Below are 72,089 nucleotides of genomic sequence, written 5' to 3'. Positions count from 1 at the left end.
AGCAAAGTTCATACAGCTAGTAAATAGGAGAACCCAGAAATTCATCCGGTTCTGGGACTCAAAAACCTATAGCTGTAAACAATGACTATACAAACTAGGTGAGCATGTATTATAAACTATAAGGTTTTTTATACTATAGATGGTAATATCAAGAATTTAAAATAAAATTCAGGAATCCAAGAACAACAAGCAAAAAGGAGATAGACAGTAGCAGGAGAGTGTCTGGGAGCCTTCTGTATATACCTTGTAAATCTGCCCTTGCACAGACATCCTAGTTACACACTCTGGGTATGTTTCAGCTTCTCTGGCATTTGGGGGTAGATGAATGGCTACTATAACCTGTACAATGATAAAGCTAGAGAAAGAGAAAAAGTCACATATATTGTAAAGTGCAGAAAGATAAGACAATGGAAAAGAAAATAAAGAGGGGGAAGAAGGAAGGATAGCTGAGGAATAAGGAAGAAAAGAGAGAAACAAATAGAATGCTCTTCTTGGCTCTGCAAATTATACACAATTTTGATCTTTGTATAACTGGGTAGTGATTTGGGAACAGATTGGGGTGACCATTGTGGATGGATTCCCAAGGGAGTCAATATTGTTAAACATAACTATTAAGACTCTATTTATGTCTTTCCACATATGGGACAAATTTAATGGAATGCTTCATGAAATTTTGCTTTTGGTCTTAAAAATCTATATATCCCTGAGTAGTTACAATAATAACCTAAGGTGTTCTAAAACTACATTGACTAAATGTTTTCTCTCATCAAGGACATACAAATACACAAAAGAGATACATGTAAAATTAAACCAAAATATAGCTGGAAACTAAAGGTCAGTTTGAGTCTCCTTACCCTTTTATTACCCTGACATCTGATTTTCTGGGAGAGGACAAAACATACTCTCCTACAAATAGAAGCTTAATTAAAACCATACCCATTACGATCATTACCATCATCACTACCAACTCTCGAGCTCTAAGTCTCATGTATTCAATCCCCACCATGCTAAAGTTAATGCATATTTTCTTCAAATAAATGCTGTAAGTTCTTTGGTGATTTCAACATTATAAAACATCATGCTATCATTTGTTCATATGATTTTTCTATGACCTCAACTAGATATCGTCTGAGAAAAATAGCTACTTATGCAAATACAAAATGACTGGAAAACTAATGTTACCCAAGGCTTTAGCAAACATGTGTGCTATTCTCAGACTTCAACTCGTAAGTTTTAGGTCATGTACGATAATGTAAAGAAATGTAAGCATTAGTTTCTCTTGGCTTTAGACTATTCATAACACTGATTCAATGACAATGTTAGGTAAATTGTATAAAAATACTTTTGTTCATTCTCAGTTCTCCTGTATTAAAAAGCTATGTACAAACACTTTTGTGAGGAACTGTTTGGAAAAGCATAGCATATTTGAGTCTACCGCCATTTCTCTCCACTACCTGGCTGGGTCATTTGACCTCTTTTAGTGCTATTTCATTGCATGTGTGTATGTGGATGCATGCATTCATGTATGTGTAAAAGAGATACGCTTTATACGTAATATTTTATACACAAATTTTATGGTGATTTAAAGCTATAGGGAAATCATAGCTGCTCAATAGATTAGTTCCCTTTTATCTTCTTTCCATTTGGTCTCCCTGAAGGAGAGAAGAATTTTGTTGAAGAAGAAGTAAGTAAAACGTTTACTTCATTTGCAATATGGCGGACTTTTGTCATGGTGGGAATATGGCGATAGATGTAGGGCTGAAGGCATGTAGTCTGAATTTCTCCACCACACAGACACATGAGGAAGGAAATAAGCTAGCAGTTAGCAACTTTCTCTGGAATGAAGTAGACAAGATCTTTATTTTTCTGAGCCTAAATTTTACAACCTGTAAAAAAATACGCAATGCTTGCTTCCTGTACTGCAGAGTGCTGCTGATTGCATCAAATGCAGAAATATAAAAGAAACGTCTTGAAAACCCTAAACCTTACAGAAAGTTCAGAACCTATTATCAATGTATATTTAGCAACTATTGCATTGTTCTGAATTCATGACGATCATTAAATAATTTGAAAATATAACTTCAATATGCATATTCATTTTTGCTGACACATTTTGAATCATTTTACAGTGTTTTATAATCTTATATTCTTTTCCATCTCACAGCCTCTGCTGTGACTGAAGCCATTTTCTCCTTACACCCAATATAGGTAGGAATGATGGCTTGAATTTGACCCAGTCACTCTCCTGCCATGAGTGGTCTCCTCCTTCCCTGATCAGTAGACACGCTTAGTCTAGTCTTTTCTGACTACACAAGATCTAGTTGAACTTTGTTTTCACCTGGATTGCTTCAGTACTTTTAGTTAACATCAGTAATTTAACACCTAATTATATTTTAAAAGTGAGTGAGGAAAGGCATCCAGACAAAAATTCCATTTATTTTAGTGATAGATAAAGCTAGAAAAAGAGAGAAAAAAAGTGATTTCTTCTAAGTGTGGCCCACCTCACCAGAAACAGGCCAATCAACCGTGCGATTTTTTATTTATGTTTCCTTTTTATTTCCTGAGGGCAAATATATATTCTACCACCTTGATGAAGCCAAGTAGCGAGTAGCCATAAATCACTAGTGACATGCTGGAACCAAGCATTTTCGGGGGTCAGAAGAATGACTGGAGGATTATTTCCAGCAATATCCACAAAATAAGGTCACTATTGAGAAAAATCTAGAAAAAAAGAGAGACATCTATGTCAGATAATATTCCAAGGGATGTTGCTCATGAATGAATAGGGAAAGCACCAATACGTTTTTAGTAGATGAGATCATTAGATTGGATTAAATGACACCGGACACAGTTTTAGTTTTCTAAATATTTCTTCTGTGTGTATACTCAAGGCAAAAAAAATTATATCCATTTTTAAAAGTAAACATACTATAATTTAAACATCCTGGTGATTTTTTTCCCCCACCATTTGAGAGGCAGTTTAATATACTGAAAGAGTGTGGATTTTGGAATACTAGCTTTTGCATTTTAGCACTTTCCCTAAAATAAAAATTCAGTTTCACTGAAACTCAATTTCCTACTGTGAAATGGGAATAGTAATGTCCACCTCATTATTACCGAGGACTGGTGTGGAGTATACCGAAGACAGGTGTGTTGAGCCTATACCCCTTTTTGTTTCAGTACATATCAAATGCCTGTTAGTTACATCTTCTTTTTCTTTGTTGAGATTCTTCATAGTTATTTTGATATAGCTCTCATACAGAAATAAAAACAAATCTTAAATATAAAAAGAATAAGTATTGGAATTCATTATTTGGGATTGCCTTTAAAGTCTGAAACACATTATTATCCACCACTGATGTGGCTTTTTTAAGAAAATGATTTCAATAATTTAAATCTGGCCCACAAAGGAACAGACATCAAATAATAACAACAATAATAATAATGATAGTAATACTAATAAAGATACTCTACAAAGGAACATAGACTCAAAAATGCCAAGACATTTTAAGTCCTTTGTGAAAGTATGTGATAAATGGCCACATAGCATTCTGACATTTACCAGATTTAAAATTATACAGACACACACACACAGACACACACACACACATGCACACATATACATACACACACACACTTGCATCTCTCCTAGCTATGATATATATGCAGGCACAAAGTGGATTACGAAGTAAATTTAAGGACATTTGAAAAATGATTATCAGTGGACAGTTATTAGTGATCCCAGGAGAAATTTTAACTGACTGGCATGTAAACAACTATTGAACTGCAAGTCATTGTGCACATGTATATTACTAAACACTAAAACATATTTTCTAATTAACCTTTTTATTGAGAAAATTATAGATTCACATACATATATAAGAAACTATTTTCCAGAGTGATTGTATCATTTTACATTACCACTAGCAATGTATGAATAATCATTCATAACATTCTGACATCCATCACATTTAAAATTATACACACACACACACATCTGTCCTGGCTATGAGATTCTTAATATTTATGCAACATTAGTAGCTATGTTAGTTGTTAATATTTCAGAGTTTGTGAGTTGCATTTCAACAGTAACTCAACAGCAGTTTCTACACATATTTGCCAGCATTAGATGTCGTCAGAATACTTCAGTTGTTCTGATAAGTGTATTGTAATATCTCATTGTGAATTTAATTTGCATTTCCTGATTACTAATGATGGTAAATATCTTTTTGTGTACTTAACTGTCTTCTACCTTTTTGTGTGAATTCTGTGTTTGTGCCTTTGTCCTTTTTGTGATTGTTTTTTTACTCTAGATTAAGTTTTTAGAGTTCTTAATATAGTGTAGATATGGGTCCTTAGTTAGATACATGGCTCACAAATATGTTGTTTCAATCTATAGCTTTTCTTTTATTTCTTTTAACAAAGTTTTTTTTTCTCTTTCTTTTTTTTTTGCAGAGAAAATGGTTTTGTTGAGGTCTAGTTTATCAATTTTTCATTTTGTAGATTGTGCTTTTGGTGTCAAATATAAGAATATTTTTTTCCAATGCTATGCCAAACATTTTCTCAGGTTTTTTACATTTAAGCCTTTAAAATATCCTGAATTAATTTTTTATAAAGTGTGAGACTAAAATATGAGTTCATTTTATTTTTTTTACCCTTGTGGATATTCAATTATTCCAGGACCATTTTGTTAAAAAATGCTATCATTTCCTCATTGAATTATTTGGGAATCTCTATCGTAGTTGTCAAAAGTATGATGGTGTGAGCATATTTGTATGAGCCAATTTCTGGATTCTCTGTTCCTTTCATTTTATCTTTCTGTCACTCTGCTAATACCACATAGTTCCAATAATTGTAGCTACATAATACATCCTGAAGTCAAGTAGGATAATTACCTCCACTTTGATCTTCTGTTTTGAAATTGCATTGACTTTTCCAGTTTCTCTGCTTTTCCATAATAAATTTTATAATCTGCTTGGCTTGAAGGAATTGTATTAAAATTATGTATCATTTTGGGAACAACTGATATCTTTACTATGTTCAGTCTTCAAATCCATGAATATAGTATGCCTCTCCCTTTATTTAGATCTTTGATTTCTTTCATTAATATTGTATTGTTTTCAGGATTGTAAGAGCTGTGCATATTTTGTTAAATTTACACAAAATATTCAACATTTCACCAATAAGTTTTATGTTAGCTGTAGGTTTTTTCTAAGTGTTCTTTATCAAGTTGCTGATAAAGTTCTCTCTCTTCCTATATTTCTGAGAGTATTTATTATGCACGAGTGTTTTTTTACAAATTCTTTTTCCGTATTGATTGATACGATATGATACATTTTTCTTTTTTAGCCTGTTAATGAGTGGCTTATAATTATTGATTTTAGAATATTAAAATCAGACTTGCTATCCTGAAATAAATCCCACATGATCATGGTATATAATTATTTCTCTATACTGCTGCAATAGTTTATTAAGTATTTTTGTGTTAATATTCATGTGGATATTGACCTATAGTTTTCTTTTTATTATTGAAGATCTGTAGTAATATTTTATTTCATTCTGATATTGGTAATTTATATATTTTCTCTTATTTTCTTTGAGGAAATATAGATTAATGAGTTAAAGGTATTCCTCTTTCCTAAGGTATATATTTCATGTTATATGTCTTCTTCTCATCAATGTTTTAGTTGTGTACAACAAATTTTAATATTTATTTTAATATAAATTTTAACATTTATACTAAATTAAGATATAATAAAATTAAATATAAATTTTAACCTTTATGTATTTTTAGTTATGTTTTTATATTCTTTCTTTTTAATTTAAAACATTTTTAATTGAGACTCTTTTTTTAAATTATACTTTAGGTTCTGGGGTACATGTGAAGATCATGCAGGATTGTTGCATAGGTACACACATGGCAATGTGGTTTGCTGCCTCTATCCCCCATCACCTATATCTGGCATTTCTCCCCATGTTATCCCTCCCTGACCACCGCACCACCCCCACTGTCCCTCCCTTGGCCCCCCCATTCAGACCCCAGTGTGTGATGTTCCCCTCCCTGTGTCCATGTGTTCTCATTGTTCAACACCCACCTATGAGTGAAAACATGCAGTGTTTGATTTTCTGTTCTTGTGTCAGTTTGCTGAGAATGATGGTTTCCAGGTTCATCCATGTCCCTACAAAGAACATGAACTCATCGTTTTTTATGACTGCATAGTATTCCATGGTGTATATGTGCCACATTTTCCTTGTCCAGTCTATCATTGATGGGCATTTGGGTTGGTTCCAGGTCTTTGCTATTGTAAGCAGTGCTGCTATGAACATACATGTGCATGTGTCTTTATAATAGACTGATTATAATCCTTTGGGTGTATACCCAGTAATGAGATTGCTGGGTCAAATGGAATTTCTATTTCTAGGTCCTTGAGGAAGCATCACACTGTCTTCCACAATGGTTGAACTAGTTTACACTCTCACCAACAGTGTAAAAGTGTTCCTATTTCTCCACATCCTCTCCAGCATCTGTTGTCTCCAAATTTTTTAATGATTGCCATTCTAACTGGCATGAAGTTGTATCTAATTGAGACTCCTTATTGGCCAATCAAAATTTAGAAATATGGTATTCAGTTTCCAAGTATTTGGAAATATCCTTTATTTTACTGATTTCTAGTTTGATTCCATTGTAATCAGAGAAAACACTCTGTCTGGTTTCATTTTTAAAAAATATTTTTCAGATTTTCGGTTCTGGTCCAGCTTATGGTCTGTATTTCTATGTGTTGTTGAGTACTTGTAAAGAATGCATGTGTTTCTATTGTTAAGTGGAATGTTCTACAAATTTCTATGAGATCACATTGGTTGGTGATGTTGGAGAGTTCTTATATATTCTTGCTTATTTCTCTCTAGTTGTTCTATAAATTGATAAAAGAACATATTGAATTCTATAAATTTAATTTCATATCTTTTTTTTTAATTTGAATTCTATCAGTTGTGTTGTGAATATTTTGCATTTTGTTGTTTGATGCATACCCATCTAGAATTGTTATGTGGATTGCCTCTGTTATTATTATATATCTATCTCCTCTTCCCTTCAATTTTCTTTGTTCTAAAATCTTATCTGATGTTACTAAACTAGTGTTGATTTCCTTTCATTAATATTTAAGTAAATTTCTTAGAGACAGCAGATCATTGGATCATATTTTTAAATATACTCTTCTAATCTCTGTATTTTAGTTGGTATATGTAGACCATTTATATTTAATGAAGTTACTGATATTTTAAAGCTTATGTTGCCATTTTAAAAGTCTTTATTTTCTGTTTATTCTTACTGGTATATGTTTCACTATTTTCTTTTTCTTAATTCTGGGCAGGTTACTCAAACAATATTGAGAATTTCATTTTGATTTACCTATTATGTTTTTGAATGTATCTTTTTGGAGAGCTTTTAAAACTTATTTCTGTTATTACATTATTTATATATATGTCATAATCATCACAGTCTACTAACATTCTTATTTTATCAGTTCATATAATGCCTAAAAACATTATTTAAGATAATTATGTCATAAACATCAGAGATGCACATCAATTAACATGATATATCACATTAACAATGATGTGAAATGAAGGAAAAATCTATATAATGATATCAATAGATGCCAAAAAATGATTCAATAGAATTTAACATCTCTCCATGATTAAAAACCCTCAACAGACTGAGCATAGAAGGAACATACCTAAACATGACTAAGGTTATATATAAAAATCTCATAGCTAGTATATTACTGAATGGGGAAAAACTAAGAGCCTTTCCTTTAAGACCTGAAACATGGCAATAATGTTCACTTTCACCACTTTAAATTTACAAAATACTGGACGTCCTAGCCAGAGCAATAATTAGACAAGAGAAAGAAAGAAAGGACATTTGGCCTGGTGTGGTGGCTTACATCTGTAATCCCAGCACTTTGAGAGGCCAAGGTGGGCTGATCACAAGGTCAGGAGCTCGAGACCAGCTTGGCCAACATGGTGAAACCCCATCTCTACTAAAAATATAAAAATTATCTGCGGGTGGTGGCACATGCCTGTAATCCCAGCTACTCAGGAAGCTGAGGCCAAAAAAAAAAAAAAAAAATCACTTGAAACTGGGAGGCAGAGGTTGCAGTGAGCTAAGATTGCACCACTGCACTCTAACCCGGGTGACAGAGAGACTGTCTCAAAAATCAAAAAAAGGGGACATTCATAGTGAAAGAAGGAGTTATTATCCTTCTATACAGATGATATAATCTTATATTTAGAACTCTCTAAATATTCCACAAAATAACTAATAGAACTAATAAATTCAGTAAGTTTGTAGGATAAAAAATCAACATGTAAAAATCAGTAGTATTTCCATATGCCATTTGTGAATAATCTGAAAAAGAAACCAAGAAAGCAATCTAATTTACAAAAGCTACAGAAAAAAAAGTACCTAGGAATACACGAAGAAGTGAAAGATTGCTACAGTGAAAACTAAAAAACACTGATGAAAGAAATTGAGGAGGGCATGAACAAAATTAATGAAAATATATCCCATGCTTATGAATTAGAAGAATCAATATTGTTTAAAAGCCCATACCACTCAAAGTGATCTACAGATTCAATGCAATTCTTCCCAAAGTACTAATGACACTTCTTCACAGAAAAAAAAAGACTCCTAAAATTTATGTGGAACCACCAAAGACCCAGAATACCCAAAGCAATCATAAGCAAAGAGAACAAAGCTGAAAGAATCCCATTTCCCAACTTCAAAACACATTGCAAGGCTACAGTAGCCAAAACAGTATGGTAGTAGCATAAAAAACAGACACATATTCCAATAGAATAGAGTACCCAGAAATAAATCCACACATTTATAGTCAACTGATTTTTGATAAAGTTGCAAGAAACATATATTAAGAACAGTCTCGTAAAAAAAATGGTGCTAGAAAACTGGATATACATATGCAAAAGAATGAAGCTAGACTCCTCTCAGCATATCAAAAATCAAATAAAAATGTATTAAAGACTTGACTTAAAGGTAAGACCTGATACTCTGAAAGTACTAGAAGAAAACATTGGGGAAATGCTTGAGGACATTGGTCTGGGTAAATATTTCTTGAGTAAGACTTCAAAAGCATAGGCAATCCAAATAAAAATGGCCAAATGGGATGACATTAACCTTCTTGGCTTCCTTCTAAGAGGTTCTCCTTTTTCTTTGCATTTGGTTGTTAGAAAAGAAAAGAAAAGAAAAGAAAGGAAAAGAAAGGAGAAGAAAAGAAAAGAAAAGAATTGCTCTTTCACTCAGCATTCACTAAGGCCAGCCAATGAAGGAACTCTATTCCAAGAAATATCATTAAAAGTACTTAATAACCATTGTAGTACCTGTAATGACCTTTCTGAATAGGCTGCCAATCACTGAGAACAGATGCCAGCCATAAAGAACTATAGGGTCTGACTCATGTAGATTTGCTAAGTATCAATCTTACTCTCCCATAGTCCTTGGGGGGTTTTGCCCAACCTTTATCCAATGTCAGACCACTCAGGGCCATTTTGGGTGACTGGTCATGCTTTATCTCTTTTAAATGAGATGTGAGGATATATAAAGGAAAGGTACTCCAGACTACCTTTCTCATCATGTAGAGAGGGCCGGCCAGAATAAAATAATGAAGAAATTGAGCTAAAAGAGGAAGAAAGAAAGGACATGGGGGTAAAGATCAATGGAGAGAATGAGCATAAGAGAAAGAGAATCACTACTGATGATACTGTTTGAAAACCTGGATCTATCTGTGCCTTCTGTCTATATATTTTAAAACCATGAGTCAGTAAATTTTCTATTAGCTTTAGCTGATTTGAGTTCTGTTTGTATCAGTTGAAACTCAAGTCTTGCCTAATTTAACTTAACTTCATCAAATATTTCAAATACACAGGATTACAGAAAAATAATTAAGTGCACATACACTCATCATCCACATGATACAAATGCACATATTTTGCCATATTTGATGCATTGTTGTGGACACAGTTTTCTTTAAGTGTCTTCTATTTATTCCCCTCCTTTCTTGGAGATGCTTGTTCTAAAGATGGCATGCATCAATCCAACCATGTTTTATACTTTGTTTATTTACCCATATAATATAAATAACATGTTATTTACTTTTAAAGTTTACACAATTAGTATCATAAAGAACTCTCACCCTGCAACTTTTCCTGTCAATATTATGCCTCCCAGATCTAACACGCTATTACATTTAGACATAGTCTATTCTAATCTTGAGTGCTTTGAACTATTTCTTTTTTCTTTTCCTTTGTTTTGTTTTTTCTTTTTCTTTCTTTCTCTCTCTTTCTTTCTTTTTCTTTCTTTCTCTCTCTTTCTTTCTTTTTCTTTCTTTCTTTTCTTTCTTTTTTTTCCTTTCTTTCTTTCTAAGAGATGGGGTCTCACTCTATCACCCAGGCTGGAGTGCAGTGGTGCAGTACAGTCTCAAACTCTTGGGCTCAAAAGATCCTTCCACCTCAGCCTCCCAAGAAGCTGGGACCACAGACATTTGCCACCACAGCCCCTAATTATTATTTTGCATTTTTTTGTAGAGATTCCATCTTGCTTTATTGCGCAGGTGAGTCTTAAACTCCTGACTTCAAGCAATCCTACTGCCTCAGCTTCCCAAAATGTTGCAATTGCAAGCATGAGCCAACGTGCCCGACAGCATTTTTTCTTAAGAATAAATCGTAATACATCATCTTTCTATATTTTGGATGTTTTTTCTCTTTTTTTATTATATGCAATGTTGCAATAGCAATTCCTGTACATTTTTGACAGTTTAGTTACGGGAGGATTGAAAGGGAATTGTTGAGTTGTAGGTTATCTTCATTTTCAATTTAATCATGTTGCCAGTAGTTTTTATTCCTACCAACAGTATATGAAAGTTCCATTTTTTCATATTTTTCTCAAAAAGTTTTATTGCCAGATTTTATGCTTTTTGCCAATGTGATGATTATGAAGTGGAAACTCTTGGTTGCTCTAATTTGCATTGTTTGATTTTTGCTTACTAAAGAAGTTGTGCTTTTAGGTATGTGTTTAGTAACCATTCAGATGACACTTAATATTGTTTGTTCATTTCTATTCCCTTTTTTATATTTAGGGTGATGAACATTTTTATTCCTATGAAATGTAAAAGGTATTCAAATAGTGAGTTGGTTTGAGAGTTGTGTTATCAATATCTTTTCTAAGTCTATGGGATTTTTTCCAAAATCTGATTTATGTTGTTTTACATACTAAATGATTTTATTCACTATTATTATTGCTGTTAAGAGTTGTGCTTTTTATGACTTATTGAATTACTTTTGTTCCAGAGTCAAAGAAAATTTTCTGAAATATTCTTAGAAGTATTGAACTTACCTTTATTCATCTAGCTCTTTAAACAATTTGAAATCAATTTTGCTGATAGTATGAAGGATCTAATAGACTTATTAAACAAGGTACATAATTGCGGGACTAGAAATAGTGCAGGAACAGTTGAACCTGGACAGTTTTTAGCTTCATCAATAAATAACAAGAATGGCCATCTCAAATCAAACTAGTACAGAGTTTACTCTTAAATTTTTTTTAAAATATCTATATTAGTTTTGTCTTCTTTATAATTCATAAGCTGGAAGTTTGGCCATTTTCTTCCCTTTTTAAAATCAATATTGTGACATATTATTATATGAGTATATTTAAAGAACCCATTTCACCTTTATAAATCTTGTTTTTTTATTTTCTCCCTTTTATAATATTTTTTTAAATTTTACTTTCATGTCCTCATCTCCATTTCATTATATTTCCCTTATATTTTGTCAATATTATTTCTTTCCTCTTATATTTAGATTTATTTTATTTTCTAACTAGCTTTCTAATTTGAATGCTGAGCTACTTCATTTTGGCCTTTTTTTTTTGGATATATGTATTCAATACTGAATTTTGCCTATAATTAAAAATTTATTTGCGTGGTACATATTTTAATAGACAATACTCTCCTTGTTATTTAGTTTTAAATAGAACATAGTTTACATTAAAATTTTTATTTTATTAATGTGTTTTTCACATTTCCAAACATATATTTTTTCCTTTCTTTTTTTCTCCCCTTCCTTGTATCTTTTTTCTTTCTTTCTTTCTTTTTTTTTAAGAAGATGGTTTTATGATGACAGTTTTTAATTTTATTGCTGTGCAATCAGAGAATCTGACATAATCTCTATAATACATAGATTCTCATTGTTCCACATAAAGATTTTTTGGTAAATATTTCACGTACTTGAAGGGAATATATATTATTGTCTAATTGTTGGTTGCAAGAATCTATGAATATTAAGTAGCACAATCTTCTTAACGTTTAAGTTTAAATACTTAAATCAGTGTCTTTATTATCATTTGTTCTATGTATTTTATCACTCTCTTATAGGTGTTTAAAAATTTGCATTAGGTTTTGTTTATTTAAAGTACTACAGTGTAATTTCTTCAATTAAACCTTTATATACTTAGAAGCTATTTTATCAGATATTCTTGGATTTGTTATTGTAGTATTTTCCTGAAAAAAGTTTCTGAACAATTATGCAATATCCCTCAATAATTTTAAAAGTTATTTTCTCTTAATATGTATTCGATCTGATATTAGTAATTCTTTGCTGTCTAGCATTTGTTATTTTTTATTAAGTATAGCATTTTACCATTTGTTTTAAAACTTTTTGTGCTGTTATATTTTATGTTGAAAATTTTATATGAATATTTGAACATTTATGAATGGCAAATTAAATGCATTTTACATGTATTATAATTTTACAGATATATCTGGGATTACATTTTTAGTCACTTCTGTTAATTCCTTATTATGGTATGTATTTCTTCATGTGATTTCTGGGTTTTAAAAAATGTTAAGCTTTTCTGTCCCCTTCCTCTCCCTCCCTCCACAATTGGAATCTGGTGCATTTGGTCACTATGAAGAAAGTTTTGTTTTACTTTTTACTGTGTTCTTCTACTATATAGGTATAACACTTTCAGAGCCTACACTAATATGGTGCCTTTGATTTTATAGTTTTGATGCTGTATTATATAGTACATACAGATTCATGATTATATTTTTATAATAGTTATATCTTTGTCAGTATAAAATGACCATCTGTCCATGTGGAAAATACTAGTGGTATTGAAAATTATGAGTTTTTTTCTCTTTTTCTTGTTTGATGGTTCTTGTTGCTTTTTCCAAACTTGTGAGCCAATTTTTATTTCTGTTTTTCATATACTGTGTCTGCATTTTGGTAGATTTGCCAATCTTATTTACTTTATTAAGTGTATAGGTTTTGCTGTCTTTATTTTGACTCATACACTTATCTATGTTTTCAATTCACCCCAAACTGTATTTTAAATGCCTTATCTGGAAGAAATAATTCTCTTTCTTAAATATTCCAAAGTCATTCATCACTTCCTTACATTTCAGGCACTTTCTAAATTATTAGCTAGTCTTCTAGATGTTAAACTTTGAGAGAGTAATAACTGTGCATGTCTTAAATAGTTTTTATTCTAATAAATACCTAATGAAAATAATGCTTAACACTTCACAACATATGTGTTGGATAAAATAATATTATAAGATCTTTAAACAAAATGAATGGTAGGTTTAGAAACCATCTCTTTAAAAAGAGCAAAAATATTTTAAATATTAAAATTCATGGCTGGAATAGTAAGACTATTGTATTTTAACAAATTTTTCCACAGCTGCATATACATGCTCAATAGTTTGTAAATGAGTGTAATTTTGTTCTGTAAAACACACATTGTTAAGTTCATTTCTCCCTTATAAAATTCTATTTTGAGAATGATTCTTCTCTATGTTTCACCTTTGTTTGGTATCCCCACAAAAGTGATTCATGAAATAAATAAAACAAAATATTTGTTATCCTATTGAAACGATACATGTTATATCCAAACAATCCTTACCTTCACATTATTTAATGTAATAACCATGGAAATAATTTTTCTTGGGAATTTACCATTGTCATTCAAATTCCTTCTAAGGCTGGCAACTTTTCTCACTAAGCCAATAGTCGCAGCAGGAGGAGATACAAACCAAATGCTGATGTTGGTCAAAGCCGAGCACCATTAAACTTCCACTCTCAGTTTTGACCAGAGTGGAGAGCATTCTACTCAGTTGCCCATTTCTCTTTAAAAAGAACATCCAATTCTTCACTTGACAAAAACTATACTTCTTCTATGGAGCTAACGTACTAAGAGTAAATTTTCAGTTTCAAGAAAGGATTTTGTAGAAAAAATGTTAACATGTATCAGAAGTCAGGATATCTAGATTTCTAACTTAGACATTTTATTTTTCCAGTGGATAATTGCACTGTGTTTGAATTACATCAGGTTTTGTAGACAAATATTAATATATACAATATCATTTTGGTAACATGGTATCAGGTATTTTATTTTTTAGATGTTTCATACCTTACAGAAAACTGAGAATTATATAACTTAATAGGAAATAATAAAATAAGTTTGTTCCACATATAAGATTCATTAATCCTTCTTCTTCTTCTTCTTTTTTTTTTTTTAGATGGAGTTTTGCTCTGTCACCCAGGCTGGAGTGCAGTGGCACAATCTTGGCTCACTGCAACCTCTGCCTCTTGGGTTCCAGCGATTCTCCTGCCTCGGTTTCTCAGCTAGCTGGGATTACAGGCACCTGCCACACCCTTCCTCCCCTCTGCAGGCTAACTTCTGTATATTTAGTAGAGAAGGTGTTTCACCATATTGGCCATGCTGGTCTCAAACTTCTAACCTCAGGTGATCTGCTCCCTGGGCCTCCCAAAGTGCTAGGATTACAGTACTGGACCTATTTAACCCTCTTAGTCATTCAAACTTTATACTCATACCACCTGCTTAAAAACTACATGTATTTATTATCTTGGGTTTGTTTTATCTTCATTAACTCCCTTTTCCTGCCTTCCCTCAAGTGAAAGTGGCGATGAATTGGAATGTTAACAGAAATGTCAGTAATAGACAGTGCAAAAGTCAGTAATGCTTTGATTAAGGTAAAAGGGTATTTTTCACTTTGGTCATGTCTTTTGGGAAGCAACACAATATTCTAGCACTTTTCCTGTCATAGTACACGTTGAGCATTTTGAAGGGGACAACAAAAATTGGATAGAGTTTGCTTGTGTCTAACTCAGTGTAGAACAATGGAGGAGGCAAATCTCCAGAATTTCCTCTTGTACTTTCTCCGTACCAGCAAAAGCCTCATGATTGATTATTTTTAATGTGGCAAAAAAACTATAATAGTAAACTCATGAGAGTTTATTGCAGGTAGGTGCTATTGTGTTCACAGAGTTAAAACTTTATGCAGTAACTATGGTGTTGAGCCCCTGAAGATCTTTTGAGATAAAGAAGTGCCTCTGATTCCTCAGTCAGCCTCCTAAGCCTCCTTCTGCATCCAGGGAAATGTTTTCCAATCTGCTGCTCATGAGAGTGGACATTTCAAATACAGACACTTGGGCCCCACCTTAAGAGTTTCTTATCTAGTGGGTATGAGATGATGCTTCCCATTCACCTTTTTGTTATAATCGGACATCCACAAACTTAAATTTCCAAACTTAAATGCATCTTTCTAGGGCATTTGACCCTTGCAATTATATGAACATTAAATTCTTATCATGTCTTCTAAACCTATTCCTCAGAGGGTTTCCCTCTATGCTTTTCTTATTGTGGTTCTGTTCTTCTTTATTTCAGGATGCTTCGTGGTGCCCAGTCCTCTTTGTGGATCTCACAGATGGTTGTTTGCCCAAATAATATAGTGATCAGGAAGGTCAGTGACCCTGGGAAGCCCAGTCAGGGTGCCTCCATACTGTCCATGAATCCCCCAGTTCAAAAACCTCTACAGAATATAACTTCATAGTTATGAAATGTTTGACATTCATGTATTCCCAAGAGATAAATAACAGAGTTTAGATATTTGTCCCTACCCAAATCTCACGTGGAATTGTAATGCCAAAGGTGGCGCCAGGTGAGAAGTGTTTGGATCATGAGAGAGGATCCCTCATGGCGTGGTGCTGTCTTCACGATAATGAGTTTTTATAAGAGCTGCTTGTTTAAAAGTGTGTGACATCTCCCTTCCTAGCCCACTCTCTATTTCTTGTTTTTGTCTTGTGATGTATCTATTTCTACTTTACCTTCTGCTGTGATTATAAGTCTCCTGAGGCCACCCCAGCAGCAGATGCCACTATGCTTATTGTACAGCCTGCAGAATCATGAGCCAATTATCTCTTTTCTTATAAATTATCCAGCCTCAGGAATTTATTTATTGCAATGCAAGAGCAGCCTAACACAATAACCATAAATACCCAGTGTGAAAGCTTTTGTAAGAAGCAACTCAAACTAAAAACCTGTCATAGCATTAATGTTAATTATTTATAATAGTGAGGGAATTATTATATTATAAATAAATGTGCTATTATCCAGTTTTGTCTTTTGGTCATTTTGTATTAGTTCAGTAATATCTATTGTAAACACAATTTAGAGTTTGTAGATTTTTAAAAGCATAAATTCAGGGCCAGGCACAGTAGCTCACACCTGTATCCCCAGCACTTTGGGAGGCAGAGGTGGGCGGATCTTCAGAGGTTAGGAGTTTGAGACCAGCCTGGCTAACATAGCCCAAAACCCTGTCTCTACTAAAAATACAAAAATTAGCTGGGTGCGGTGGCGTGTGCCTGAACCCAGGAGGCAGAGGTTGCAGTAAGTTTTGATCTCGCCATTGCACTCCAGCCTGGGCAACAGAGGGAAACCCCCACTTTGAAGATAAAAAAAAAAGAGCATAAATTTAGGTATAAAGATTAACAGATGAAAATAGAAATTAAAATCACAAGTTGTTAACAAAATGATAGCCTCAAAAGCATATTATTTTAGTTTTGAGCTTTTCAGAAGAAAAACAACATTCATCAGTCAGATTAAAATTCATTTCATTTTTATAACTATGTCTAATACTAATACTGTACAACCTGCAATTATACCAAACTATCCAAACATTAGTTAATCCACATATTTTGGTTGGCTAAGAAAGGCATATTTATACTATTATTTGAATGAGAGATTTCTAATTTGAGGGAATTTTAAAGATGGCAAACAATACACCAGAACTATGTTGTGAACATTCACATTAACAGAATGTGGGAATTTTGAGGTTCTGTGAGAGGAACAAGATGCGATAACTACTAAGATGGATACAAAGTCCAGGTGACCTCTTTTAACGTTTGCTGGGCTCTCTCCTCTGTATGAAAAATATTTAACTTGTTTGCTCTTAAATACTTCCCTTGAGCTAGGAAGACAATTGCTTTTGCTAGAAATGATTTTCTACTAGAACCTTTTAGGTTAGAATGGTAAACATTTCATTATGTTCATAAAATAACTAAGTAAAACGAACGCTGAGGACCAAATCTGAAAGGTAAGAGTTACTGTTTATAATGGCAAGGCAGATCATCACTAGTTGTTCCTACTGCTGTTACCAGACATTCTCTCTTTATTTTCAGGATGGGTCCACACAGCCCAAACAGTGTAATTATTAAAACCAAGTATCATGTGAAAAGAGAGAGATGATAACTAAATGTTTGGATGCATTGCCTATTTATCCAGCAATCTGCCCACCAAGCCACACTTCCGCACATACTGTCATGTAGATTCTGTGTCTATTTCAATACAATTGCTTTCAGGGAAAGGCAGATTATGTCAGGCATATAATGCAAGGTGGAGAGCAAAAAACTAGCTAATCATTTTCAAACTTGAAAAATATCTAATTTAGCTTGAGTTCTGAGAAGAGTCTCATCCAAATCATTATTCAAGAAGCTATTCTGCTCTCACTTATACAGTTCAAAGTTATTTTGAAATGTAAGCTTTTTGAATAATTTTAGTTATTTGTAAAGAGCTCTGGCTTCTTTGAAATAAAGAATCTGTGAAAAAGTGAATAAAAGAAAATTTAACTGTTCACAAGTATTTAATAAGACAATCTTTCCAAAGACTATATCAAATTATTTTATTTAAATTGTCATTTTTAAACTGAAAAATAATGTGGGTTTTATCATTAATGAATGCCACTGCTTTTGACCAATATAATAGTCAAAGAAAAAATATTTGAGAATACTTAAAAGGTCTACCAAATCAATATTAGTAGAAAAATGAAGTGCTTTTGTTGATATTACTAGTACAAATATGAAGCACTAATCAAATTCCGTCCAAGAAAAATTAAGCATGACAATCTTCAGCTGCAGTTATATTTATTTTTTATTTTTTCCTGTAATATTTTTCCTTTTACATCACACCCTTAAGATTTCTAAAACCCTGCCTATGTATGAGTATGAAGAGTACACAACCCATTAAATTAAGGGCTCTAGACATACTCATCTACAAATCAAACAAATCAAGTATCTTGAGTTGATCATCTTTCATTAGTGCACTGTTCCCTGTGAAATTGTGAACACTGTGAGGATGAGGACCACGAAGTGTTGGTGAACTTGACTACCTTAGACAGAAGTAGGAAAGTGTAGCAGAAGAGGTGGTAAAAGTTGAACAAATATAACAGAAACTTCACTGATTGTCATGTTAATTAATTAGTCCCTGGCACATTTTCTTTAGAATGAAGCAAATATTTATCACTGCTTCTCAATTTCAGCCAGTGATCCCTAAAACTGTGAGCTTACATGCAAATGGATGGATTACTCTTACATGAGCCTAGTGGAGGATATCCTCTTAGGGGGCACTTACAGAACTTCAAGCTTGCTTCCCTTCAATAATTTTCTAAGACCCATAATAAAATTTGATCATGTTGGTGAAGTCAAGAAAATGAAGCTCCAAGTAATTGTCCTAAGCAATTACTTGTCAATGGAATACATTTTCCAATTGCTCTGTGTTTAATTTGTACTGAACTGACCTTGTGATCAAACACAGGATTCTAGAGGCAGTCACATGTTGGGAGGAGGTCCCTCCGAGGTTCTGATCATCTACATCTGAGGATCTTTGTTGTAAGTCTTTTTCCAAATGGTTTCTAAGAAGGTAAACTCCTTGAAGTGCCTCTTTTCCAAAAGCAATGAAATGTAGATAGAATTTCTGTGATTTATTGCATTTAAAACACAAAATATAATGAAAATAAGCTTTTTCCCTACATTTAATTGAAAAGTTCTTCTCCAGAGCGAATTCATATGAGGAAAACATTTTCTCAAGCAAAACTTCTTCTTTTTCCATTTTATGAAAGAGAATTTTAAAGAATGTTAGTAAAATCCAAACTGATCCATTAAATAGAAGGAAAGTATCGGTTCCTGGGTAAAAGTCTTCTCAAAATTCAAATTTCAAAGCTATTTGTTTCCCCTTGAGAGTAAACATTTTAAAAAAGAAAAAATAATTTTAAAATTTCTTCACACAGATATTTCCTTGTTGAGATAAACACTACCGAGTTTATAGCAAATTATAAAACTGGCAACTCAAAGAACATATTTGCTGACTTTCTTTTAAAAAATTAATACTTTAGATGTTTCAGTTACTTAGCTTGTACTTTATGAAGGAATAAGCATGTGTCTCCATAGACTTTTCTACTAGAGTATTTTGAATCAATATCACTTTTGACTTTTACTCTTCAGTGTTTATCTATAGTAGTAGAGCAGTGATTCTCTTTTCTACAAATGTTAATTATTTATGATAAACTCTCTCCTTTGTTATTTCTTGGCAATTAATAATAGAGAAAGATCACATTTCTTAGGGTGCACTGAAACATCGCAGTTTCATAATGTAAACAAAGACAGCAGTCACTTCATAGTTAATTTTGATGCTTTGTTGATTGTTTCTCTGAGATACTAAAGCATCACTTAATAGCCATAGGGTCCCTTAAAAAACAAAATAAATGTTGGTTTATCAAATCATCAGAGAATGTCTAAATCCAGTCTTTTTCTAAATTGCCACTATCCCTAAAATATGATCATTGAAAGCTTATAGTTTTCCCAGGTCTTCCTTCTTGGATACTGATTTTCTCAATATTGGATTGAAACTACAATCAATCAGATGTTGGTTTCTAGTTTTTTATTCTGGATGTGTGGTTATATTTTCATGTACTACTCAGTTTTCCCAACATTTCTTTGTACTTTTTGCATTTTGGTTCACATTTGGGAAGGTCTGGATTTGTGGCTCAACTTTGCTGCTGCTGCTAAGAGTCACAAAAATCAGCGTAGTTTAAATTCCTGCTAGTCAAATAGAATTGGAGAGTGGTTCAGAAGTTAAGTCAAAGAATAAGAAAATAATTTGTAATTCAAGATTTATACTTGATACACAAACACACACGTGTATGTGTGCACATGCACACACAATATTTTTTTAAAGAAAGCTCATTTTTAAATACAAATTTATCACATGAAAACAATGTTGTCTTATGAAAAATTCAAGTTGCTGACTTGAAACTTTTACATTCTTATTTAATATAGAGATCAGACAGAGAAAGGTACAGCTATAAAATAAGAGATAAATGCTAATTTACAGTAAATCAAAAATTTTTATTGTAGAATCTCCAGAACTGTTACTGAGAATAACGATGATCAGTTTACAAAATGCATTCCCAGAGTATTGCAAATATTGACAAAATCAGAGAATCACAGAATCACAGTTGGACCCTTAACAACAACATTAACCAAGTCACTCCACAATCTTTTCTGAGATATAAGATTTCTGAATTTTCCATTTAAAACATACATTAGTACTGTTACTTCAAAAATAGTTCAAAGACCTGTGTTGCCACATTTCTGATAAAGTAACTTTCAATATTTTTAAATTTGAATTATAAAATTGGTATTTGATTGATACAGATATATATTTTACTTTATGACATAGAATTATAGATTTAACATATAGATGTATACATAATATTATATATCACCAAGGGAAATTTATGACAATTGTCCAATTTTAATTTTTAATTGTCACTAAATGAAACCACTTACTGATAAATCACATTGATCTTGTATTGGATTCTCTAGGTTTATGTTCCAGATCTACCACTCACTAGCTGTATAACATTGGCCAAGTTATTACACCTTTTTGCTCCCAGGTGCTGTTAAGAATACCCATCTGATAGTGTTGTTATAACGATGAAATGGGACAATCTATGTACAGAGATCTATGTAAACTTTCAGAAGTCTCCAAATACTGCAGAATTTATTTTCTCTTCTTTTCTAAACTTTCTTTTTGTGCTATGAATTTCTATTCCTAGAAAATATTAGGCGACACCGCATAATTTTAGAAGGTAGCTATTTTGAGTCTTCAAAACCATTTTCAAGTCATAAAACATGCCATTTCTGTATGTTTCTGTGTTAACTTCAGTATTTTAGTTACTTTGTAAACAATATGCTATTTTAGAACACTTCTGGAAATCCTAAAATGAATACAAATAAATTGTCAATGAACTCCATCAGAGTTGAACCCTATTCAAATGACTTTTGTTAGACAGTTCTTCCAGAGAACGCAAGAAACCCAGTATCAGAGCATGGACCGCATGAGGCTGGGTGAACATATCACTAAAGGGGTCAGAGAGGATCAACTTACATTGCAGTATGTAGACTAAGTACCTATCCCACTCCCATAATGATCCCAAAATAAAATGGAAGTGGAGCTCCCTAACAAGGAAGACAGCAGAGTGAGGGAGTCTAGGATTTAGCAAGGGACTAGTAACCAGATGACTTTGCACTACTTTGAAGTGTGAGCAACTCCTGTTTTTTGAAAGATAAGCTAACTAAACACATTTAACAGGTCTGTACACTTCCCATCCTACCTCTGGAATCTATATACTGCCCACTGTTAGACAAAAAGCAAGAAACCTACTAAAGAAATAAACCCTGGTGAAGGCAGCAAGGAAGGAAACAAGAAGACATAAGAAAAAACACTAAAGCGCTAGGTGAAATTTTATATCCCTAAAATTTAAAATATACATAAAATAAGTTATTTTCATTAAAAGAAGATTAAAAACAAAAATTAACCCAAAAGAAAATAGACAAGTTGAATATACCAAAAGCCAGAGAATAAGTACAAACATAGTCAGATCTATCACCAAATAGATACATAATTTTTAATACACAAAGTTTTTTCAGCATAGAAAAGTTTCCCCAGCTCATTCTAGAAGGCAAAATAAAGCCTGATTCTACCCCAAATAAGGAAAAAAAACAAAAAAAGAGAACTATATGTCAGTCTTGCTTTAGGATACAGATACAAAAATCCTAAAAAATCGTTATCAGGTAGAATTAATCAAGTCACTAAAAGAATAATCATAAGTGAGGATGACTTATCCTACTACCTGATTGACTGAATGTTAAAACATTTTCTAATGTGTTTTTAGTACCAAAAATTTTTAACATAAACGGCATGCAACTTCAATAAAACAAAAAAATCCTTTTCATGAAAAGTGACAGATAATTTTGATTTTAAAAATCTGAGCATAATTGTGATTCTTATATATGTAAACATTTTCTTGGTATCTTTTTAAGTGAATATAGGTTACAAAACTTAATTTTAAAAATGAGATGACTGTATATATTATATCAAAGTATTTATTGTTTATAATATAGGATATTTATGTATATAGGTCTGTATCTGAATATGTACATATATAGATAGATACATATATTGGTATTTATTTATATGCATAGATTTTGTAAAATTACACCTAAATGGTCACAATCATTGCTTGTGGATTAGGGTTTGCCATAAGCTTCAAATACTTTGTTTTTTTTTTTTTTCTTCTCAAAAGTTTCTGTGTGCATATGTATTGAGTATAATTTTTAGAGAGTTAATAACATTATTTTAAAATGTAAAATCAAATACATGAATCATCAATTATATAAGATTTTGATAAATGTTGGAATATACGTATGTGTAAAGACCTGTGTGCTACATGCAGGCTGGTTTCCTTTATTTTGTTCCTAAGCTGGGATGAGCACCCTATGGCCTCAGGACCTTTGCACATGCTGTTTGGGCCTCCTCAAGCATTCTTCCCCACACTTTTACTGATGCTACCTAATTTCTTCTCTTCCCTTGGTCTAAAAAGATTCTTTCTCAAAAGCTTTATTTTCCTAACAAAGCTAACTAAAATCAACCTCCTTCATTATCAATTGCTCTCCTTTATTTATTTCCTTCTAACATCCTCTCAAGTCTTCATTTATTAATATTTCTTTTTCTCTTAATCTTTATTTTGTCTGTCTTTTCAATGAAAATTCAAAGTCCTAGAAGGAAGGAGGAGGTCTCTTTTATATATTGTTGTGTCTCAGTCAATGACTGATGAAAAATATGACTGGATTATAGAGTAATTAATTCCTTTCCAACCCATCTGCTGACAGATTAAAAATGATATCTAAAACCAATTCAAATCTTTTTGTATAAATTGCTTGTCTGTTTTATGTTTCAGGATATTTTCTTACAAATGTGTATGTGTGTGTGTGTGTGTATAAATATATCTTATTGAAAAAGTATCTGTGTTTTAAAACTTAATTGTGTTAGGCCAATTTTGAGGATATTTACAGAAGAAGAGCACTCCATCAGTTAAATTGCTGGGTCTAACCTAAAACAATACTGGGAGTTGCTCAAATGACACATATTGGCTAAAAAAAAAAGACAAGTTTTGAAAATATGGCCAGTTCTTCATTTAGTTGGGAAGCTGATGGTAAGTTTCTGAATGTCTCCTAACCTTCACTCCTGTGTAATGTGGCCATAATCATGCCTCTCTTTTTTCAGACCTACTCTTTATGCTTTATTAGCCCCTAAACTTCTACTAAGTTTGAACTCAATTCCTAACTCTAGTATAAATTTTTTTGTGTTAGAAATAAAGATTACATGCTATAGGACACTATGTCAGAAGAGGAAAAATCTTATAAATGATTCATTTGGGCTTTTTCATGATCCAGATGAAGAAACAGGTCCATAAAACTTGTCAATGTAGGTGATTTTATCTGGAACTCTTCCTCAATTTTTTTATAGTGTGATATATAATTACATAGCTAGATGAAGTATCATAGTCTAATATCACTCTGTTAAGTATTTCAGGTGGTTTGCTTCAGTTTTTTCCATGTTGACTGCAATCTCCACTGCACTTTGGCAAAGTACACAGAACAAAGTAGGCTCCCAATAAATATTTGCTGACTGATGATGAATACATGTGCATTTCAAAAAGTAACAAGTAACATGCAAATATAAATGGTGTTAATGTATGTTTTCATCATGATAATGATTATGATGGCAATCACTTGGTTTTATCAACTACAAGGAAAAACAACAATATTGAAATCTTGCTGGCAGATAAGATAATCAGTATTGGTATAAATAAAATACTGGTACATAAGAGTGTTCCAATGTTTTATTTTATCTTAAAATTGGACATGATTAAAATAATGAGTGGTTTAATAGAAATTCTAATTCTAAAAAAATCTAACATAAAAACATTAAATTCTTCTGTAACCGTGTTGGATCTCAGCTAGAGCAGTATTCTTACATGTTTGGACAGAAAACAGCACTTCATTTATAAATAATGTTTTTATTTAAATAATCTTGAATTAAAATGAAACCTTTGGCCCTGCTAGTAATTAAACAGCAGTGCTTTGCACTACTCTTATTCTAAACATGCAGACAGAGAAAAACACTTTACAAATAAAAGTATACACAAGCTGCAGTGTTTTGGTCCATTAGGGAGGAGAACACCTGCAAAGCTTTTACTACCCCCACTTATGATTTTTTTTTTAGTGGGTTGAAGTGTGATAACACTCTTGTCCCCATATGGGAACCAGAGATTAGTCCCAACTAAAACATCCAGCACACTCAGCTACCTGCAAGCAATTGAGTAACTTAAGCTTAACTGATATGTAGAGCTGGAATAAGAGGCACTTGAAACCACTGGCCACATGGGGCACACAGAGAGAGGGCCACTCACAAGTCCAAATAAGCCATGTGCTTATTTGTCTCCTACAGGGGTGGAAGAAAAGTCACTACTCAGGGTGGCTTTATTCAATTCAACACAGCTGGTGGAGCTGGCTGAGTCTCTCCATGGGAAACCCCATGAAATACTGGGCCCAGTGGTCCCCTGAGCCTGATAGCAGCAATCAGAGTAGAGCAGAACTCTCACCACCCACACTGAAGAGCTACTGAAGGGTAGGGAGGGAGTGCAGGCAGGATAAGGCTTCTTAGCCTTAAGGAACAGTGACATATGGGAATGCACACTTCTGTTTTTTCTCCTTGTAAGGGGGGGTTTATCCTTTACTTTTTCACCCTCATGAACTTGCACAGTTATTCTACAGGGCCAGAGGAATCTAAAAGAATAGCTGCTTTGAATCTCCCTACCGTCAATATCATGGCTGACCATTCAGTTTGTAAATGAATTGCACAAAGTAAAACACAGCTTAAAATGCAATCTAAGTGTACAAGTCCTTTAAGCTGTAAGTGTACACTCAAATACCCTAGGCAAGGGCAATGAGGACGTCGCACCTTACATGCAATTGTACAGTACAGGAGACATCGAGTAGAAATTTGGTCTTCCAAAGCTACGAAGAATGTATGAGATAAGGATGCTTTCAGTTATAAAACAAGTTGTATTGTTTTATAATACAACTTATACAATGCTTTTAATAATACAACTCTTTCAATATACAACTCTTTTAATAATGTATGTTATACAACTCTTTTATAATACAACATGCTTAATTTTACATGTGTATTTTGAATTAAACTCCTTTAGTCACAAAGAGGTTAGAATTGAAAATTTGAGCAGCACAGGGAAATGCGGAAGCAGCTCCTTGCAAATACACTCAGAACAGCACTCAGGCATTTTGTCTTGATGACCCATCACAGGCATTTCTCCAAAACACATCTGTTTGGGACCACGAACAGCTTTCAGCCTAGCCTATTAACTTATTCTCTATTAGACTTAGGAGTGATCTCTCTCAAACTCTTACCCAATCAGGTCCCTCCTTTCCTGATTAAAATTTTCTGATGACTTCCCATTTCTGTCATAAAAGATAAACCCTAAGAAGTAGCTTATCACTAGGTCCCTGCCTACTTCCATCAACTCATTTCTTGGTTTTTGCTTGGTTGTTTTACCTTATTCTCCTCCTCCCCAAGTAATCTTTGCAGGAGGCCAGCTGTAAGTGTGCTGTGTGAAGTTCACTTACTTGCCTTTCTTTAGTATGTTACTGTTTTTGGATGTAATAAATACTTTAACAAATCAGTTATTTTCAATCAATTCTGGCTGCAGAATAGAATAATAGCAGAAAAATCAGGCACCCACACCAGAATTTGTTAATCTATTTGTTCAGGACAGAGGCGGCATGGGCATTGGTTTTTAAAACACTGGATCCTTATGTATATTAACAACAGAGATTCCCTGCTTTAAATATCAATATCTGCAAATTCACCTGTGTTGTTTTTGTCCTGCTGACTAACCCAACCTCTCCATGTCCATGCTAGAATCTATGATGCACCTATGTGTTCATATCCCACATGTTTATAACCCGCGATGGGGGATATGAACACATAGGTGCATCATAGATTCTAACATATCTTATTTCAATCATTTATCTCCTATTTCCCATATCTACCAGAATATAAATTCTTTGCCTCCATAGTACCTAGCATTCAATATTTCTTTTTAACTGGACAAATGGGGATTTTGAAGTGAGTTCAACAAATACTTATTGACAGCTACCTTTGTGTCAGCGACTCTGCTAGTTTCTTGTCCAGTCCACATTTCCCCAGTTTTGGGGCTCATGGTTTAATAGAGGAGATAGTAACTTAATCAAATCATAACATAATCAAATATTTTATAGCAATCTAAGGTAGCACAAGAAAATTAATGATTTTAGGAAGTCAATGAAGGTTTTCATTAAAAAGTATATTTATGTTTAGAACTAAAAGGTAAGTAATATGTTCCTAGACTCAGTAGAAGCAAGGATGCTCCTGGCAGCAAAGGTAAGATATAATTACAGTAAATTTCCAGTGAGTAAAGAGGAAAGTAGTCAGCGATGACTACCAGTGTAAGGAAAAACAGATCACGGAAGATCTCAAAGCTACAAGGCCACTGAACTTTACCCCAAGTAAAATGGGTAGAGCCATGTATCAATCAGGGCTCAATCAGGAAAAACAGAAACCATTGCACACGCTTCAAACAGAAGGGATTTTATACTCGGATCTAATTACACAGGTGATGGAAAAGTTAGAAAGCCAAGAAGGGGATAATGAAGCAATTTTTAAATTTAGTACAGATGGAAGACACTATTTACCATTAACCTGAATGGATACAGGGAGGAGGTGATATGACAGACAGAAACACAGTTGGCATTGCCGGTGATAAACAGGGCCACGGAGGAAGTGACTTCAAATAAAAAAAGTTCAAACTACAGCCGAAGATACTGCCCTTCCACTTCAGTGAACTACTGTGAAACCGAGCAGGAGCAAGGACGTTTAAGAAACAGCTCCCTGGGATAAAGAGTGGCACAGAAGAGTTTGGAAACATATCTAAGAGCAAATGGGCACACCACCAAAGAGCGCAAAGCAGCAGTTCTGTGAGAATCTGATCAGGTTTAATTTAAAATATCAACCTGCTGTCCATATGATGCTGCAGGTAGAGAAAGGCAAGAGTCAAGCAGGACTGTGGAGGCTTCTCGTGCAATGATTCAGGTAATAGTGGAGATAGGCTGAACTAAGATGTTAGCAGTGATGATGGAGAGGAAGTCTTGTGTTTGAAATATATTTAAGAGGCAGGTAGAAACAGCAGGGGTCGTTTCTTGAAGGGAGAGGAATCCAGATTTTGTTCTTTATGTAATGGGGCATCCCTGCAGGTTTTTGATCAGAGGAGACAGGAACAGTGCTATTCATTTGTGATAAATTGAACGGATGAGATGCTCAAAACAGGGAAACCTGTTAAAAGGTTATTGCAATAGATCAAGCAGTAAGAATATCAATGTATCAAGGTGAACCATAAAACAAACAGAAAAACAAAACAAAACAACAAAGCCTGAAGTTAATTTTATTTAGTTAAAAAATGAGTATTGAAATAAAATTGATATTTTAAAATCCTGGATGTATTTTATTAATTTAATAATATCTGAACTCAATAACGATAATGTTATTAGCTTTATTGTTTGTAAGCCTGGAATCAACTGACATTTTGCACAGAGGCTAGTTCGCTTGATTGATTTCAGTCTCAACATAGATGAGCAAACATCAAGCCCTAATGACCGCATGTGATTAATTTCCAATTTATGCACTCTGAGAGTATTTGTCAAATGCCAGAAGTGTATCTGTATTTTTAGGTACCGAGAAAATAAATGCACAAAATCATCTGTATAAAATTTTCCTCTTCAAACTATGTTTGATGTAATGGATTCTGTATCCAAACAAGAAATAATTTTTCAGAGGTCCTTAAAGATCCTGTAATACTTTAGACCAAAACTTACCACCACAAAATTTTTAGAGTTATGAGGGTCCTATAATAATTCTAACTTTTATTTTGTTAGTTTCCTCATTTAATATTTAAATCTTATTACTTCAGTTCACTCATTTTTCATTCAATATCTATTAATTAAGTATTTATTATATGTCAAGCTTTGGCCTAGGCTTTGGGGATACAGATATAACAGGTTATAAAATAATACCTGCTTAGGTTGAGTTTACATATAGCTTTAAATTTATGTTAGGTAGGTGTGTGAAATAATAAAGTCTCTTCCAAAAACTCTTAGATGGAGATGACTAATGCTTAATATATATGATTTTAACGCAAATATATATTTTAAAACCATCGATTTAAAATCAATTTCTAAGAAAGACAGAAAATAGAGCTTAAGAGGAAGACAATATCAGAAGCCAGGACATACTGTCTTCATCCTCGGTAATACACGTTCTCTACAGTGTTTTTAGTTTTACAAATGCTTGGATAACATCACTAAGGATAAGAGACAATAGAAAGCCCTTTAACATTGGCTCTAAATCTGTTTTGTATAATTCTAAAGTGCGCACACACAAAATTATGTCTAGCAGTCATTGAGTCACCTCTTTATTATATGACTACATTAAATATTTTAATCTCTTGCCCATTGTATCTTTATTTTTAATAAAAACTGAAATTCAAGGATATCTGCTTTCTGGTACCACATGGAAGGAGTGTGGAAATCACCCCTTCATTCTAACAACAAGGAAAAAGCTAAAGCTAAATAAACTGAAAAAATTAACTTTTTGTAGATTTACAAGGGAGGGGAGGACATAGAGCAACCCACTGCCCTAAGATTGGGGAGACAGACAAGTGAATACAGAAAGTCCCAGCTAAGCAGAGCAGAGACTTGTGAATGGAACTGCTATGAGAACCAATGTTGGGGGTAGAGAAAACAACTGAAATTGACAAATTGCTAGGGGGCCAGTGTAGACAAGTTTGAGCGGTAAAACTCCAGAGGAACCAGATGTATGGGAGTCCACACAAGGAGCTCAACCAGGTTCCACAATAAATATAATAGAGAAATCTCCTCAGGCTTCCACCAGGGGAAGGGGAAAAGGAATCATTTTGAAATATGCTAGAACACTGTTGTTTTAAATAAGGCCTGCCTTCAGGAAAAGCTATTCAACCAGAACCTAATCTGCTGGTACATTATCAGAGCCCAGCTGATCCACATAAAGGAAAATATCCAACTTCAACTCTCTCTAGCCTTCCACGTACGGGAAGGGAAATAATCAACTCCAGCTCACTCTAGCCATTCTATTCTACCTAAGAGGGAAGAAAATAGCTGACGAACACTTGTGAAGTTCAAAAGTCCAGAGACATAAGCTTACAAAAACACTGAGACTCAATCGTAGGACTATAGAATATTCCCTGTGCCCCCAAAACGTTACCACTACTTTACTAAAGGCCAATTCACAGAAGTTTCTGTTACCATCATATCTTGCTATCAAGAAAATTTACCAGGCACATCAAAAGACAAAACATGTATGATTTTAAAAGACAAGAGAAAGCATCAGAACAAGACATGACAGGACTGTTAGAATTATCAGACTGGAAGTTTAAAACAACTATATTTAGATAGTAAGGAGTCTAGTGGAAAAATAAACAGCAAGCAAGAATGGGCGAGCAATATAAGCAGAGAGACAAAATGCAAAGAAAGGACAGGAAAGAAATGCAAATGATCAAAAACAGTGACAGAAATGAAGATGGCCTTTGATGGACATATTAGTAAACTGAACATGACTCAGGAAAGAATCTCTACATTTGAAGATACATAAATAGAAACTTCAAGCACTGAAGAGTAAATATAACAAAGTCTGAAAAAGACAGAACAGAATATTCAAGGACTGTAGACAACTGTAAAAGGTGTAGCATGCAGGTTATGGGAATACCAGAAGGAGAAGGAAGAGAGAAAGCAGAATAAATGTGTGAAACAATAATGTCTTTCCCCAAATTAATGTCAGATACCAAACCACAAATCCTCTGTCTTATAATTGGTGAATTTTGACCACTAAAATTCTAATGTTAGAAGAAGTTTTTAAGAATAAAGGAAAATAGCATGGGAGTGGTGGTTCACACCTGTAATCCCAACACTTTGGGATGCTGAGGCAGGTGGATCACCTGAGGTCAGGAGTTTGAGACCAGTCTAAGCAACATGGTGATACTCTGTCTCTACTAAAAATACAAAATTATCTGGATGTGGTGGTGCATGCCTGTAATCCCAGCTACTTGGTAGGCTGAGGCAGGAGAACTGTTTGAACCCGAGAGGCAAAGGTTGCAGTAAGCCGAGATCATACCATTGCACTCCAGCCTGGGCAACAAGAGCAAAACTCTGCCTCAAAAAAACAAACAAACAAACAAACAAAAAAGAATAAAGGAAAATAATAGAGCTGAGTAAAAAACTCAGATCTATATAAAAAAGGAAAAGTATCAGAGCAAGAATAAAGGAATGTAAAATAAAATATTTCATTTTTATTATTCTTAATTGGCCTAACAGATAACAGTTTGCTCAAAATAATAGTAGCAGCATTGTATTCTATTATGCTTATGTATATATCTTGTATAGTAGTGTATGCTTATATATAAGTAAAATAAATGAAATCATTGATATAAGGAAAGAGAAATAAGTTAAGATTATTTTCTAACATTTCTTACAAGGCAGGACTATTCCTTCAGTTTTTATTTGTCTGATAAAGTATTTCTTTTTGTTATTATAAGATATCCAAACACTCTTTAAGTGATATAGTGTTATTTGAAAGTAGCTTGAGTTAGCTGTAAATACATATTGCAAATTATAGATCAACGACTAAGAAAATTTAAAAAGTATAATTGATATGCTAAGGAACGAAATGGAATTATTTAAAATTCTCAGTTAAAACCACAATAGCCAGAAAGAAAGTGAAAGACAAAAATAGGAACAAAAAGCAAAAGCAATAAATATAAAGCGTTAACAAATACAGCAGAGATTAATCCAACCATTTATCAGACATGAAAGAGGGGACACCACGACAATCTATGGACATTAATAGGATAATAAAGAAATACCATGAGTAACTCTGTACCCACAACTATAATGACCTAGATGAAACAGATCAATTTCTTTTTTTTCTTTTTTATTTTTTTGAGGAGGGAGAACAGGATGAGGGAGCAACAGATCAATTTCTTGAAAGACAAAATCTGTCAAACTCACACAAGGTGAAATAGACAATTTGAATTGGTCTATAGCTATTAAAAAATTGGTAGCTATTCCTTATATCTATATTTAATATAGATATTTATAATAATATCAATGTGGTCAATAATTAATAACCATCCAAAACAGAAGCATCTGGCCTAGAAGGGTAATTCCAACAAATATTTAAGTAGAAAATTACAGCAATTATTTACAATCTCTTTGAGAATAGAAACAGAGGGAGTGCTTTCTAACTTATTCTACGAGGCCATCATTACCCTGATACCAATACCAGATCAAGGCATTATAATGAAAAAAAACTACAGACAAATGTGTCTCATAAGCATAGATGCAAATGTCTTCAACAAAATATTAACTAATTAAATCCAACAATGTATAAAGTGTGCATTATAATGTATATTATAAACCATGACTAAATGGGATTTATCCCAGGTATCAACAAGATCAACATTCAAAAATCTATTAATGGTTGATTTTAGAATAAGTGCCATGTGGCACTGAGAAGAATGTATATTCTGTTGATTTGGGGTGGAGATTTCTGTAGATGTCCACTAGGCCCACTTGATCCAGAGCTGAATTCAAATGCTGAATACCCTTGTTAATTTTCTGTCTCATTGATCTGTCTAATACGAATAGTGGGGTTTTAAAGTTTCCCACTATTATTGTGTGGGAGTCTAAGCTTCTTTGTATGTCTCTAAGAACTGGTTTTATAAATCTGGGTGCTCCTGTATTGGGTGCATATATATTTAGAATACTTAGCTCTTCTTGTTGAATTGTTCTCTTTACCATTAGGTAATGCCCTTCTTTGTCTTTTTTGATCTTTGTTAGTTTAAAGTCCATTTTGTCAGAGACTAGGATTGTAACCCCTCCTCTTTTTTTTTTTTTCTTTCCATTTGCTTGGTAAATTTTCCTCCATCCCTTTATTTTGAGCCTATGTGTGTCTCTGCACATTAGATGGGTCTCCTGAATACAGCACACCAGCTGATTTTGACTCCTTACTGAATTTTCCAGTCTGTGTCTTTTAATTGGGGCATTTAACTCATTTATATTTAAGATTAGTATTGTTATGTGTGAATTTGATCTGGTCATGATGATGTTATTTGGTTATTTTGTGCACTGGTTGATGCAGTTTCTTCATAGTGTCATTGGTCTTTATATTTTGGTGTGTTTTTGCAGTGGCTGGTACCAGTTTTTTCTTTCCATTTTTAGTGCTTCTTTCAGGAGCTCTTGAAGGTTAGGCCTGGTGGTAATGAAATCCCTCAGCATTTGCTTATCTGGAAAGGATTTTGCTTTCCCTTTGCTTATGAAGCTTAGTTTGGCTGAATATGAAATTTCAGGTTGAAAATTCTTTTCTTTAAGAATGTTGAATATTGATCCCAATCTCCTCTGGCTTATAGAGTTTCTGCTGAGAGGTCTGCTGTTAGTCTGAAGGGCTTCCCTTTGTAAGCGACCTGGCCTTTCCCTCTGGCTGCCCTTAACAGTTTTTCCTTCATTTTGACCTTGGATAATCTGATGATTATGTCTTGGGGTTGAGCTTCTCATGGAGTATCTTAATGGTTTTCTCTGTATTTCCTAAATTTGCATGTTGGCCTGTCATGCTAGGTTGGAGAAGTTCTCCTGGATAATATCTCGAAGTGTGTTTTCCAGCTTGTTTCCATTCTCCCTGTTTCTTTCTGGTACTCCAGTCAGTCACAGGTTTGGTCTTTTGGTGAAGTCCCATATTTCTTGGAGTCTTTGTTCATTCTTTTCATTCTTTTTCTCTATTCTTGTCTCCATGTCTTATTTCAGCAAACTCGTCTTCAAACCCTGATATCCTTTCCTCCACTTGATCAATTCAGCTGTTGATTCTTGTGTATACATCAAGAAGTTCATGTGTTTTTTTAGCTCCATCAGGTTGTTTATGTCCCTCTCTAAAATGATTATTCTAGTTATCAATTCCTCTCAACTTGTACTGAGGTTCTTACCTTTTTCGCATTGGGCTAGAACGTTCTCCTTTAGGTCAGCATAGATTTTTACTACCCATCATCTGAAACCTACGTCTGTCAATTCGTCTATCTGATCCTCTGTCCAGTTCTGTGTTGTTAATGGAAACCTACGCAATACCATTAATGGAATAGGCATGGGCAAAGACATCATGACAAAAGCACCAAAAGCAATTGCAACAAAAGCCACAGTTGACAAATGGGACCTAATTAAACTAAAAAGCTTATGCACAGAAAAATAAACTATTATCAGAGTGAATAGGCAGCCTACAGAATAGAAAAAAATTTTTTGCAATACCGATCTGACAAAGGTCTAATATCTAGAATTTATAAGGAACTTAAACTTATTTACAAAACAACAACAAAAACAAACTCATCAAAAAATGGGCAAAGGATATGAACAGACATTCCTCAAAAGGGGACATTTACATGGCAAAAAACGTATGATAAAAAGCTCAATGTTACTGATTATGAAAGAAATACAAATCAAAACCACAGTGAGATACTATGTAACATCAATCAGAATGGTGATTATTAAAAAATCAGGAAACAACAGATGCTGGAGAGGCTGTGGAGAAATAGGAACATTTTCACACTGTTGGTGAGAATGTAAATTAGTCCAACCATTGTGGAAGACAGTGTGATGATTCCTCAAGGATCTATAACCAGAAATATCCATTGAGTCAGCAATCCCATTACTGGGTATATACCCAAAAAAATATAAATCATTCTACTATAAAGACACAAGCACACATATGTTTATTGCAGCACTATTTACAATAGCAAAGACGTGGAACCAACCCAAATGCCCACCAATGATAGACTGGATAAAGAAAATGTGATACATATACACCATGGAATACTATGCAACCATAAAAAGGAATGAGATCATGTCCTTTGCAGAAACACGGATGAAGCTAGAAGTCATCACCCTCAGCAAACTAACACAGAAACAGAAAATCACACACTACATGTTCGCACTCATAAGTGGGAGTTGAACATTGAGAACACATGGACACAGAGAAGGGAACTCTTCTCACTCGTAAGTGGAGTTGAACATTAAGAACATGTGGACACAGAGCGGGGAACAAGACACACCAGGGCCTGTTGGGGTTTGTGGGGGAGGGGAGGGAACTTAGAGAACGGGTAAATAGGTTCAGCAAACCACCATGACACATGTATACCTATGTAACAAACCTGCACATTCTGCACATGTATCTTGCTTTCTTTTTCTTTTGGAAGAAATAAAGAAAAACAAAACAAAAAACCCAATTTTTTTTAATGCAATCTATCACATTAATAGGCTAAAATTTTTTTAAATCACATATTCATATAAATGGATGCAGATAAAGAATTTGACACAATCTGACACTTATTCACTGTAAAAACTCTTAGTAAACTAGGGATAGAGGAAGACTTCTTAAATTTGATAAAGTATATCTACAAAAGACTTGGAGTTAACATCACAATTATTACAAATTTGAAGATTTCTCACTAAGATTCAGCAACAATGCAAGTATGTCCCCTCTCACCAATCATTTTCAACACTGTATTAGAAGAAGCAACAAATGCAGTAAGAAAAGGAAGGCAAAGAAACAAATACAAATGGGAAAGGAAAAACTAAAACTGGGTTTATTTGTATTTGTCATAATCATCTCTGTGAAAAATATAAAATAATTGACAAAAATATCCTAGAACTAATTTGTCATCATGGCAAGATTTTAGTATACAAGATTAAAATGTAAAGGTCAATCAATTTTCTATATACCAGCAATGAATAAGTAGACTTTGAAATAAGAAACACAATACCATTTACATTAGCAAACCCCAAAATGAAATCCTGAGGTATAATAATCAGATAAAATAAAACAAATTATTTAGTAAAAGTAGAAAAATACAAAATGAGGATGAACAAAATCCGGGAAAACTACAAAAATGCTGATGAATGACATCAAAGAAGATATTCTATATTCATAAATAGGAAGACTCAATATTGTCAAGATTTTTCTTTTCTCAGATAAATGTGTAGATTGAATGCAATCCCAGTCAAAGTTACTGCAAATTATTTTGTGGATATCAACACACTGATCTGAAGCCTTACAAGGAGAGACCAATGACCAAGAATAGCCAACACAGTATTGAAGAAAATGGAAAAAGTTGGAGAATTAATACCACCCAACTTCAAAACTCATTATAAAGCGACAGTGATAAAAACCGTGAGTTATTGGCAAAATAGTAGACAAATGTATCAATGAAACAAAATAGCGAGCCCAGAAATAGACCTACATAAGCAAACCTATCTGATCTTGAAGAAAGGAGCAAAGACAATACAATGAAGCCAAGATGCTTTTTTCAACAAATGATGGTAGATGCTGGACACTCACATGCAAAAATATAGATACAGACCTTACACTCTTCAGAAAAATTAACTCAAAATGAGTCATAAACCTTAACTTAAACACAGAAGTATAAAACCTGTAGAAGATACCATAAGAGAAAACCTATAGGACCTTTATATGGTGATGACTTTTAAATACAACTCCAAAGGCACAATACATGGAAGAAATATTTGACAAACTTTACTGTGTTGAAATTAAAAACTTCTGCTCTGTGAAAGACAATGTCAAGAGAATGAGAAGACCAGTCACACAGTGGGAGAAAATATTTGCAAAAAACACATCTGATAAAAAGTTGTTATCTAAAATATACAAAGAACTCTTAAAAATCAACAATAAGAAAACAATCCACTTTACAAATGGGCCAATGATCTTAACAGATACCTCATCAAAGAAGATATATGGATTGAAAATAAGCATACAAAAAGATGTTCCACATTCTATGTCAGCAAGGAAATACAAATTAATAAAAAATGAGGCCGGGCACGGTGGCTCAAGCCTGTAATTCCAGCACTTTGGGAGGCCGAGGCGGATGGATCACGAGATCAAGAGATCGAGACCATTCTGGTCAACATGGTGAAACCCCGTCTCTACTAATACAAAAAATTAGCTGGGCATGGTGGCGCGTGCCTGTAATCCCAGCTACTCGGGAGGCTGAGGCAGGAGAATTGCCTGAACCCAGGAGGCGGAGGCTGTGGTGAGCCGAGATCGCGCCATTGCACTCCAGTCTGGGTAACGAGCGAAACTCCGTCTCAAAAAAAAAAAAAAAAAGAAAGAAAAGAAAGAAAGAAATACCATTACCTTAAAATTGGACTGGCCCAAATCTAAAACTCTAGCATCACCAAACACTGATGAGAATGTGGAGGAACAGGAATCCTCCTTCATTACTTGTAAGTATGCTTGATGGCACAGCCACTTTGGAAGACAGTTTAGTCGTTTCTTACAAAGCTATAAGTATTTTTACCACACGATTCATCAAACAAACTTCTTGGCATTTATCCAGAGAAATTGAAAACTTATATTCACACAAATACCTGCTATATGAATGTTTATAGTAGCTTTATTTGTAACTACCAAAACTTGCAACTATTCAGGAATATCCTTCAGTAGGTGAGTGGATAAACTGTGGTACATTCAGCCAATGGATAAACTCTGCTGCTTCCGGGCAGTTCAGTGCTAAAAAGAAATGACCTACCAAGCCATAGAAAGACATTGAGAAAAGTTAAATTCATATTTCCAAGTGAAAGAAGTCAATCTGAGAAGGCTATATACTGTATGATTCCAACTCTATGATAGTCAGGGAAAGACAAAACAATAGAGACAGTAAAAAACAGTGGTTGGCAAGGGGTTGGGGTAGAGAGGGTTGAAGAGGAGAAACACAGAGGATTCTAGGGGCAGCAAAAGTGCTCTGTATGATACAATAATGATGGATACATGTCATTATACATTTGTTCAACAAACTCATTGAATGTAAAACAAGAGTGAGCTTCTGCTATAAACTATGGACTTTGGGTGTTTATGATGTGTCAATGTAGGTTCATTAATTGTAACAAATGGGTCACTCTGGCGAAGGATGCTGACAGTGGAGGAGGCCCTGCATGTGTGAGGTCAGGGTGTTTATGGAAACCCTCTGTACCTTCCTCTTAATTTTGCTGTGAATCTAAAACTGTGCTAAAATATAAGACTTAAAAAAAAGGAAAAAGATGTTAGTAATTTGTGTTGCTTTGACTTTTTTTTGAGTGGTAGGTACTGTGAGGTAGCCTGTACATAAGCAAAAGTGTAAGATAATCCTGCCATACTTTTGTGGCTGCTAAAAAGATTTTTAAATTTGACACACAAATTTTATATTACCAAATTTTCTGAGAGAAACAGTATCTTATAGATTTTGAATCTCATGTAAGTAGACTTAATGAAATGGAAAAGAAATTGAAATGCTATTAACGCTTTATAATGTTCATATGTTAGGAGTCAGAAAAAGTAATGAGCTTAAATTTAATTATTTTTAAATAAATTTTTATTTATTTTTAAATAAATAATATTTTTGAGGATACATCCTATAGTTATCAACACATTCCCTCAAAATGAGTACCAAATGTTCTCAGCTATGTGCTTTTATTTAATTTCCTGTATATTATTGAATATGTGTACACTTAAGTATACGATACTTAATGGAATGTCCTGAAAAAACTGTATCAGACATTACAGTATGTGGCGAATGTGTGTGTGTGTGTGTGTGTGTGTGTGTGTGTATAGGTGTAGGTGTACATAAAACAAACCATTAAGCTAGGTCCAATACAACAGGGCTGTGGATTAGGTATACCAACTTGTACCACATTATCTTTAACAGGTGGACTCTGAAGACCACATTTTAGAACATGAAGAGAAGGGATCTCCTTACACAGAATAAAAAGCTAAAGAAAGTTTCACTTCACTCCTGTAAAACTCAAAACTGCATGTGTATAATAATCAGAAATAATATGAATAATGGAAACCAAACCCTATTTCTTCCCTCTCCTTGGTGACCAAAACAAACAAACAAACACAAACAAATCAGCCTTTAAGAGAAAATTTAGAATAACTTTCCCTGGAAAGCCTCATTCTCCAGAAATGTTTGTCAAGGAGAAGTAATAGAGACATATGGGTAAAGACAGAAAAAGAGAACCAAAAGAAAAAAGAAAAAAGAGGGGAAAAGAAAAAAGATCTTACATAAAAGATATGTAATAAATAATTTTTCTTGTGAGCAGGTAAATTGTAATGTAGCTGGAGTGAGAATCTTGTTTCATTCTTTGTAAATATTCGTTCAGTGCCAAAGGTAAGCCATGACCTTTCCTAAGCACTGGTGATGAGGCAGTGAATAAGAGGTACTAGCTCTTTCCTCATGAAGATTGCTCTTCCTGAGTGAGATGAGCAGTAAAAAATAAAATTGACATAGGATATAATGCTAGGTAATAATAAATAGCATGAAGAAAAATAAAACAGAATAATTATATGGTAAATATGATGCTATTTTAGTGTAAGTTTTCAGGAAAGGACTTTTAAATAGGGTTTCATTAAAAAATATACACGTGTACAGTTAAAATTATAAAACACTGCAAAGAGAAATTAAAGACCTAAATAATGGAGAAATGTAAAAGTAAAACAATACAAAATTAGAAGGATCAATATTGTTAAATAACCATTCTCTCAAAAAAAAAAAATGCCTATATAGTTAACACAATTGCAATCAAATTACAGACATCATTTTTTGTTTGTTTGTTTTGAAACAGGGTCTTGCTCTCTTGCCCAGGCTGGAGTGGTGCAGTGGCATGAGCATAGCTCACTGCAACCTCAAACTCCTGGATTCAAGTGACTCAGCTTTCCATGTAGCTAGGACTACAGGTGAGTTTTTTTTTTTTTTTTCAAATCGTAGAAACTGGGTCTCCCTATGTTGCCCAAACAGGTCTCCAACTCCTGGCCTCAAGCTATCCTCCTGTCTCAGCCTCCTAAAGTACTAGAATTACAGACATGAGCTACAATGCCCAGCAGTCTTTTGTTTAATGGTAGAAATTTACATACTAATTTTACAACTTTTAAAAGAATGAAAAAGATATAAAACAGCCAGAGTAATTTTGAAAAGAAAAACAAAATTAAAGGACTAACAACACCTAAACAACACTTACTACAGAGCTGAAATAATTAACAATGTGTGGTATTTAGTATAAGAACAGACATATTCATCAATGATTGGAATAGAGTCCAATCCCTCTTGGAAAAAATATAAATATATCATATACACATATAAATATATATATTTCATATATACATGAAATCATAAAAGGACTCTCTCTATATATAAATCTCATATCAAAATATCATCATATCAATCAGAAGGGACTATGTACATGAGACAGAGATGATAATAGAGTCCAGAAATAAACCCACATACATATAGGGTCCAGAAATAAACTTATCTCTTTGTCTATATATGTAGTCCCTTTTGATATAATGCCAAAAAGTCCAACATTGTTTTACAAAAGTGAAAACAATGTCTTTTTAACAAATGGTACTAGACAATTGAATAACTACATGAAAAAGTTGAATTTCAAACATTGCCTCACACTACACAAAAATTAACTGGAAATGGATTATAACCCTAAATGGAAAAGGTAAAGCAACAAAACTTCTGGAAATACACATGAAAGGACATCTTTTCAAACATTAAATAGACAATAAATTTTTTGATAGGACACAAGAAGACAAAGAAAAAAATGAGAATCTTCATTTTATCAAAATTTTAAAAATCATTCTTCAAAATATATCATCAAGAAAACAAGAAGGCAAGGATGCTCATTGGGAAAAAATATTCACCATACATATATTTGAAAAAGGATATATATCCAGATTCTATAAGAACCTTTACAACTAAAGAATTAGAAAACAAAACAATTTAAGATGTCAATAATTTGCACATATATTTTACAAAGAACATATACAAATGACAAATAAACATGGGTAGAGGTACTAAAGATCTTTATTCGTAAATATGAAGTAAAACTACAAAAAGATATCACTGTAAGCTCCCTAGAATAGGTGCAATATAAAATATAGATAGTGCCAAGTGTTGACAAGGATGTAGAACAACTGAAAATCTCATATGCTGTTGGTGAAAATGTAAAATGACAGATCCCTTGAAAATCAGTTTAACAACTTTCTTTAAGGCCACATGTACATGTACCTTATAGCCCAATAGTTTAACTCATAGATACCCAATATAAGTAAAAACATATGGCAACACAAACTTTTACAAAAAAATTAAAGCAGTTTAATTCAAAATATTAAAAACTTGGAACACTCCAAATGCCCATCAACAAGATAAACCCTTCTATATAGTGAGTTAAACATAGTAATAAAAAGAAAAAAAATGATATATGAAACAACATGAATGGACTCCTCCTAAAGTATTGTTTTGCACAAAGAAGCCAGAAAAGTGACAACATAATATATTAGGATTCCATTTGTGGGAAATTCTGGAAAGACAAATCTACAGTGATAGAAAGCTGATCAATGGTAACCTGTGGTAAGATGTAAGAATTAGGGAAGGACTAGGAAATGTATAAGGGAATCTTTTGAGTGATAGAGGTGCTCTCTATCTTCATTGTAAAGGTGGTAATTTCATTGTGTACATTCAACTGTCAAACCTCATTGAGCTTTATAATCAATATGTGTACATTTCATCATTTATAAATTATATCTCAGTAAAGTTGATTAAGCTAAAATCAACTAAGTAATGTGAATCTTTTAAAGCCCACTGTTTAAGACGTTAAATAGCTGCCAAAACAATGAAGAATAGAGCCCTTCATGATGAAGAGAAAATTAACTAAGAGAGCTGAGTCCAATATTTTGTAGAACCTTGACCTTAGATGCACTTATTAATTCTAAAATTATGCATGAAAGATGTAAAGCTGAGGCCGGGCGTGGTGGCTCAAGCCTGTAATCCCAGCACTTTGGGAGGCCGAGGCGGGTGGATCACGAGGTCAAGAGATCGAGACCATCCTGGTCAACATGGTGAAACCCCGTCTCTACTAAAAATACAAAAAATTAGCTGGGCATGGTGGCGCGTGCCTGTAATCCCAGCTACTCAGGAGGCTGAGGCAGGAGAATTGCCAGAACCCAGGAGGCGGAGGTTGCGGTGAGCCGTGATAGCACCATTGCACTCCAGCGTGGGTAACAAGAGCGAAACTCCGTCTCAAAAAAAAAAAAAAAAAAAAAAAGATGTAAAGCTGAACATAAGATAGCTTAAGAGCAACTGGGAGAGCAGACTAGGGCTTTGAGCAGCCTCTGGAAAAGGGGACAAGTTTTGAAACTCAGGTCAAACCAAGTAGGAGGTAGTTATCAGGCTTTCAACTGGGATCCTAACATCGAATTTATCATGTATCATAACACAGTGGCCTTTTTAAAGCTTGAAAGTCTTTGTCATATTAGTTTGAACCCAGATGAACTTTTTCAAGCTGGAATGTCTCCCAAAAGTAAATGTGTGTGTGTGTGGGGCGGGGGGGGGCAGAAGGTAAAGTCATGTAGTATTTCAGGCAAAACTCTATAACTTTTTGAACTCTATGTCAGGCAATAAATAAAAAATAGCCAGGTGTAAAAAAATTGACCAAAAATCAAAAGAAAAGAGAGAGAGAGAAACAAAAGATGTACAAGAAAATCCAGATTTTGGAATTATCAGTCTTATTCTTTAAATAACTATGATTAATTTGTTTAAGAAATGAAACAAAATGTTGGATGATTTCAGCAAAAACTGAAAAAAAAAATAATCAATAGAGATTCTGTCATTGAGATTTACTGTGGTAGACAGAATTCCAGAGGGCCCATGACCTTTGCCCACTTATGTTATTCCTGTGATTATGTTAAGTTTCAGCATGACAGGGATTTTTCAGTCGTAATTAAGATGACTAATTAGTTGATCTTAAGATAGGAAGATTATCCAGGTGGAATTAATCTAATCACATTGACAGTTTAAAAGCAGAGCGCTTCCTCTGGTCAGTAGCAGAAGAGCAAGCTAGACCTTCAAATCATGATGGGGTTTGATGTGCTGTTCCTGGCTCTGCAGTTGGAAGGGGTTTTGTGTCAAATAGTGCAGGTGGTTTAGGAGCTGAAAGCCCCCACCTGACAGCCAAAAGGAAATGGCAACCTCTGTTTTCCAACTGCAAAGAACTGTGTTCAGCCAACACTGAACAAATTCTTCTCCAGATCCTCCAGACAAGAGCCTGTATGCGTATCACCTTGATTTTGACCCTATGAAATTTAAAGCAGAAACCCAACTGGAGTTTTGACCTGCAGAACTGTGAGCTAATAGACAGTTGTGTTTTAAGGCACTAAGTTTGTACATCGATATAAAACTAATACATACACAATAATTGAAAATAAGAACTCAACTGATGCATTTAATGGCTGATTAAATACTGTTTAATAGAAGCCTAAATAATAGTAAAGTGTAAATAATAAACTAGAAGATAGACAAGATAAAAATTCAGACAAAATCACAGGAAAAAAATGACAGAAAATGAGGAAAAGATCTTAACAAGTGGGAAATACAGTTGCAGTCTGGGAACTAAAGGAGGCAGGAATGAGAGAGAGAGGGAGTTTATGAAGACATAATGGTTAGGAACTTCCCAAAACTAATAAGAGATGAAATATACAACCAGCAAAAATATCCTTCAGAAGTGAAGGCAAATAGAAGCATTGCCACATTTAAAAAACGACCATTCATCCAGATTTGTGCTAAAAGAAATAGGAAAGGGAATTGTCAAGAGGAAAGGTTACTAGATGGATGCTCTGAATTTCAGGAAATAGAGTAACAAAAAAGTGAATATTTTAGTAAATCTCACTAAATATGTAGTACATACAATGATACTAATAATGGCAATGATGTCATGAGGGAAATAGCAGGATGGTAAATTAAGGTAAAATATTTTTAGTCATTGCATTGTCCATATATAATAAATGCATTACTGCATATTAGAATTGAGACAAGGAATCACATTTTAATATGAAGGCTATCTGAAAGAAAAATAAAAGATTATAAAACTAACAGGACAATATAGCAAGAAAAAAAGAAATATCAGCAAAATACTTATTTCACTCAAAACAAGATAAAAAATAGAAAAAACAGAAACACAATCTAATATAAAACAAATAGAAAGATAGTACATTAAAACATTGATACATACTGCAGAAAAGAAGCAAAAACCCCCACCTCAGTACGATGTTAGTTACATTAAATGTTATTATACATAATGAAATTTAAAATAAAACTTGTCAGACTTAGATGAAAAATAAGTTCACTCTGCTAAAAGAGACGTACCCTAAATACAAGAATTAAAATGTTTGAAAATAAAGTAACAAAAAAATCACAAAATATGACAGAGAGAAAGCAGTTGCATATACATTCTAATTTAAAAAAATAGAATTAAGGCACATAATTATAAAGGGTGTGTCTAATAATAATTATAGATTTAATATTCAAGGAGATGTGCTTATTCCAATGTTACACGTAATTAAACATGTCATCAAAATATATAAAGCAAAAATTGCCCAAATAAAAGTGAAAGAGACACAAATCAAAACCACATTGGATGATTTTAACAAATTTTTCCAAGGAATAGATTGAAAAAGCAGTCAAAAGTAAGAATATAGATTTGCAGCATTGTATATAAATTTGATCTAATTGACACATTTAAAACATGTGTTGGCTGGGCGAGGTGGTTCACACCGGTAATCCCAGCATTTTGAGAGGCTGAGGCAGGTGGATTCCTTGAGGTCAGTAGTTCAAGACCACCCTGGCCAATGTGATGAAACCCTATCTCTACTAAAAATACAAAAATTAGTTGGGTGTGGTGGTGTGTGCCTGTAATCTAAGCTACTCAGGAGGCTGAGGCAGGATAACCTCTTGAACCCGGGAAGCGGAGGTTGCAGTGAGCTGAGATCGAGCCATTGTACTCCAGCCTAGGAGACAGAGCAGGACTCTGTCTCAAAACACAAACAACCTAACAAACAAACAAACAAACAACAACAACAGCAAATGTGTCGCAAGAAATACATAGTATGGGTAAGTGTACATGTAACATTTGCCAAAATTGACCATATGGTGCCAGAGAACAGAAAGGATATAAGCTGTATTACCTAGTCATACTATAATTAAACAAGTTAATAATGAAAAGCTATTTAAAAACTCAATTTTTTAGAAATTATGTAATATTCATTGGTCAACAAAGTAATAAAGAGAAAAGTTATGATCTGAACTATAATGAAAACATTTCATATCATCCTGTGCAATTGCAGCTATCATTGTATAAATACAGTCATTTTAAATAAGTATATTAGAAAAGAACAGAGCTGAAAATCAATAATCTTATTTATTTCAAGGGTTTAGAATGTAAACTATAATTTAAGTCAAAGAAAGCAGAGAGAAGAAATAATAAGTAATACATTTAGGGTGAACATTAATAAAATAGAAATCACTTTTCAATAGATTGGATTTGAAAAATTCTTTGAAAAGGCTAATAAAGTTAATAAACAGGTGGCGAGGCAAATCTAGATACAGCAAAGGCACCAAGACCATCCATCAGCAATGAAAAAGAGGTCAGCATCAGAGCTTCTATAAACATTCCAAAAGATATTTAGAAAATTCAACATTATGACATTAAATTACAAAATTTAAGAGTTAATTCTTAACTTAGAAAAGCACATTTTACCAGAGCTAGGGTTTTTGTAAAACTTAAAATTAACTCTTACTTTTTTGAACTCTAGGACACAAATTGCTAAAAATTAAATTAAATAAATAATAAAAATATTTAAAATCCTGATCTTAATTGTTCTTGTAGCACAATCTCAAGAAAAGTTGAATGCAAAGCCTCATCACATCTTCCATGTAAAGTTGAGGATACTGATTTGGGAAGAGTTGGAAAGAACTCGGATGGGACAATCTGGATGGACTCAGATAATTCTGAGAATTTTGAACCCATCAGTTACTTTGAGCCTCTCTTGCCATTAGAAGCAGCTATTTTTCTTCTTTCAGATGAGGTTTTCCTTCTTTTCTTTTTTTCTTCTTTTGGAAATAAAGACCTAATATGGCCCTCATCATAAGCAGTTGCTTGCAGGAGAAAGCTATTCTCCCTCCTCAAGGCTCATGTGCACTGTTTCTCTTTGATTTCAGACATGTAATCAAAATCAGAGACCAGCATCCCCAGGAAGACAAATGCAAAATAATTGCCAAATGTTGGTGATTTATGTGGGATAGCTAAGAAAAATATGTAGAATTGGCCAGGTGCAGTGGCTCATGCCTGTAATTCCAACACTTTGGGAGGCCAATGTAGGTGGCCTCCCTGAAATCAGGGGTTAAAGAACAGCCTTGCCAATATGGTGAAACCCCATCTCTACTAAAAATACAAAAATTATCTGGACATGGTGGTGGGCACCTGTAATCCCAGCTACTTGGGAGGCTGAGGCATGAAGATCACTTGAACCTGCGAGGCGGAGGTTGCGGTGAGCCTGGCTCACACCACTGCACTCCAGCCTGGGGGACAGAGTGAGACTCTGCTTCAATAAAAACAAAAAACAACAAACAAAAAAATTGTGTAGTGAGTTCTAAACATGTGAGTCTAAAAGCTGGATTCCAAGAAATTTGTAGATTAAGGGAGCACTTGTTTGAAATTCTAGGTCTAGTATGCCTTGGCTGAAGGAATGGAAACACATTTGTAAAAAACAAGAAGTTCATAAATACCAGCTAAAGGCTAATTCATAATCCTAGCTAATTCATACTAGGATTAAAAAACAAAAGTGTATATTCTTATGCATATATTGGTTAACATTATAAATCCTTCCCTTTTTTCTACATCCTCTACTATTTTGTATGAAGAATGTTGAAAAGTATTTAATTTTGTAATCAGTTTTTTATTATAGCATGCCCCAGTGAGATCTTGGCTGAAGAATTAAAATGCTCAGTAGTGGATATAGTGAGTTCCCCCGCCCCTGATTTTTTTTTGCAAGATTTTGAGAGCATCTTTGTATTATTTACAGTTACATCATATTAAAAGGAAACGTAAACTTATGTTGTACAAGTTAAATATAGCTAAAAGTATAAAAATAGCAAAGAGTGAGTCACAGAACTATAGCATCAGGCTAGCCAAGAGTAAGATACACAATGAATGTGCCTGTACATACTTGTTTGCTCTTAGATCTATTCTCCTCCTTTCCGCTTGAAGGGACCAATCCTTCAGGTATGTTGCCTGCCAACTCTGGTTATATTGGACAATTTGGCAAATGGAAGGTACTGATAAGAGATTGGTTGAAACTGGAGAGCTAGGGTGTTCCTATCTCACTGTATGTGAAGTAGCATGCAGACACATTAGTTTGGACAAATTGATAACTTTGTGCGATTGTGCCTTAACTATTCTTATGAATGGTTTTAAGTCACCATTTAGACATTTTATATCTCTCAGAAAAAAATATTTTAAAGTTTTTTCATATAAATAATTCCTCTGTTTTCTTTTTATTCCAAAGGCTTTTTAGAAAAATTTCGTTTGAGAGGCCCAGTAGTGCAATCATAACTCACTGCGTTCTCAAAACTCCTGGGTCCAGGTGATCTCTCACCTCAGCATCTGAGTAGCTGGGACTAAAGGTGCACATGAGAACACCCAACTCCAAAGATTTTTATGCTTAGTCACAGAAGTGAATGGAATTTTCCTCCATTATGTCATTCTCTATTCATTTTAGGGAATCTATTGACTTTTCATTTATTTGTTGTGGTTAGTCTTCTTATTGGACTCTAATTTAATTTGATACTACCATTAAACATTATAATTTAATTATATATTTTTCCTGATGATTCTTCTGAGTATTTAAATGGAGAAATAAAATGTCTATAAATAATAAAAAATTTTCCTTTCTTTTTAAATGGTTATTTTCTTCATTAGTCTATATGAAATATTGCAATTGTAACACCTGATAATAGACATGCATCTTTTGTTCCTGAATTTAATGATTCTCTCTCACACCCCAGGCTCCTCTTTCTTTCTCTTTCTACTTTACCTATTTACAATGTGCTAGTTTAAAATAAGCTTTCCTTCTTCATGTCAAGAAAGAGTCCTTCTAATGCTGGTGTATGTGTAAGCAATATTTCCATATTTCTTTTTTAATTTTTAAAATTTAGATTGGATTGACATGCTTTTGAAGTATCTATGGATATAGCTGTTTTGACTTGTTTATGTAATGAATTATTATAATAGTATTCTAAGATTAATCTTTCTATTTCCTAAATAAATTATACTTCCTATTGAGGTATGAATGCTTTCACACACCATACTTTATCACTAATATTTATTTATAGTGTGTTTTATTAATATATTTGGTTTACTGTTTTCTTCTCTTTCCACATGCTTTTTTTCTGGTCAAGCTTTGGCATTGTGGTTATGTAGCGGCATCGCAAATGACATTGTTAAAATATTTATAATTTGTGTTGGAGAAATTTACATATGATAGGGACTTTGATTAGGGTTTGAAATTAATACTTGGGAACAAGACAAAATGAGAAGTACAATAGCATTTTGGCAAAAAGGGATTCTGTTACAAATTAGTGGGGGGGATAGATTCCAAAGGTAGGTGAGTCCAACTATGGGTTTAAATAGAAGGCTCAAGTTGAGGTGAATGAAGACAGACTGGCAGGGACAGATTCAAGAGATGCCTAGAAGAATTTTTAACAAGATTCTAGGATAGTCACACATGAAGGATACAGAAGACAACATTCCAATAATTCATCTAATAATTGTTCCCCCTAGAAATATAGAAGACTTATCAATTTCAAAAATGTGTTTAAGAAAAAAAGTGTATCAGAAATTAGAAAATTTAAATAAAATTGATGACGTTTGTTGAGCACTCACCACCTGCCAGATATTATGCTATTAAATGCATGTGCATTATCTTATTGATCTTACAAGAACAGTCTATTATTATAAGGACACTTCCATGATTATTTGTATTGTGCAAACTGAGCTTTATAAATTTTAGCAATTTGCCCAAGGACTTATGGCCTATTAAGTGTGTAGATGTCCGAAAAACATCTACACACAAAAAAATTCAGAAATGTTTGTTAAAAGGCAACATTAAGTATGTGAATACTACACTCTTCTTAAGGGTTATTGATTTTATCTATAATAAAACTGAATTGCAAGGACCCATTCAAGGCACTTGTATTATCCTCCAATATTATTTATTTCAAACCTTTTGTTCATCATAAAAGAGAACATAGTTTAATTTAGGAAAAATAGAATCAGTGGAACAAATTTACCTTCATCTGGAAATCATGCAATACCACATCTGCAAAATTGTTGTACAATATGTAATTCTAAACTAGAATTAAATTAAGATAATTTTCTCATAGAATAAGAAAAAACTGTTAGTGATACGCACACAGAAGTATACATGTGACTTTACCTACATATTTATATACATGAAATTATATTGTTAAACAAATACTAATTTATTAACAAATTAAAAGTTCACATCTCAATTAACCATGTGCTTATTATAAATAGTGGGTATTTACTGAATGCCCTAGTCTTATATCCTATAAGAGGTTTGCCTTATATAAAAGACAATAGCAAGCACATAGCTCTCATGTGACATCATCTTGACGATTTAAGACAATATATAACACATTTAATTTATAGCTAAATTATTCTACTAGGATTATATTTCATGCTTAGGAATTTTAGTCTTTGTTTAATCTTACTATTTTACTATTTCTTTTTTTAATAGCAGAGCTTGAAAAGTAGGGGCTGAGAAATATAACTGACTGAAAAATACATTTTTGGTAACTTTTGCTTAGTTACTTTGTTAAAGAACAGTAAAAGTCCTGTTTATGTTGCAAATCTGAACCAGAGCACTCCATCAGACTGGAACTTCCTGACACAGTAAGCATCAGGTAGTTCTCTGCCATATTTTCAGCACATCAGTACTCCATATGCTGTAAGAATGTCACTGAAGTCTGGCAGCAATTTTGAAAGGCTCTTGACATGTTGTTTGGTGTCATTCTTTAGTAGGAATTGCCTGGGGTTGTGGCTGAAAGAAGGGAGAAATTGTGGCAACTAAGAAACACAAAAGCCTAACAAAAGTGACCGAGATATGTAAAAGGTTTCCAGAAAGTAACAGATGCAGATGCTTTATTGAGAGTAGGGAAAGGAATGGTGAGAAAGAGAGAAAGAGAGAGAGAGCAAGAGAGCCCATAGAATACATGGATCCTCAAAAGAACTGGTTGATTATATGCTCTTTCAAAAGCAAAATGTCACACTTCAGGTTGACATATTGAAATATAAGATTCTATCTTGTAGAAATGGTTTATAAATTAAGTTGGGAAATGGTGAATAAGGATAATACAGAAAATGTACAGGTCAATATTGATCACCATAGGTGAGTGACTTCACAATGCCAAACTAGTCAGTCAACATTTCATGTTCCGTCCATCTTAAAAACATGTTTATTTGCAAGAGTCTTCCTATTTTATCCCATTCATCTATATTCAGAAGAACACATGCCATGTTCTTAGTTTGTGTGAATAGTTCAGCTTTTGAAAACATTTCATCATTATTAAGTCTGTCGAGTCACTAAGCCAAATCAGTTGCAATCTTGTCATCACTAAACACATAGGGAAATTTGTTCTTTTAATTCATGATTGGACAACCACAGACAGTTATTGTTCAGGTGATGAGATGTTTGCTTGTGGATTATGGTTACTGGCACTAAAACTAGGAAAGAAAACAAGTATAATTTGCTTTTTATAAAACCTGACAACACAGGCAGTGGGACTCCACTGAGATGTTTTGTGATGGTCATCAGCAATTGTATAACATTAGTTGATTAACTACCATACCAATATTTTACAGTAGGCTGGTATTATAAGAGTTAGATCTTTGCATAGAACATTCTCTTAATTATATTCTGTCCGTGTCTAATTTTTTAGACTAAACTTTCATAAATATTTACGTAACTGATATCCGGCCATTGCACATGTATTTATTGGTGCTCATACTTGTTTATATTATTTTGTTTTGATCGTAAGTGTAGAATGGAGCTTCTAGTAGAAAGTCAAAGTGGTCGGATGTGGTAGCTCATGCCTGTAATCTCAACACTTTGAGAGACCAAGGCGGGTGGATCACAAGGACAGGAGATCGAGACCATCCTGGCCAACATGGTGAAACCCCATCTGTACTAATATATATATACACACACATACACACATAAAAATTAGGTAGGTATGGTGGCATGTGCCTGTAATCCCAGCTACTCTGGAGGCTGAGGCAGCAGAATCACTTGAACCCAGGAGGCAGAGTAGCAGTGAGCTGAGATCACGTCACTGCACTTCCACCTGGCGACAGAATGAGATTCTGTCTCAAAAACAAACATCAAAAAGAAAGTCAAAGCAATTGACATTTTGTAAACATGATTATATAATACATGTTTGAAAAAATGCAAGAATGATTATATATAAAGCGCTCTGTACTAGAATTGAAAGTTGAGTGGTGTTACTAATACTGCCATGAATAAAAAATAAAAACTCAATGGAACAAAATAAATTTAAGAATGTAAATAAAATAATAAAATTATATTTAAATTTAAAAATGCATAAAGGATAAGGTAGTAAAGTATAAGTAATCAGGACAATTGATGAAGCTTTAAGAATTATGGTAAATATTAGACAGAAATTATGTTCGTTATACAGTGAATTGCCTCAATATGCTAGATTTATACTCTTGGTATATACACTCAGTTTTTAAGATAAAGGCATTTATAATTCATTTAATTTTATTGTCTGGGGGGGTAGAATTGACTGCAACATTTTAATTAATGACTCAACAATGTGTTCAAGAATATCAAGAGAAAAAATCAATTAGATATAAAAGAGCATCTAAAATATCTGCATGTGAGTAAAGAAAAGGTTGCTTTAAAAAGAGATATTGACAAGTTAAAATTGACTAAAATAATGACTAAGAAACCAAACAAAAAGAAGAAAAAGTATTGTTTAACATGATACTAGTGGTATTGAAAAAAAGAAGTCTTCCAGAAACTATTTGAGGAAATTATTTAAATTATCTAGAGAAATTCTTATTTGAATTATTTGAAAAAGCTGAAAATGTGAGAAATAGCTGGTTAATAGAGGATCCAGCTGAGTAATTAATCAGGGCCAAGCTCTAGGAACTGTTGAAGTGTGATATTGATTTGGGATGATGTAGATATCTAAATTTCATTACATATAAGAATATCCATTCATGTAGAATCTACTACAGCTTATATTTTAAATAATATATTCATTGTTTCAGGAGGTATAATCTCAAACCTAGAAATACCATTCAAGGGTCATTATCAGATTCTCTGGATTTTGTATTATGCATAATTATATCTCAAGCATCTTCAACAATGATTATCACATCAGATCTTTGCTTCATGTTTGTGGAATAAAGGACTAAATGGATGAATGAATGAATGAATTTATCAACATAGACATGGATGACTACTTTGGGGATCTGTTTTGGTAAAGAAGCATTTAAAACTTACTAAGTATAAGGCATTGTGTCTTGTGCTACAGAGGATAAAAAGACAAGCTTTCTGACACCAAAGGACATGACATTTAGTTAAGTAGATGACATGGATAGAAGTATGCATGGTTAATATAGTAGTAGAATGTATCGTGATTGCAGTGAGAGCACAAGTTTGGGCTATTGTAGGGCAGATGGAATTATTTTTGTTATCTAGCAATCAGGTAAAAGTCATATAAAATAAAAAGTGGTAATTACAGCAAAGTAAAGGGGAAAGCATGAATTCAATTTTCCATTTAAAAATTCTCAATAGAGGGGAGTGTCTAGGTGAAGCAGATGAAATACTGATATATTGACTTGTGCACTGTTACTTGCTTATTTATTATCAGAATGTAGAGAGCTGGGCCTAAAGTTCTCCAGGTCAGTCTATAGTTTAATGACATTAAGGCAAAGGAAATGGCATTTGGAAAAGCCCGTAAGGAAAATTTAAAATCCAGATCTTCTTGTTCATGTGTGTGATTCTTCCAGGTTCCTGCAATGGCAGCTCCTATCACCTCAGCCACAGTCAATTTCATTTATTTTAATGTATTTCACATTTCCTTTAGGAATTAAGGCAAATTTCCCCCATGTGTGTGTCTGAGCAATATTTATCCTATTCTGAGGCCAATAAGTATGCAAAGTTCTATACTAAATGTATAGATTACTGAAAGATTTCCTTATTAATTTGAAATAGATCTATATGTCTCCCCATCTGAGATTTTTATATTGAAAATGAAAGCATTTCAGTGTCACATTATAAAACACTGTTTCTCAAAAAATAAGAATAAAACGTAATTATGAATCAAGCTCATGATGAGTGTTTGTGAAATATTTGTATACTCTTTATTTTTCTGAGGATAAACATATTTATAAAACCTTGATGAGAGAAGAGTAAAAATACTGTATATTCAATTTTTGACTTCAGAGATCTAGTATAATATTTGATGGTATACAATGTCAAGACAGAATTCTATTATTTTATTCACTTGAATGTAATACCCACTTTTAAAATGAAAAAGTTGAAAATAATGCCACATGTGGCACAGTATGCCTATAAATCTTCCCAAATGTGTTGTATTTATGTTAATACTGGTATATTTGACTAATGTTGCAATTCATTGCAATAATTGTAAATAAGGCTTTAGATTCACATACTTTTATGTCAAAAAAAGTAAACTTTAAACATACTTTTTTCGCTTTTATAGTAACAGGCCAAATTGCTTGGTGATGGATTAACAATATAGAAGGAGTCTCTCTTCTATGCATTTTTATTCATGGAATATTCCTTTATTTTACTTTGTAAAAAACAGTTTCAACATCAAGTTTTGTGTAGCAGCTTAATCATTAAGATTACTAAGCAGTTACCAATACCAGATGTGTGTATGTGTGCATGTGTATATACATACATACATGCATATATATGTATGTATATAAAATAAAAAAGCAAGTGTGTGCATGTCAACAAGTTGCTTAACAATCAAGATCAATAAACAAAACCATAAGGCTGTAGAAGAACACTCCCCCTCCTCCAATTCATAGATGAATAGAATCAATGCTTGAGAAAATTTCCCTGGAGGGTACAGGGTGGAATTTGGAAACTGTAAAAGGAGCAATGAAAATGGGAAGAGCAGATGGAAGCTATTAAATCAGAATAACATTGCCTCTCACAAAGACTCAAATCAAATGTCATGAACTTCTATTATTGACAACACAGGCAGGCAGCACAGTTATCTTTGGACTTTAAAAATACATTATATGCAGTATTACACTATAAATAGTTATAAATTCTACTTCAGCAGTGTCATGCACCTGGTAGTTATACAATAAAGATGTTTTGATGATGTTATCCTAATTTTAATACAGTCACATGTCTAGAAATATTAAAGAAAGAGTAAAGATTGCCAAAGGACTTAGTATAGAGTCCACATTGTAAAAATGAAGAAATCCTAAAACAGAAAAAGTATTTTAAATAGAAAAATGATTTACTTTAACTCTCTAGATGATCTACTTGTAGAAAACAGCATTTTTTGCTTTGATACAATATTTTTCAGTAGAATCACCAGTGATTCTTACTTCTTTATCAGACATGATCAGGAGCTCCTGACACATGCTTTCCACCTGGATTCCCTTCTTGACCTCTACATCCTGGATGGAGCACTTTAACGCCTTATGAAGGCATGAAGCTATTGAGGGATTGGCAAATGAGTTTTTTCAAATGGGACTCATGAGTCTGCAGGTCATGTTGATGTACTGGGCTTGAGCTCTTTCTGCAATCATGTGGTCTCTTGATCTCTCATTAGCCCAGCTATTGGTGCACATGTGAGCAGAGATGATAGTCAATCCCTCCTTACCTCCCTCCCCCACCTGCTTGACTTCTCCCAGTGGACAATTTTAGGTGAATTAGATATTTTCTACAAAATCTTTTATGTTTACGAATATAGCTTCATTCTTCTCTTCATCTCTTTTTTTTCCATTGCTTGCTATACCATCACACTGCACAGTTTGGACATGACACAACAGAACTAAGCAATTACATTTCCTGACAAAGAAGAGGAGGAAGATGAGGAGGAGATGAGAATTGGGGCAGGGGCGGGTGGTGGGCAGAAAAAGCCATTCCATTACTTTATTGGCATCAAATAATAAGTAAAAGACTCAAGAGATTGATTTTTCTTCTTTTTTTGTTTCTTTATGTTTTAATGATTTTGCAAAGAGCACCTGACAACCTCAAACATTTGCGTGAAGGAAGTGTCTATAGGGTTCCTCTTAATCCCAGAATAACCAAAAGACTACTGTAGGGGAGAGCCTGATTTTCATGATTTTTGTACCCCCTATACAAGAAGACTTGACTGCATTTCACACCTGAAAGGTAATCTATTTTGTTAGTGGAATTGTCCTGGATCTTGAAAGAATTAATATTTTTTTGGTTCAGGAAATGTTGAAATCTCTAAATTCTCCAGTTGAAATGATATTTCTGCTTAAAATTGTATGTAGAAAGTAATTGTAAATGAATCATGTCTAAAGCTATCTGACTTACACTGCAGGTTTGTATCTCTTTGTTCATGACTGTTGTTACTCATAATTTCTGTTGGAGTTGACTGATTCCTAAATTTTCTCAGCTCAGTTCCTGGTGGTACCTGGTATGGACCAGAGTCAGCCAAGCTCCTTGATCACGGACAGCAGCCAAGCTGCCCAATCAAAGAGATCTGAAATTGACTGACTAATGAAATTACTTATCCCCTGGTGGTGTTAATCTTAAACCCTTACAGCTGGAGATGATCAGTTAATTCTCTAAAAGGGTTCAATTTGCCATAGTTAATGAATTAAATTATTTAAAACCATACTTACCTACAGAACACAGACTTCCCAACATTTATTCAAGATAACCTTTACAAGCTCATTTTTGTTTTTATTTCAAGTTTATTTGTTGTGATTGTATTAAATCTTAATTTAATAAAATGTAGTAAATCACAAACACATTTGAATGTTACTTGTTTGCATGGCTTCTAAATGCTTTACTCCTATTTTAATAGGAGTAATAATATTAAGAATCAATTAGTAAGGAGAAATACAGAAAATATTGTTTGTAAAGAGATAAAATAAATACTCTATAAAATTTAGATTTGGTCACTATTTACCTAAATGCATTTATTCTTTCATGAATTTAATCAATATGCATTGAGTACTACTGTGTGCCGGCAACTGACAACGTTCTAATAATTGTGACGGTGAAATAACAGGGGGCAGTTGCAAACTGTGTTGTGGTGGAGTATGCACGACGTGATACAGGAGCACTAAGAAATCAGCTCTAGTCATAGGGATGGAGTGTGGTGGTGTATGGGGGATTCACAAAGGAGAGAGTGACTGATGTAAGTCTGAATGAACAAGCAGGAATCAGGCAGGTAAAAAGTGTCAGGGATGAAGGGCCAGACATTCCATTCCCTGCTGTTTAACTAGTTGTTACAGCTTGGACAAGCTACTTCTCTGGACTTGGTTTCTCAATGTAAAATGAATATAATAATAAGTAATTGTCTTAGTCCATTTTTGATTGCTTATAACAGAATACCTGATTACAACTGAATAATATTAATATCACAATTAACTAATTAACATTATTTAAAACTTATAAGATTAATTATATTTTCTTATAATTATGGTGGCATAGGCCTGTAATCGCAACATTTTGGGAAGCCCAGGTGAGTGAATTGCTTGAGGCCAGGAGTTTGAGACTGGTGTGGGCAACATGGTAAAACCTCATTTCTACTAAAAATACAAAAATTAACTGGGCTTAGCTGGACATGGTGGCAGATGCCTGTAATCCCACCTACTCAGGAGACTGAGGCAGGAGAATCGCTGGTACTGGGAGATGAAGGTTGCAGTGAGCCAAGATAGCACCATTGCACTCCAGCCTGGGTGAACAGCAAGACTTTGTCTCAAAAAAAAGAAGAAAAAAAGAAAATAATTTCTCATAGTTATGGAGGCTAGAAAGTCCAAGGTCAAGTGGCTACATCTAGTGACAGCCTTCTTGCTGGTAGGGATTCTGCAGATTTCCAAAGCTGCACAAAGCATCACAGGGCCACCGAGAGGGGCTGAGCATGCTAGCTCAAGTCTCTTCTTCTTATAGAGCTGCAGGTTCTACTCCCATAGTAACCCATCAATTCCTTATCCCATTAATCCATGAATTTATTTTTGAGGGCACAGCCCTTGTGACCCAATAACCTCTTAAAGACTCCACCTCTCAATATTGTGACATGGGGGATTAAGTTTTAACGTGAGTTTTGGAGGGGACAAATACTCAAAACATAGTGGTATGTACCTCTTAAGATTGCTGTGACTATTAAATGAGTTAACATTTATAAAGTGCCTGGGTTGTATAAGTGTTCCCTAATGTTATCACTGTACCTGGAGCCTAGGTAGCAGTGGACAGTAGCAAGGAAAAGGAAGATGAGGAGCCAGAAGGGCCACAAGGAATGGATTATGGAAGAAAATAAAGCATATAGTATTTTACAGAGCATGGACTTTTTTTGAGAGTCATGGGGTTATTGAAGGGTTTTAAGGAGGGAATTATGATCAGTTTCACAACAGAGAGGTGAACTTGTCTCTGATGTGATCTAGGTGTTGGAACTGCAGGAAAGGAGTAGAAGAGGAGGAAGTTGTGGCAAGGTCCTCAGCTGAAGGATGACACCGAAAACCAGCACAGAGGTGGGAAGAAGATGATGTGATAAATCCTAGAGAATTTGTTCTTAATTTGAAACATAACTTAATGCATGTGTTTCCATATCTCAGATCACATTGTGATAATATTTGTATATTGCTTAATTTGTTTATTTGATGTTAACATTGAACATCATGCATTCATTCACTTTTTTTACATTGTAATTTTTTTTGCTAAAAATGAAGCTTGCTTAAATTTTCCTTTTATGTTTTTATTTTTATTTTTTATGTGTAAAAATTTGTGGAGTACATGAGAAATTTTGTTACATGTATAGAATTTATGGTGATCAAGTCAGGGTAGTTAGGGTGTCTGTCACCTAAGAACAATACATTTTTGTTAAGTGTAGTCACCTTCCTCTGCTGGCAAACATTGAATTTATTCCTCTGTGTAAGTGCATGTTTGTACCCTTTAATCCACTTATCTTCATCCTCCTCTTCTACTTACTTTCTCTGTTTCTATCTTTCCACTCTCTACCTCTGTGTGATCAAATGATTTAGCTCCCACATATGAATGAGAACTTGACATATCTGAGATATATTTCTTTGTGCCTGGCTTATTTCACTTACCATAATGACCTCTGGTTCCATCCATGTTGCTGCAAATAGCATGATTTCATTCTTTTTCATAGCTAAATAGTATTCCACTATACACCACATTTTCTTTATCTGTTCATCACTTGATGGACACTTAGGCTGATTCTATATCTTTGCTATTGTGAATTTTGCTGCAATAAACATGTGAGTACAGTTATCCCTTTGATACATTGATTTCTTTTCTTCTGGGTAGATTCCCAGTAGTACGTTTCCTGGATCAACTGGAAATTCTATTTTTAGTTTTTTGAGAAATCGCCATTGTTTTCTATAGTGGTTGTATTAATTTACATTCCCACCAACAGTGTGTAAGGGAGTGTTTTCTTCACATCCTCACCAACATGTGTTTTTAAATAATACACATTATTAAAAATAATATTTTTCTGTTTTTAATCATAGCCACTCTGACTTGGGTAAGATGATATCTCACTGTGTTTTGATTTACATTTTTCTGGTGATAAGTAATGTTGACCACTCTCATGTGATGTCTGATCACCCTGGCCTGCCTTCAGAGAAAATTCTATTAGTTTGGTTTTGCCAGAATTCTCTCTTACTTCTGATGTTTCCTCTTGGTAGTATTCTATCCACTGATCCCTACCCTGTTCTTTGGCTATAAACTCCTACATGCATATGCTATATTCAGAGCCAAATCCAATCTCTCTCCCATTGTAATGGTCCTTATATCTATCATAATGGCCGCCTATTGAATAAATTCTGTCTTACTATATTTAAGAAGTGTCATCAAATATTTTTCTTTAATAGATCTTACCATTACCATTTATATCTCTTATAGCTCTCCCCTGTGAAATCCCAAACTCTTGTCTCTCCCTTAGAGGTAAACATTATCCTGAATTTTAAAAACCCCCCAAAACATAAAACAAAACTATTGCTTTTATTTATGGATTTATCACACTTGGACATACTCCTATGTAAGGTATTTTTTGTTGTTGTTGTTTCTTAACTTTATTTTTTAAGACCCAATTATTACCTTTGTAATAAACTATAAATTTTAACTTGGTAATTTATTCAACATTATGTAACTAAGATTCATATTTTTTGCAGGTAGCTCTAGTTTATTCATTTTCACTGCTATATTGCAATCCATTATATAATTGCAGAAATTATATTTGCATTTACTTCTTTATTAAGTGCATTAGTTACTTTTGTTCTGACAAACAGTGCTGCTATAAACATTTTCTTACATGTTGATGCATGTGTGACAGAGTTTTTCCAGGAGTGAAACTGCTTGATCATAGGATACATGAAAGTCAAGTAAACTAGATAATGCCAAGTTGTTCACACAGAGGCGATGCCAATTTTCAGTGCCATTCTCAATGCCGGCAGCATTGCGAGTCCCTGGTTTTCCTATATTCTTGCCAATATTTGGCATCGTTGGACTTTCATCTTTTCTTCTTGACAATCTAGAGGTTGCAAGTGGTATATTATTATGATTTAATTTACTTAATTATTATGGAGATCAAATGATTTTACATATATTTATTGATTCTTCATGCTTCTTCCATCAGGAAAGATCTATTATATTGTTTTCCCTTTTCTACATTAATTATTTAATGTGGATTCATGGCAGTTCATAGAATCTGAATGTTAGTTGGTTATGTATGTGGCTAATATCCACTGTCAGTTGGTACTTTTTCTTTTCACTTTTTTATGGCGGTCTTTGGAGGAATAGAGGTTCTTGATTTTAATGTAATTCGTTGTCAGTCTTTTCCTTTAATTTAGTGTTTCTTGTGTCTTATATGTAAACTCCTTCATCCTGAGGACCTAAAGACATTCTATACTTTCTTCTAAAGGTTGTAATGTTTTCTCCTTTGCATTTAGGTTTTAAGCATATTTAACTGATTTTTATGAGGTAGGAATTTTCATTCTTTATTTTGTTCACTTAATATATGCTATACACTATAACTCATACTAGTAATACAAAAATAAAATGCAATAATAAAATAACGTGAAGAACAGTGTGACTAATTTCAAGAGTGTTAGACTAATAAGAAAAAAATAACAGTAGTCATACCTAGAGTTTGTATGGTACTTTACAAATTAAACAGCCCTTCATATAACCCAAGAACCACTGACTGAATTTTCTAAAAGCAAATCACAGAATATCAATTCCTTTTTTAAAATCTTTCATGTTTTCTTATACTGTCCCAAATAGGATATAAACTCCTTGACTTAGTCATCTTGGTACTAGATAATTTAGTCCCCTTTTACCTCTCCAGATACTGCTGTACCCACTAGACACTCTTGTTTACCTATTTCCAATTGTTGGAATCACAAAATGTACTCCAAAGTGTGGCACTTTGGCGTGCTAAGTGCTATTAACTACAGGTGATAGAGAGGCTTCAGAACCAGCCTCTGCTCATCTTCCTTCCCGGAAGCATTCATAGAAACCAGAATTCCTCTTCTATAAGTTGGGTCATAGAAACTGGAACACTAAAGCAGGCTATGAAACTTAAATGGTCACTCTCTCTCTTCCGTTTCCTTTGAAGATCCATTTCAGAGGGGTCCTGCCTCACACCTGGGAAGAAGAAATGCTACTCAGAGGCCAATAAGAATCTGAGAAGATAGGCCTCACTGGGTTTCTCTCCTCACTCGATTACTATTAGATCATACCCTTTGTTTCTGCACAGCTGCCCGTTTCATTGAACCTAGGCATAAAAGTAGTTTTCCCTAAGTCTTGGGGTTTTCATTTTTAAGGGTTCTGTGTCATGTAATACTTTGATGAACTAAATTTGCTATGCCTTTCTTTGTTAACTTGTTTTTGTTGTTGTTATAGTAGTGTCAACCGTGACTCTTACGATGAACTAGAAAGGTATTACACCTTTTCCACCCTTACACAGACATATGAATTACACGTTGTTCAAATGTGCCACGCCATCTTGTAATCCTGTTCCTTTCTTCTGCTATGAAAGCAGTAATTTAGTTAAGGGACTGCTGCAATTCTAAACAAGAAATGATGGGTTCCTAATTCAGTGGACATGGAAATATATAATGAGAACATCATTTGAGAATTATGAAGAAAACAGATTTTATAAGGATTTGAGGGCTAAGTAGACATACAAGAATGAGTGAAAAAGAAAGTATAGGTGACCATTGATCTCTTCAATATCATATAGCAAACTTCCTGATATACTGGAATATATCTGTCAAACGAATGAATGAATGAATTAAAAAGTAGGTATAAAAACATCTTTTATTTTTGCAATTCAGTTCTTTGGTTATTTATTTTATGTGATTATCTGTACAAGTTTTTTTTTTTTTTTTTTTTTTTTTTTTTTTGCTGTATCCTTAGGTAAATCTACATGTTGCCACCTTAAAAAATGCTGTGTTTAACTAGTATAACAAGGTAATATCTCTGTTAGAACAGAATTCTTGGTAAGCTCATAAACCATGACTTTGCAGTTTTATGGACAAATCTAATCATTTCTAAGAAAAATCTTGATTGAAGGCTTAGCATTAGAAGTATTTATTGGATCTTAACATGCACTTAAAATATATTTAAAAGTACCTTTTACTTAGTCACAGACGACTAATGGCTTTAATGAAAGAAGAATATCAAGGTGTACAGATAATTTTAGTTCATGATTTCACTAATGATCCTAATTATTGGAGCTCTCAGCCACTACTCATGCTGTTATCAATTTTGTAGCTGGATCGAGTACATGTCAATTTAAACTAATAAAATTTATTCTTGTATTTCTTTAAAATTTTACATATATATTATTTTTTCCTTCATGCAATTTTCCTGTGTGCGAGAGGGGTGCTACTCCTTTTTAAATTATTATTTTCACAGAAATTAACTAAAACCCAACAAATCTGCAACGATACATGCACCCTGTACTCAATGGCTCTCTATATCCTTTCAGGCTCTTTTCTGCACTTAGGAGCTGACTGAGCTCAAAGGACAGCCTATTCTTGAGACTGCAGACCTTTCTCTGATCAATACCGGCTTCAGGATCTGTGAGGTCAGGTCTGTGCCCTTTCTTGCTACAGAGCTACTTCTAGGCAAGGCCGCTTCTTTGTGCTCCTGGCCTCTAGCTCACTTCCTTTCTTTTGGAATCACTGGGTCTTTGCTTTCAAGCTCCCTGCACTCAGGAGTCACAGCTGCTTTCCAGTGAAGGCCTTGGCCTGGCTCACCTTCTCAACCAGCACCACAGCCCCTTCTCATACCCCCACCAAGGGTTGATCTGGGCAAGGCCTCTGCAGAATCAAATCTGTTGCTGCTTTTCCACCTCCTAATCCTTGATGTATAGCCTAGCGATTTCTCTTGTTTTCTAACAAGTCTCCTAAGTAAAAATGGTGAATAGCAGAAAACGCATGGACATTGGGGATGGATAAAGTCCTTTTTTTTCCTTGTGATCTCTTACATTCAATATTTTCAAAATATCATGTGAATATTAAATATCAAGTATAGACATAACATCCTGATACAAAATCAGTGGTATATAAATGCCAGACGACACTTCTGCCCAGGATCAACCTCACTCTAGGGAAATACCTAAACCTTTTGCACGTGGCATTTCTGCCTTTTCCAGGTTTTAAACTAACTAACTCACTACCTAAATAATGCATTAATTAATCTTACCCCTCCCTCTCCTTTGATTCTCCCTCCTCTGGAATGTACTTAGCATTAAGTGCATAACAAAAGCTCATCTGGAAGAAATAAAAGTTACAGCTCCTTAAATTAGTTAATACAAGTCTAATTAGTTACTACTTTTGACTGATTATATCGGTTTAACCTCCAGAGTTTTCTGGATTTTCTGTTGACTCTGTCACCTTATGCATCAGATGTTATCAAAGATTTGGAAGACCAGAGCATGAAATAGGCCTCAATTCTGTGGAGATGCCCCTCAGTTTCTCAGGCAAGAGTCAATTCTGGGTGCTTGCTTTTCCATTACTAGATGGGGGACACTCAATGAAGTGTTCTCTTCAGTAGAAAGTGCATTTTGTGGGATGGAGAGATAAAGTTTTTTTGAGCCACTACTCCTGCAATAGCGATGGAAGATTCCTTTGTAGGCTTGCCATCTCCAGGTTGGATGGTTGTCATTATTCTGAATTAGAGAAGGTAAACACAGATAAGAGAGCACATAGCATTTAGATAAATGGTGGCTGGTACCTTTAAATACAGTTCGGGACTCTTCCCCAGAGAGTTTGCTGTAACTATAGTAAGATATCCAGGTGGACATGCCTAGCACAGCCCTCATCAATTTATCCGCTCATCTACCCGTTCTTTCAACACATGCTTATTAGGAAGCTACTCTTGCCAGGTACCGTGCTTGGCTCATAATAAGCCTTCAAAAAGTATTGGTAAAAGAAAGAAAACAAAGATGAAACTGAGGAGTTACAGAGGTCATGTCACAGGGTGGTGTTTGCTCCTGCTCACCATGGCCTGTGTTCCTTATAGCTCTGTCCCAGACTCACAGGCTTCTCGCTATGCCAGCACTATTTTTTTTTCTCTCTACTTCCTAAGGCATATGTAATTGCCCTGAATATATTTTTTTTACAAAGTTATCCACACTCACTTTAAGACAAGGAAAAAAATGTATGCACAAGGACTGAAGCACTTAGGTTGATGCCAGAATTTGCAAACGGATTAGTGGAAGAATTCACCTTTAGCAATAGTTATTTTATGGGGCCACATATCAGAACATGTGGAATGTCATCAGTTTCTGACTATGGTGATACTTAACAGAAATTTTTCTTCAGGTCTTCATTTTGTGTGAGGTATGAATCTGAGAGTCCCTCTCCAACAAGAAGATTGAAATGTTACAGTGAAGCCCACAATCTTGTCAAAGGTAGGTCATGAGTGTCTGAAGAGTTCTTATGCTTATCAACTGTGAAGATGAGTTCCACCTAGCTTCTGAAAGATCTGATGCCCTTCTGGGGCTTTTTAAGGAAATAAGCCATAAAAGTTGTACTAATTTTCTCCATGAGTACCCACTCTCCCACTTTCATTCTGTCTCCTATTAGCAATCTTATAGAATTGAGACTTGTTAATACTAGGGAAAATGGGGCATTCTAGAAAGACCTGGAAGATGAGTTTTCTCAAATCAGCATTTATGCATATCTGAAAAATTAACTGAGTTTCTTCTACACATGCCAGCCACTGTTCTAAGACCCTTGATATTGGATCTCTTCAGTAGCATTTATGAGAAATGTAGAATTGTTAGACTGATTTTTCAAATGGGGTGATAAACTTTAGGAACACTTTTTGGCTTGTCTGAGTTTACATCACCTGTTAGTGACAGAACTGCAATTTCACTGTGAACAGCACAATTCCAACATTGAGGTCACTGTCGATCAGCTAGAGCCCCACCAAGTAAGGAGACAGGATCCTGTCTGTATGTAGTTCATTGTGTCTGCTGGGAAGATGGGTATGTAAATAACTATTGACCTGTGACATGAAGGATGGAGGGAGCTTTGAGAGCACATAGCCAGGGCATTCAGGAAGGGGCACTTAGGGTGAAACCTGGAAAATGATAGGAGGTCAGTTAGCAGGGAAGACACAAATCTAAAAAAAGCATTAAAATGATGGGAGCAAAGAGTGAACGTGCATTATTCTCCAGCCACTTTCTTCATCTAGAGATACTGCTTTTTTAAATTTCTTGATAGATTTTAAAATGTCAAGAGCAATGGGTACAAATTAAGAGGAAAACATTTCTTTGAAATAAAAATAGAACAGTTCTTCTTCTTTCTTCCTAAATTCTGCTTATTTCCTCATTTTTTTCTTTTTCTAAAACTGGGACTCCTAAACTTTCTAAACTATTAATGATGGGTTTGGAAACATAATACATTTCATCTTTTTCCTCACTGCAGGCTACAAGCAAAGGGTAATGTCTGTATAAAGTTATAAAATCGCAAAAATGAGGAATCAGCATCAAATTACCATATTGCCCTTAAATATCATGCTGCTTCTGTTATTCTAAAGCAGGTGAATGTTGGATACAGATGCAGCTCGAAGCCATTATTCTAACCCACACTGTTAGTACATAGATTTCATTTGCAGAAAGTCACTGTGTTCCATCATGCTTGGAAACCTAGAACACGCTCTGCATTCACTCGGTGGAAATTGCGTTTACATTTTATCGGCATGCAGTGCACTGAGGAGTTGGGTCCTGGGCACATCCTTACACATATGAATAAATAATGTTAAAGCTAATAAGATCTCTGAGAGAAAATGATGATTGTCTTTAATCACTAACCTTAAGCAGCAGCGAACCATATTATCAAACACCTTCATTTCTTATAAAACTATCTATCACACACAATATAGACCTGATGAAAAAGAAGGTGGAAGTAATCAGGACAGAATGCCAATTACCTCATTACTTGTCATAGCACATTGTAACTGGAAATTGCTTCTTTCAGGTTCTGTTTGCTCAGGCAATTACAATAAACTCTCTGCTTGACATGTTGTTTGCACAGATGTAGTGCATTAATAAACATGAGGGCTAATCTGAATTATTGAACCAGCCACAATAATTCCAACAAAGGATTTATAATAAGTCCAAGGAAGCTGAGGTATCACTGGAATTCCCTGTAAGCAACACTGACATACTTTATCACATGTAAAATCCTCAAATTTAATGTACAGTACTGGAATATGTCCCCCAGGTATTTTATATTTTCTGTGGCTCTAAGTCCTAAGCAACTGCCATCATGAAGGGGAATCAAGACTGCTAAGGTAAGTGGCAATATCACAGACTTAGAGGAAATTACTTTATTTGCTGCATAGCTTGCACATGTTGAGCTCTTTACCCTATTTTTTACAAATCTAATTTTATTTAAAAAAAAAAACAAACCCTTCTGTGGTAGTTGTAAAACATTAAATGTTGGAAAGTATCATGGAAATGTACTGTTATCCAAAGAATGGAATGAAAGATGTGTGAAATTCCTTTCCTGCTCATATTCCTAGAAAGGGCATCATGCAAATTTAGAAAGCCTTGCTGAGAACAGTCTCCCATCATGGTCAAACATGAATAATCTTTCAGAGCAAAACTCACAAAGTTTTCTTCACCTAAATTGAGTTCACTTAACTGAGTTCGTTTTTCCTATAAACGTTTCTTATTTAAAGAAATCATTTTAATGTCAAAAATATATCCACTTGGAAAAATTGTGTGCCTCATCAATTTCTACCATACAAAGGCTGGATTTTAAAATAACTTTGCTTTTTCCCATGTGAGTAATGAATATAATTAGAAATAGAAATGTCTTCAGAAGAGAATTGGGTTCATTTAGTATAATAATTTCATGGAGGGGGGTGTTATTAATGCTATTGACAGTGATTGGGAGTATGTTTCTAGCCTTTGAAGTTCTGGGCAGATACATTTGGCAAAGTCTCTCAAGACAGACTCTGGTGTTGTAAAAGGGACAAGATCCTGTCAGCGAATAACCATAGCAATTTCTACATTCTTGGGCAAAGCCATACTCACAGAATAGAGTACCATAAGGTTTCATCATTTCTCCCCACATTAAGGAAGTCTCACAACTTACTTCTTTCTCAGTTTCCTCCTGTGTTCACTCTTCTTTTGCTACCATGTAATTAATTGCACTGTAATATTGCTGCAGTGGTTTGATTATAAATCTAAATTACAGTAGCAGCAAGAAGGCACTCAGTTGTAATATATCTATATAAAAAAGGAGACAAGTAACCATCGTGGAACCCCTTTCAAATGAAGAACACATATTGTCCCAACTCTAAGCATTGCTCAGATGTGCAGTGCACTAGGCAATAACACTGAAATTGTCAATTAATCTCAGAAAAAATTTGGGATTAGTTTGTGTATGTTTTCCTTGAATTTTAACTTCTCAAAGCATAGAAATTAAGAAGTAAAACAAGCTTTTTTTTGGTCTTAAAATGGACTCTCTAGGTTTTGAGCTACAGTTAAATTTAAAGTTTGCATGTAAGGTTTCTCCTACTTCAAACTCACAGATTCATATAAAAATGTGGACATTGTCACTGTCCTTTTCCTCCCTCTATTCTACCTCAGCTTCTGGTTTCTCTGCCCCGACACCCTCTCTCTCAGCATCTGGAGTCACTCCACTCCACCCCCAACTTCATGAAATGCTGCTTTGCTTCGACAGAAACTGCACTTTCTATGGCTTAAAAGAAAATGTGGATCAAGATATCTCAAACACTAATGGGATATATTAAAGCAATTTAATTATTTTAATCTCTTTCATATATCATGAAATTATGTAGAACAATTTCATTTAAGTGTTACTATCACTGTTGAGACTTCAATTGTGAATTGTTATACCAGCAAATATTGAAGAACATGAGTGCTAGTGAAGTTCTATTGCAGTGTATGCAAGTGAGGACCAGAATGACACCAGGAGGAAAATTTCCATCATAATCAACTTATTCATTCTATAATAACCTCCTTAGGAATCATACTTCAAGATTATAATGTTCTGTGATTAGTTTCAGTCCGAAGTTAATGTTGTTCTTTGAGTTAGTGTTTGCTTTACTCAAGTTATAACACTCTCACATAGAGCAAGAATAATTTTAATTATAAAATAATTATAAAAATAAATTGAATAAAATAAATGAACAATAGGTTAAAGGAAGCTGAATTAGAACATTTAAATACTACATAGAGTAGGCCTTCTTTGAAAGACAAAATACATATGAAAGTTAAAAGTGAGGAAAGTCAGGTTCCATGAAACAAAAATTACTTTTCAGTTAATTTTAACCGCATAATTCCCTGTTTCATAATAAATTTTTTCTGTATTACATTTAACTTGTTAAAAGGCATGGGTGCATAGTTATCTATACCAATGTATATGTTGGGGATAGTTGGTTTCTCGGATTATTTTTCAATGATTATGTTTTACACAAGTGAGTATTCAAAAGCAAAAATATAAACTGTATGTATTTTCAGTTTTATATCAATTGTAGACAAATCGAAACTTAGAAAAGTCTGAATCTTCACCATTAACTAATGCAATTTAAGCATATGTATAATTGGAGTATGTTAATAAGATTATAAATAACAACATTTTTAGACAAAATATACAGTTTTGAAGGTGAGGGTCTTTCAGACTTTGAAAGGTTCTCACCTTTATATCAGATACAAACCTAGGTATTTAATGCATATCTAGATTAATATTACATTAACGTCAATATTTCATATATTTTTTCTGATATATAAAAATCATGTTAGCATAAACTGACAGCAATAAAAATATAGCCATGTAATTCATAAAAGTAGGGAAGTGAAAGAAATACATGAAAATTACATATTAGTCACAAAGTAAAAAGAAGATGTACTCTTATTCATTCTAGGTTAATTTAATCCCAATCATAATTATTGAATACAAGTGGAACCATTCATTTCCTACCAAATAAAGTAAACAGTAATCTGCTCTGGATAATTTGCTTTGTGTTCAGTCATTATTGGAAACTTGTGTGAGAAACTTTAAGAGATTAACAGTGTCAGCAAATTCATATAATCATGTACACGTAGGCATATCATATGTAATGGTTTCATATAAAGGTCTCCACAAAATATGTACACCCAGATACAAATGTATATGTACCTGTAGGATGTCAGTTTAACTCAGTAGTATTTATTTTACAAATTTTCATTGTAATTTAGATTATTTAATAAAACAAAATTTGATTTTCGACTAGGGATTGTTCAGAGTTAGGAGAATACTTTAGATATAAAATGTTATTATTTTAGGGCACGCATTAAACAGTCAAAATCTGGAAATTTAGTGTAAAACAGTAAAGTGATCATTTTTAAACTGGTAAAATATTGCAGTTGCAGAGGGTGTACAGTGAGCTGGGAGCAGGAATGGACCACATTTGAGGTCTTAAGAGCAATAGATGAAGCTGCTACAGCCCCAGTGCAATACCACGGTCTTCACAATATTTTTATTTCCACTAATTTTTAAATTGCTTTTTCTCACTAGAAACTAATGATTTATCCAACTGAAATTTAAAATTGACATATTTTAGCCATTTCCATTTTCAACTCCTTTTTTCGTTCCACATTTGATTAACTCCATATATAAACTTAACAGCACTAACACATGGGGCACTGAGTATACAGATATGGAAAGGGAATTATAAATTATATTCCAAAAATTTAAAGAATGTATTAATTAAGTTTTGAAGTAACAGAAGTTTATGGAAACTAAACATGTTAGAGGGTTACAAATCATTTCTAAGATTTTTTTCATAGTATGTTTTCAGAAGTTTCTTTACATTACTATCAGATATTGTTGGAAGCAATGAAAAAAATAAAAGCTACAAACAGTAATTTGTCACATATTTGTAGCTGGGATACTGTTTCAATTGCCTTTTAGTACTTATCAGAAAACAGAATTTCAGACTTCAAAGTAAATAATCATCAGAAAATCCACCAAGGTTACAAGAATAGTCCTTGAATTTCTAATTTCACAGAGATAAATTACGAATCATTTTTGTAAACTTTGCCTCATAGTTGCTTATTCAAATTCAAAAATTGGAGAACTCTCCAATCTTTATAAAAATGACAAATATCCACAGTAAGTTCATTAAAAATACGTATTGGTTACATGTTAGTGAATATCTGTAGTCTTACCAGTTCTTTGCAAACAATTATATTGTGAGTATTCTTTACTGTTATGGTCTATATTTGAAAAGGTTTTGAAGTGCCATTCTGTGGCAAAATCCTCTGAGTTTAAACATGACATCAGCAAGCCATGATGAAGCCCTTTATACTTCACTATAAATCTACTTCTTTCCTAGGAGAGATTAGCAAGTGAAATTGGTAGACATAATTTTAACCACATAATTCCCTGTTCCATAATAAGTTTTCTCTGTATTATATTTAACTTATTGAAAGTTGCTTTACTGAGCATATCAACATGATAACACTGAATGTTATGTTTGGATCCTTCATCCTCAAAAATGGATGACGTTGATCACATGGGTGCCACACTTTTTTCGGATGCTCTACTCAGAACTCTTTTCCAGTTCTGTATCAATTTTCACAATCCATATACTCCCAGGAAAGCAAAGTAACTTGCTACAAAATCGGAATCTGGCAGCTTTTACATATCTTTAAGAAGTTTTTTTTTTTTAAGGCATTCTTTTCCTATTACAGAAACACTCCAAGCAGCTTTTGAAATACTTATAGACTCTTCCTATTTTTGTTCATCCAAAGGGGTGGGTTTATGGTACTCCTAGAGAGGTGAAAGGGTCTGAACATGAGAGTTTCTTCATCTAAGAACTCCATTTACTCCTATGTGAGAAGGTAGGAAACACAAAGAGAGCAGGAGAAATCAATGAGTTTTGCATTTCCTGGGGATGGTAAAAGACTACTAAATCAGATTGTGGGTTGCTAGACTCCTGCTGAGAAAACTGAGGCTGAAAAAAAGTAAGGAACCCTGTGAGGAGCTGTCAAGACCATGGAGGGAGTAGCATGGAATTATTGACTGGGAGCTTTTAGGAAGTGATTTAGAAAAAGTTAGTTGCCTTTACTCTAGCAAGAAAAACTCAATACTGGAGAACTTGGAACACTGAAACCAGAGAACTTGCTGTAGGAAGAGACAAGTGAAAAGATTCACCACTCCATTAGACCCTCTCTCAAGGACACCACTCTGGGAGGGGCAATTACTAGACTGCTTAAATGTCAGCCATCCACCTGAGTTGAGTTAGCAAATTTTACCAATAAAATATTCGAGATCGCTGATGTTTGGCTGGTTTTGGAGACCATTTTAAACTAAAACTCTTTACAATATCCATTTATAAAGGTTATTTTAATCACAAGAAAGAGCAGCAGAGAAGAATGGGAAAATGTTTGCATAAGTGGCAGCTCTTTCGATGTTAGACCATGCTTATTTTTTTCTCTATCAAATTTCCTAAGTTTCATTCTTAAAAATAAGTTCACTAAAAAAAATCCAAAAATTAACTTTTGAAGCTACGAAAAGTCATGAACCTTTTTCCCAGTCTGTTTTCCCATTTGAGAATACAACTCACCTCTGACAATTGTGTCTGCGTGCATCTACATTTGAGTGTAAAACCCATGGATTTTTATTGTTTTGTAAGTGAGTTGGCATCACATTTTCTTTCACTTTCTTCCCTTCTATACCTCAGCCATTAAAAACAGTAACAAGAGTAGTTTATTTGAATCAGGATGAGTATAAAACAAAGCCTCTCTCAATCAAGAACACGTAAACTTTGCAAGCAGAGAAACAGACACTCAAAATACTGCAAGGAAGTAAGCTTACCTTTTGCTTGTTCTGTTCATCTTAATATTTCAAGTGCTACAGTAGCAGTGTCCTGCAAAGCTTCCCCACTTGGCAGAACTGCATGAACTGATACAGATTCAGAGAAAGCAAATAGGAGCTTTACCAACGAAAATGTGGAAAATCCAAGAATTAAAGTGCCGTTATTTCGATTTGAGTAGAGTACAGTCTATTTCTTAGAATATGTGACTCAGTGCATATTTCTTTGTCATTGTTTTGAGGTTCACTTAACCATAAAGAGGGAAGAGAGCTCAGTGAAGCATGGCTGGCTTGACAATAGGCTTTCTGCAGGTTAGCCAAATTTAACTGGCAAAAGCTCGCCCAAACCCTTTTGTCTGCTACATTTGCACCATAATGTCGGTCCTTCTTCGCATATTTCACAGATCAAGTCTGACCATTTATCCCCAAAGATGGAAAAAGTCATTTCTGGGTCTGTCTATAAAAGTTACTTTATAAAGTATTGTGCAATTCTATTACAAAAGCTACAAAAGGGGAAAGTGCACTTCACATGGCCACAATTAGGGCTTCTGTTTCCGCTCTCCTGCCCTTGTCAAAGCTTTGATTTAGTATTCCTCGGTTTTGTCCAAGGGTCATTACAGATGTCTGCAGATGATTAGCATCTCCCCCCACAGCCCCTCTCCAACTGGGTGATTAGCAAATTAAAACTTTGCATTCTTTTCTGTGTACTGAGACGTATTGGGAAAGATTAGCAAATGTGGTTAATTGTGGAGACCTAAGGGGGCATCAAGGTGTTTGTCTCAGAATTTTGGAAGCTAAATATTAAGTTAGCAATTGGGAAGCCCATTATGTCACATACTCCAGTATTT

This window comes from Aotus nancymaae, unplaced genomic scaffold, assembly GCF_030222135.1.
Source record: "Aotus nancymaae isolate 86718 unplaced genomic scaffold, 86718_ANA_hifiasm-v0.15.2.pri h1tg000131l, whole genome shotgun sequence".
In the NCBI taxonomy this organism is placed as follows: domain Eukaryota; kingdom Metazoa; phylum Chordata; class Mammalia; order Primates; family Aotidae; genus Aotus; species Aotus nancymaae.
Note: the sequence above shows the minus strand (reverse complement) of the source record.